Source organism: Trachypithecus francoisi, unplaced genomic scaffold (genome assembly GCF_009764315.1).
Source record: "Trachypithecus francoisi isolate TF-2019V2 unplaced genomic scaffold, Tfra_2.0 Lachesis_group2, whole genome shotgun sequence".
Classification (NCBI taxonomy): domain Eukaryota; kingdom Metazoa; phylum Chordata; class Mammalia; order Primates; family Cercopithecidae; genus Trachypithecus; species Trachypithecus francoisi.
This window is the reverse complement of record NW_022681465.1, coordinates 139,842,515-139,913,981: the sequence shown is the minus strand read 5'-3', so window position 1 is coordinate 139,913,981 and position 71,467 is coordinate 139,842,515. Positions and strand designations below refer to the sequence as shown.

At 45.8% G+C, this 71,467-nt stretch overlaps 1 protein-coding gene across 1 annotated transcript; it reads left to right on the top strand.

Annotated features, from left to right (window-relative positions):
• The first annotated feature begins 23,377 nt into the window (after positions 1 to 23,377).
• Positions 23,378 to 49,168, top strand: SPARC (secreted protein acidic and cysteine rich). Its single transcript, XM_033180667.1, has 10 exons — positions 23,378 to 23,673; positions 34,281 to 34,350; positions 35,820 to 35,882; positions 37,256 to 37,343; positions 38,783 to 38,904; positions 40,725 to 40,845; positions 43,071 to 43,204; positions 44,107 to 44,255; positions 46,391 to 46,539; positions 47,028 to 49,168. The coding sequence occupies exons 2-10, from the start codon at positions 34,294 to 34,296 to the stop codon at positions 47,054 to 47,056; spliced, it is 912 nt and encodes a 303-aa protein (XP_033036558.1). The 5' UTR covers positions 23,378 to 23,673; positions 34,281 to 34,293; the 3' UTR covers positions 47,057 to 49,168.
• The last annotated feature ends 22,299 nt before the right edge of the window (positions 49,169 to 71,467 follow it).

The window sequence follows — 71,467 nt, the reverse complement described above, 5'->3', positions numbered from 1 at the left end:
TGTTTTCTTTGGATATCACTTTATTGTTAAACATTCTGAATTTGAATGTCTGTAGACAGGGCTGCTACTCTTCAGTTTACCACAGGCTCTACCTTACCCTTTTTTTTCCTTTCCCTTTTATTGATATATAATAATTTCCATATTTGTGAGGTACATGTGGGTGTTTGTTACATGCAAAGAATGTGTAATGATCAACTCAGGGTAACTGGGGTCTCATCACCTTGTGTATTTATCATTTTTATGTGTTGGTATTATTTCAAGTCCTTTCTTCTAGTTCCTTTGAAATATACATAATATTGTTGCCAAGTATAGAAGTATAGTCACCCCAGCCTGCTATCAAACATTATAACTTGTCTCTTCCATCTAACTCTGTTTGTACCCAGAACCAACCTCAATTTATCCCCCACTCCCCGCCACCCCCACTCTTCCCAGTCTCTGGTATCTATCTTCTCCATCCTCTTGTGTTAAACTAGGTTGCATTACCAAATCTTAATGAAGTGGCATCATTTGTCTGGGGTAAACACCTGAGGTTCGTTGTCTCAAGCCAAGGAAATTGAGTACATGGACACACACAAGAAGCAGGTTTAGGAGCTGAGATGTAATAGGCAAAAGTAAGAGAAAGGAGAATAGCTCTCTCTCCTGTGAAGGAGAGAGGTGCCCCAGTGGGACTTTAGCTGTGCGGAGTGCACCAGATTTTATAGACTGGCTTAAGGAGGCAGTGCCTGATTTACATATTGCCCACAGATTAGTTGGATTCGCCAGGAAGCTGTCCACCCGACCTTAATCTTGCTTATTATACAAATGGGTTTGCCACTTGGTGAGCACCATGTTGTTTGCTCCTTACTGCACACGTAGTTGGCAAGGAAAAGGAAAGATGGAGCTGTCATTTTGAACATGCCCAGTCCCCAGATAGACCTTTCCTGCTGGCACAACTGCCGGCATTCACTCGTGCAAGCTTCTAGCTTGTCTTTGTATGTCTGCAGCTTGATTTTATAGGCTGCTCTCTGTTAGAAAAGAAAATGATTTGGGGGGCTGCTTTTCATTAAAAGGGTGAGAGGGTGAGGAGGACTTCCATACCCTCGCTATCTGCTAAAATAATTTATTCTTAACTCCTATATCATTAACATTTGCCTGATCCCTGGAGACACCTTAAATTTCTATCAAATTATACAGAGAGAAAAAAACTTGTCTAAAGCCCAACAAGTATTTGTTAACTTGAAAAAAAACCAAGGTGGCTACGTGCTCCTATAGAGAATAATCTCTAAAGTGAGAATCAAGTATAGGCTGATCATGGTGGAAGTTGAGATCAGATGTTGGAGAGTCTTAGAGGTGAGCTGATAATTCTGGCTTTGACCACATGGAGAATGGGAAACCACTGAATGTTGAATTGTAAAGGATTTAGAATTGTTGGGAATTCTAGGAAGTGCCTCCTTAAAACCAAAGGTAAAATAATTTGTTCTAGATGAGATTAGGAGAACTAGGGCAGGTTGAAACAAGCCAGGTAAGTATGCCCTATGGTTAGCATTAATGGAGAGAAGCACTGGGTGTGTCTGCCAAGGGAATTTGGGAAAGTCTTCAAGGAAAGCTATGGGTTAGATCCATTCTAGCATGTTAGCTGTGTTTTTTGTTGTTGTTGTTTGTTTGTTTTTTTAGTGGTCATTAGTATTCCAAAAAACATTCATAAGCAAGAAATTAATTGGTTTCTTGGGAGCCCCAAGCAAGCCCCAAGCATGGGCCATTCAACCCAGAGAATGACTCATAGGCCACAAGCTAAATGACCAGGGCCAAGATTGGGTTTGCTGGGTTCTATGGGGGGGATAAAAGCAGGAGCCACAGAGAATCAACAGGAAGGTCACACTCCAGGATGCCTGGGCAAGTCAGGAAGTTGCTTAATTGGGTTGAGTGGACAAGAGGTAATAAAATCACTGGTATTTATTGAGGCGTTTTTATGTGCCAGGCATTGTGCTAAACCTTTCATAGGAATTTCTCTTCCTGAATCTTTTCACTACTGTGTAAGTATAGGCACCATTGTACCCATTCTAAGAAGGAGAAAACTGGGATAAAGAAGTTAAAACCATTTGTTCTTTGAACTGATTCCTGTTGATGGGATGAATTGAAAAGTATAATTGGATTTTTAATGTTCTCTCTCCTCAGAGGAAATGAGGAAGTTTGGTATCTTTATTCTAGTATGCACTTTCAGTGAGATAATGAGATAAGAAAGGTAATGTGCTGGTGCCTTTTGTCCCTTGGCATCCATTGATCTTTCCTCCAGTAACAGCACCTGGGTTTCCCTCTGCAGGACCACTCCTCCCATGCTCAGGGTCTGTGTGTGTCTTGAATGACTTTACCCCCAGCTTCAGGGATAAGAATGTCCTGCAGCCTGAACAGTTCGTGCACTGCATTCTCTGTCCCAGGGATGCAACAGCTGTTCCTCCCAGCTGTTCTAAAACACAGATGGCCTGTGGAGGAAGATTTAAATAGGCACGAGATCTGGGAGAAAACAGCTCCTCATTTTTTCCAAAATGTGCTACTAGGCCAGTATCTATTTTTCTGAATAGCTAATGTTCTCTTAGAAATGGTACATTTACTGTAATCCCAGCACTTTGGGAAGCTGAGTGGGAGGTGGGTGGATCACTTGAGGTCAGGAGTTCAAGACCATTCTGGCCAACGTGGTGAAACCCCATCTCTACTAAAAATACAAAAATTAGCTGGGTGTGGTGGCACACACCTGTAGTCCTAGCTACTTGGGAGGCTGAGGCAGGAGAATAGCTTGAACCTGGGAGGCGAAGGTTGCAGTGAGCCAAGATCGCGCCACTGCACTCCAGCCCGGCAACAGCGTGAGACTTGGTCTCAAAAATAAATAAATAAATAAATAGAAATGGTACATTTATAGCTAGACCATAAGCTCTGTGCAGGCAGGGAGCATGTCCAGCTGCACCCAGCACCCAGCACAGTAAATGGTAGGTGTTTCATAAATGATTGTTGGATAATTGAATGAGTCAAACACTTATTCATTATTTACTGAATCACAGCTTGAGAGGGAGGGACCTAGAGGTCTTTTAGCCTAACTTCTCCCACTTTACGGAAGAAGGAACCAGGGCGAGGTGACTCCTAGCGAGATCATAACTGAGTGAGAATTAAATTCCATGGCTCCCCTCCCCAATCCCTGGGTTGACTTTATGATACCAGGCTTCCTAAGGTAAAATGCTTAGCATATTTTTGTTGTGAAGATTATTTCAGCATTAAATAACACTGAATCCACATAGCAAGCAAATTGTTTCCTTTTAAAGTCTTTTTCTTTTCACAGTCACAGATTGAACTCCTTGTTCTACTCTTTCCACACTTCTCACTACTGCACTTGACTAGTCGTTTTTTTTTTTTTTTTTTTTTTTGAGACAGAGTCTTGCTCTGTCACCTAGGCTAGAGTGCAGTGGTACCATCTCGGCTCATGGCAACCTCCACCTCCCAGGTTCAAGCAATTCTCTGCCATAGCCTCCCAAGTAGCTGGGATTACAGGCACCCACCACCACGCCCAGCTAATTTTTGTATTTTCAGTAGAGATGGGGTTTCACCATCTTGGTCAGGCTGGTCTTGAACTCCTGACCTTGTGATCCACCTTCCTTGGCCTCCCAAAGTGGTAGGATTACAGGTGAGCCACTGTGCCTGGCCAAGTCTTTTTTTTTGGACAAGGTCTTGCTCTGTCACCTAGGCTGGAGTGCAGTGAATGGCTCATTGCAGCCTCCAACTCCTGAGCTTAAGGGATTCTCCTACCAGAGCCTCCATAGTAGCTGGGACTACAAGCGTGCACCACCAGAGTTGGCTAATTTTATTATTTTTTTACAGAGACAGGGTCTCACTGTGTTGCCCAGGCTGCTCTTGAACTCCTGTTATCAAGCAATCCTCCTGCCTTGGCCTCCCAAAGTGCTAAGATAAGAGGGGTGAGCCACCATGCCTGGCCTGCACTTGCACTTGACTAGTCAAAAAAAAAAAAAAAAAAAGAAGTAGAAAGAATAAAGTCTTTTCCAAGGCTTCTGATCATAACGAGGAGGAAGTCTTAGTTTGGAGCTAATATGTTGCTAACACCTTTCTAGCACTTGCTAATCTTTTCTAGAGTCCTCACAACTAACAGCATTAATTAATTTATTTTATTTTATTTTATTATTATATTTTGAGATGGAGTCTCTTTCTCTTGCCCAGGCTGGAGTGCGGTGAGTGTGATCTCAGCTCATTGCAGCCTCCACGTCTCAGGTTCCAGGGATTCTCCTATCTCAGCCTCCCAAGTAGCTGGGATTACAGTTGCCCACCACCACGCCCAGCTAACTTTTTGTATTTTTAGTAGAGACGGGGTTTTGCCATGTTGGCCAGGCATGTCTTAAACTCCTGACCTCAAGTGATCCGCCTGCCTCAAGCCTCCCAAAGTGCTAGGGTTACAGGCATAAGCCACCATGGCTGGCCCTAATAGCATTAATTTAATTTGATGTTGTTATATTGTTTTATGAATATTTTCAAGCACACCCCAAAGAGAATAATATAATTAAGCTTCCATGTACCATCAGCTAGTTTGAATTACTATCAACCTTCTCTCAGTTTATTTTACATACCCACCCCCATCACATACTTTTTCCCAGGAGTAATTCAAAACAAATCTCATATATTATATCATGATACCCATAAAAATTTCAGTATCTGTAAGCTAACAGATAAGGTCTTTCTTTTCAATGTAGCCACAGCTCCCTCATCTCATCTAACTAAATTAAAGGAATTCCTTAATTAGCCATCTTCGGTGGTGCACACCTGTAGTCCTAGCCATGGAAGACTGAGACAGGAGGATTGCTTGAGCCCAGGAGTTTGAGGTCAGCCTGGGCAATATTACAAGGCAAGGTCTCTAAAAGAAAAAATAGAAGAAAAAAGTAATTCCCTAATATCATTCAATACTCAGTCTGTGTTCAAATTTTCAGTTTTCTGAAAAATGCTTATTTAAATTAGTTGCTTTGAATCAGGCTACAAAGAAGCTCATGCTTTACACTTTATTTTATTTTATTTTATTTTTTAATTTGAGACAGAGTTTCACTCTTGTTGCCCAGGCTGGAGTGCAATGACACGATCTCGGCTCACTGCAACCTCCGCCTCCCGGGTTCAAGGGATTCTCATGCCTCAGCCTCCCGAGTAGCTGGGATTACAGGCACCAGCCACCACACCCAGCTAATTTTTGTATTTTTTAGTAGAGGCAGGATTTCATCATGTTGGTCAGGATGGTCTCGAACTCCTGACCTCAGGTGATCCACCCGCCTCGGCCTCCCAAAGTGCTGGAATTACAGGCTTCAGCCACCGCGCCTGGCCTACACTTTATTCTTGTGGCTCATTTAATCTATTAAAGTTCCTCCCTTCACTCCCCACCTTTTGTCATGACATTCATTTATTGAATAAATCATGTTATTTGTCTTGCAAAATTTATCATACTTTGGTTTGGCTGATTTAATTCTGTTTTTAGACACATTTTTCTATTCCTTTGTATTTCCCATAAACTGGTAGTTATACTCAGTTTAATTTCTTTTGCCATAAGTACTTCCTAGGTCATGGTATACACATTTTATTACATCACAACATGAAGAACAAGATTTCTCTTTGTCCCACTCTTAGTGATGTTAAGATTATTGAATTCGGATGTGTGGACGATCTGGCTATGATATGTGTCACCTCATTGACCGCCAGGGTTGATTTGGCTGCTCTGGCTGGCTAGGCGGGTGTCCCTGTCCTTCCTCACCACTCCATGCACATCCCCACTGAAGCAGAGTGCTAGGTCTGAGAGGATGACCGTCCCAGACAGAGCAGGACCGGTCTTCAGTCAAGGGTGTACAAAACAGCTGCACTCTTCTGCTAGAACCTCCAAACAAGCTATCAAGATTATTGAATTGGTTCAAGTACTGTTGTCCTGGCCCATCCATTACATGGTTCCTCATCAACCTCTCATTCCATAATCATTACTTTGACCCATTACTATTAGGGGCTGCAAAATACTGATCTTCAATTTCTAACAATGCTTCCTCAATGTTTTAAGGAAGAACTTCCCCTTGAGAAAGAAAAGTAGCTCAGAGCTGTCCAAAGAATGTGAGGTATGCAAAATTTATCAGGCTCTAAGAGACATAAGTATGAGACAGTCTTGATACCCACCCCCTTTCACTCCCCTTTTCCAGGGACAATTGTTTAAAGGCATTTTTTTTCTTTCTTTCCTTTACCAAAGCTTCCAGACTAGTTGATAAATTACCTAAACTGTTACCCTAAGTTGTACTATGTGACCTTCACCCATTAGCTTTATGTTCCTGGAATTTGTGGTGCAAAAGAACATTGTATAGCCAATCAATAGCTTATGTTATTTTAATGTAAATTTAATTATATAAAACACTTAATAGTTCCAAAGTTAAAACCATATAACAAAGTAACCAGAGAACTCTGGCTTTTTATCAACAACATTTTCTCTCTCCCTAAGGTAACCGTCTCTATTAATTTTTAGTTTTACCTTTCAATTGCTTCTTTTTGGGTATTTGAGCAAATGCACATGTACATGTTTCTATTTTTCTCTCCCTTGCCGTCTAAACATTGCTCTGCACTTTGCTTTTTATGGTTTGTTCACTTTTTACTTAATATGCTCTGAAGCTCATTCTATAGCATTATGTAAAAATTATTCATCCCTTTTTACATTTGGTCAGAATTTAATAGCATCATTGTATTATCACTATCAATTACTTTCTCTTTATGACAAGTATATCAGCCAGATTCCTGGCAGAAAACAGATGGCACTTTCAAAATGGGTAATCTGAGAATTTCATCAAGGGACTATTTATAAAGATGTAGGCCCTGTGTATGTAAATCACAAGGACAGTGCAGTCCTCTAGGGGCAGCTGCAGCAAGGTGCCTGAGGGGTAAGGGAGAGTGGGTACTAGAACCAGAGAAAGGGCCAAGGAACGGGAGCTCAGCCCTTGGGTTGAAGAACACAGCCAGTCTGCTGTGATCCTCTAGGGAAGGGGGTGGGGAAAGAAAGCATCTAACTTCACTCTTGTTTCTCCCTCTTCCCAATCTCCTACTAATGCTCCCCACTAGCCAATCCCACATGGAAACAGAGGCCATGGGAGCTCATAGGCCATAAGTTCAGCACCTCTGCCCTAGAGCAGATGGGGAGGGGCAGAGAGTGGATCTGAGGGGATAAGGTGGACACACCTGGCAAATTATGCTCTTTTTTCAGTATTGTGATGTAAAGTTTTCTTTAAGTTAAATTTATCTAGATTTTTTAAAAAAGTTGAAATAAAGTAAATAATTCTGTAGGTGTTATGAGGATATGGCAACAAAGGTGAAGATGGTACCGGATGACTGAAGTCTCAGAAGTCCTGCTCTGGACCACTACTCCTTGTGTTTTAGATATTGGCCTCCCCTCCCTCCTGCCTCCTCCCTGGCTGCCTTTCTCGTGGCCCTCTGAGAGCCTCTGAGAAACATTAGGGAAATGATATTTTTAATTGGAAAGCACAGGAGAGGCCCAGAAGAGTCCCTGGGTGAAGAGGCTGGCGAGCCTCTGAAATGGATCTATACACTCCTGGGCATCCCACAGCACTGGGCCCACCCAGACCCACTCCCCTGGCTGCCCTCCCATGAGCACGAGGTGGCTTTCTTATTTTTTGGCCAGCTGAGCAGCTGAGGGAAGCCGGATGCTGCCTGTCTTTGGGGCCAAAACTCTGGGCTGGAAACTGAAAAGGGCCTTAAGGGGTAGAAAGTCCCAGGCCTGGATTCAGTCCAAGCTGCACTTGGCCCTCATAAGCCAGTCATAGCCTGAGGGGCTAAGAATGATCTCAGAGAGCCAAGCGCAGTGGCTCATGCCTGTAATCCCAGCACTTTGGGAGGCTGAGGCGGGTGGATCATGAGGTCAGGAGTTCAAGACCAGCCTGGTCAACATGGTGAAACCCTGTCTCCATTAAAAATACAACAACAACAACAAAGTTAGCTGAGTGTGGTGGCGCTCGCCTGTAGTCCTGGCTACTCGGGAGGCTGAGGCAGGAGAATTGCTTGAACCAGGAGGTGGAGGTTGCGGTGAGCCAAGTTCGTGCCACTGGACTCCAGCCTGGGTGACAGAGCAAGACTCCGTCTGAGAGAAAAAAAAAAAAATTGTCTTGTGTGTTTATTTATGGGCCTATTTTCTTATTGTCTTCTCCCCAGAATGTAAGTGCCATGAAAGCAGGGACCTAGTCTGTCTTTGTTACCACTGGAGCCTTTGTGCCTCACACAATGCCTACATTTGTTTCACAGTGATGATGTTTCCATTATCAAGAACTCACCATATGAATTTTATATTTGTTTTACCATGATTTTAAAAATCAGCCTTAATAGTTACAAAAATTAGAAAGTTGAAGAAAAAACGTCACAGTTAATTTTCAAGAATTTTACTTACTCCCAAAGCGCTTGCATTAACAGGTGCCAGCCAGTGTACCTGTCCTTGCTTTTCTCGATGTTTTCTCTCTCTAGTGGTTTTGCTTCTTTCACAGTCTCTCTTTGCCTTTCCCTCTATGCCTATTTTAAAAATGTAAAATGGGCTGGGCATGGTGGCTCACGCCTGTAATCCCAGCACTTTGGGGGACGAAGATGGGAGGATTGCTTGAGCCCAGGAGTTCAAGAGCAGCCTACGCAACATAGTGAGACCCCCTCCCCCGCATCTCTATAAAAGTAAAAAAATAGCTGGGCCTAGTGGCGCACACCTGTAGTCCCAGCTACACTGGAGGCTGAGGCAGGAGGATCACTTGAGCCTGGGAAGTCAAGGCTGCGGTGAGCCATGATCACACTACTGCTCTCTAGTCTGGGCGACAGAGTGAGACCCTGTCTCAAAAAGATAAAAATTAAAATAAAAGTATAAAATAACACATGATCATATTCTCATAAGAAATTAAAGTGCCTGCACAGTGGCCTATAATCCCAGCACTTTGGGAGGTCGCAGCAAGAGGATCACTTGAGCCCAGGAGTCCAAGACCAGCCTGAGCAACATAGAGAGTATCTGTCTCTAATTAAAAAAAAAAAAAAAGAAAAAGAAAAAGAAAAGAAAGAAACTCAAGATAGAAGTATAAATAAATAAATACAAAAGTCCCTCCCCTTCACCTCCACTTTCACTCCAATGTATCCCTTCCCCAGAGGCTAACATTAATTCTGGTGTTTTGTGCATGCATGGCTGACCTTGATCTCTGCTGCTAGCCTTTTTTTTCTCTCTCTCTCTCTGACTCTGTGCATGAATTCACTGGTTCTCAGTTCGCCTAACTTTTCTTTCTTCTGTTTGTCTGTGTATCTCTTTCTCTGGCCTCTCTCAGTGTCCCTATGTCTCTTTCCCTTTCTGTCTCTTCCTCTGCCTCTCGCTCTCTCTCTTTCTTCATCTCTGTCTCATTCTATATCTGCCTCTCTTATCAGAATATAGTTTTTAATAGTTAAAAACATGACTCTCATAAAAAATGAATAAAAATGAATTAAAAATGAGCACGTTAATGATTTATTTAACCCATTAATGAGGGAATAAGCAGGATGGTAAAGCTGGTTCAAAGAGAATTCAAAAAGAGATTATACAGCTACTGCATTGAAAGAATACTGGAAAAGGACTGCTGGGTAGTATACAAAACTGGTTAATGCCCTACAAGGCAATTGCACTGTCAGCTCTGGGGTTCTTTTTTTTTTAATGGACAGAAAGCTGCAAGTTAGTATGTAACTTCAAAGTCAGAGCCCTCATCAATAGTAAGTAGCAAGCCAAATCAAGATAAATCCCCTGGAGAAGATGATCCCTGGATGGACTTGTCAGACCGTGTTCCAGTCTAACATTGAGAGGACATGCAATCGCCCTTTTGCTTTGTTGCTAAGTTGCAGGTAAGTTTTCTTCACATTTGTTTCTGTGTCTCTCTCATCTCTCTGTTTCTCTGTCTCCCACCTCTGTCTCTCTCTCTCTTTTTTTTTTTTTTGAGACAGTCTCACTCCATCGCCAGACTGGAGTGCAGTGGCGCAATCTTGACTCACTGCGACCTCCACCACCCGGGTTCAAGCGATTCTCCTGCCTCAGCCTCCTGAGTAGCTGGGACTATGGGCATGCTCCACCATGCCCAGCTAATTTTATTTTTTGTATTTTTAGTAAAGATGGGATTCCACCATGTTGGCCAGGATGGTTTCAGTCTCTTGACCTCGTGATCTGCCCACCTCCACCTCCCAAAGTGTGTGAGACACTGCGCCCGACCATTCTTTTTTTTTTTGAGATGGAGTCTCACTCTTTCACTCAGGTTGGAGTACAGTGGTGTGGTCTCGGCTCACTGAAACCTCTGGCCCTCAGGTAAAAGTGATTCGCATGCCTTAGCCTCCCAAGTAGCTGGGATTACAGGCATGTGCCACCATGCCCAGCTAAGTTTTGTATTTTTAATAGAGACGGGGTTTTGACATGTTGGCCTGGCTTGTCTTAAACTCCTGACCTCAGGTGATCCACCCACCTTGGCCTCCCCAAGTGCTAGGATTACAGGCATGAGCCACCATGCGTGGCCTCTGTCTCTCTCTTGATCATGGCAGACTCTCAGTGTCTGTCTCTCCCTTCCACTGTCTGATTCTGTCTGTCTTCATTTGTCTCCTTTCTCTGTCTTGATTTAACAAACTTATTTTAATCACCTTCCCTTAGGGGTTGATCATGAGCCAGGACCTGCACCAGGAGCTACAGGGAGAGGACAGAGCTGAATCCAACATGCCCTTGACACTCTGTTTCTTTGCAGAATTGAAAGGAAATCAAATGGAAGTTCTGAGTGCTGAGAGGAGAGGAGCTGAGGGTGTGGGGACGTGGCAGGGAAAGGGAGAGCCAGCAAGCTGCAGTGGGCTGGAGTGAGCTCCCAGCTTCGGCTGACTGGGCGGAGATGATTTCACACCACAAAAATGTCTGAATCAGGAAAATAACCTAACTTGGGATGGGGCTGGGAAGCGAGCCGTTCACTGGGAGACAGGGGAGCTGGAGAGCTCAGCGTTGGACCAGATGGGGTGGCTGGCTCTGATTTGTCCTGACCCTTGGGTCTCCCTCATTGTTCTGCGATCTTAGGAAAGAAACAATTCTTCTCCCATGGTGCAAGTGAGAGGGCAGAGTCCAGCCTCCAGAGAGACAGCAAGATAGACTTAGGGATGCAACCCTGAAGGATCATGAAGTCTCTGCCAGCAAACTCAGGGATTTGAGTAAGGAATTCAGGGGAGAAAGAGAAGCAGGAGACAGAAAGAAGACAAAAACACTGAATTTAATGATCAAAAGGCCTTTAAGTTACATGGCCTAGTGAGTTTCCAGCATTTTATTAGCTGCAGAATCCTTGTTTACAACTAACATAGCAAAACAACAGCTGCCTCTAAGAGTATCTGAACCCCATCATCTTGGTTCTCATCACCCACTGCCTGGAAACTATGATTTAACCCAATAGCCTCATTTTACAAGTGAACAAAATGGCTGGCCACAGTGGCTCATGTCTGTAATCCAAGCACTTTCAGAGGCTGGGGCAGGTGGATCACTTGAGTTCAGGAGTTTGAGACCAGTCTGGCCAACATGGTGAAACCCCTTCTCTACTACAAATACAAAAATTAACTGGGTGTGATGGCAGGTGCCTGTAATCCCAGCTACCTGGCAAGCTGAGACAGGAGAATCGCTTGAACCCGGGAGGCAGAAGTTCCAGTGAGCCAAGATCACACCGTTGCACTCCAGCCTGGGCAACCAAGTGAGACTCCATCTCAAGAAAAAAAAAAAAAAAAAGCAAAGTAAGGCCCACAACGAGAAAAGGATTTGCCCGTATCATTTAATGATTGGTGAGGAGCCCAGGTCTCTCAAATCCTTGTCCAGTGCTCATTTTGTTTATTTATTTATTTATTTCTGTTGCCCAGGCTAGAGTGCAGTGGCATGATCTCAGCTCACTGCAACCTCCACCTCCAAGGTTCAAGTAATTCTTACGCCTTAGCCTCTTGAGTAGCTGGGGTTACAGGCATGCATCACCACATCTGGCTAATTTTGTAATTTTTGTAGAGACGGAGTTTCACCATGTTGGGCAGGCTGGTCTTGAACTCCTGACCTCAGGTGATCCCTCTCCCTTGGCCTCCCAAAGTGCTGGGATTACAGGTTTGAGCCACTGTGCCTGGCAGTTTTGTTTTCTGTTTTTTTTTTTTTTTTTTTTTTTTCCCTCTTTCAAATAGGGTTTCACTTTGTTGCCCAGGCTAGAGTGCAGTGACAGGATCACAGCTCACTGTAGCCTTGACCTCCTTGGGCTCAAGTGATCCTGCCACCTCATCCTCTTGACTAGCTGGAATCTCAGGCACATGCCATACCAGGCTAATTTTTGTATTTTTTGTAGAGCCAGGCCTCCCTGTAAGCTGGTCTTGAAGTCCTGGACTCAAGTAATCTGCCTGCCTTGGCCTCCCAAAGTGCTGGGATTACAGGCGTGAGCCATAGCACCTGGCCTCTGGTTTTTTCTTTTGGGGAGATGCCAGGCTAATAAATGGAGTCTCTTCCTCCAGCTTCTGGGTGGACATAGGGACTACCAGCTGCCCGCCTGTCCAGAGTGACCCGACTGAAAGCTTTCAGCAAGCAGGCTCGAGTCTTCCGTGGCTTCTGCTTGGATCTTGGAACTCTCCTCCTTCCCACAGAGCCCTGGAGAGCTTACGATGCTCTGGGTCTTTGGATAGATCACCCCTTCTCTCTAGGGTTCATTTTTTCTCACCTGGAGAGCCAGTGGGCTGAAAATAAATCAGTGCATTCCAAACTTTTTTTTAATTACTGAAACCCCTTTTGAAAATTAAATCTGGCCGGGCGCGGTGGCTCAAGCCTGTAATCCCAGCACTTTGGGAGGCCGAGACGGGCGGATCACGAGGTCAGGAGATCGAGACCATCCTGGCTGACACCGTGAAACCTCGTCTCTACTAAAAAAATACAAAAACTAGCCGGGCGAGGTGGCGGGCGCCTGTAGTCCCAGCTACTCGGGAGGCTGAGGCAGGAGAATGGCGTAAATCCGGGAGGCGGAGCTTGCAGTGAGCTGAGATCCGGCCACTGCACTCCAGTCGGGGCGACAGAGCGAGACTCCGCCTCAAAAAAAAAAAAAAAAAAAGAAAATTAAATCTTACAAGACTATACTTTCAGGGATTATTTCTATAGTTCGTTACCACAAAAGTTTCTCTGAAACGTAAATTAAAATTTTATTAAAAATTAAAAAATAAAAACAAAGAACAAATAAAAATTTAAAAAGAAATGAAATTTTAGACAAAAGCCCAATTACTTCAAGCAGACAAAAACAGTTCTGCTCTGGTTGAAGCAAGGACGGACGAGGGGTCTGAAGATCTGCCTCCTTGGCCTTCCTTCTGTCCTCTTAGGGCTGCTGTGTGGAACTCCCAGAGCTCTACAGAATGCAGTCGGAAACGGACATGGGAAATCTCGAAGAATCATGACAAGAAGCTCTTGTCTGAGGAAAGGTACAGGAGCCAGGAGTGGGGAGAGATGACATGAAGCCGCAGTGCTGGATCAGCCTCAGATGACAGTGAAGGCCGCCTTGTCTCAGGCAGTGGAGGAGAAGAGACAGGGGTGGGGGAAGAGGATGGGGCTGAGCTGCTTAGTCCAGATCGCCCTTCCTCGTCAGCCATCTGCCCCAGCCCAGAGACCCCAGAGAACGGAGCCTTCAGGCTGCCTCTCGGGCTGGCTGAGTCATGTAGTATAGGCTGCCACGTCTCTGGGCTGGCAGGGCCGTAGTTATTCCTGGCCTCACAGCAGCTAAACTGAAGAAAGGTTTGGTTTGTGGGCCACGTCAAGGAACGTGTAAGAGCTGCCACGTTGTCAGGGCTGGGTTATTGGGCTTTTCCCCTCCTGCAGAGAAGATTTCCAGGCGTGTGGGGTTTCAGAAGAAAATTGATGCCTGTGTGTTGAGTGTTCCCTGGACCTGGACCAGCAGCGGCAATATTACAGACACGGGGGTTGGGGAAGACTGAGCCAATCTGCTGCCGAGCTCCTCCAACCCTCCCCAGAGCAGCAGGGAGCCCTGCACCCTCAAAGTCATGGATACAGAGCCCTGGAAAAGGCTGAAGGGCTATGAAACCAATAATACAAATCTTTAACCTTTGGAGAGTGATTGGCCACATCAACAGCTGAAGGTGTTTTCTCAGTGTGGTTTAATAAAAAGAGCAATAGGTCAAAGAGTTAGTTAGCTTGAGTCAAGTCCCAGCTCTGCTATTTATTGGCCGGGAGACCCAGGCCAAGTCACTTTATCTTTCTGAACCTTAGTTTCTTCTTCAAACGAGGGTGTTGGAGCAAATAAACATTCCCCAAAGAGTTTGTTAGGAAACAAAGTTCTGTGGAATGCCTTAAACACTCATGAAAAAGAGGACTCTGTGATAGCTTTCACAGAGTTCAACAGGTTTCTTTTCAGCAGGCATTTTCAGAGCTTTTAAGGTTTCAAGGTGCCTCAGGAATATCCGCAAGGAAGGTAGAGAGTGCTGCATTTCACAAACGCACTTCAACCCAGGGTCCCCCTATCTTCCTGGAGTATATTATAGGACTAATATTTTGTAAAACACACTTTGGAAAATGTTAAATTAGATAATCTACTTATAAGATAGCTGACATTTATGAAGTGCTTTGGACATGCAGCAGTGGGCCAAATGCATTACATATATGATCTCATTTAATCCTCACAAGCACCTCACAAGAACTTTACACTTGAGGAAGCTGAGGCTAGAGGTTAATAACATGCCTCAAGTCTTCCAGAGTTGAATAACTTTGACCCAGGACCCAAACCCAGAGATCTGACTCAAAAACTAGGCCTCCTAAGCATCCTGTTATATTTACTGACTCCCTAAAATCAATATTCACTTGAATCTTACACTGACTTTGTACCCAGGAGGGTGAAATGTTTTAATCATGCTCATTTTACAGATAAGAACACTCAGGTTTGGAAAGGAAAAGATAACTGCTTAAAGTCAGAGTATAAGCAGGGCCTCAGGACACAGGTCCTACTAAGGGAAGAACCCAAATCAGAATTCAAATGAGTGCTTCTTTCTCCTTGGGTGATGCGATGGTTTGAACATGTACCCCTAAAAGCATGTGTTGAAAACTTAATCCTCAATGCAACAGTGTTGGGAAGTGGGGCCTATCGGGAGATGCTTAGTTCGTGAGGGCTCTGCCCTTATAAGTTGATTAACATCAATTAGGGTTTGAGGTTGCAAGTTCTATCTCTTGCTCTCTTTCTTGCTCTCTCTTTGCCCTTCCACCATGGCATGATACAGCATGAAGACCTTTGCCAGATGCTAGCCCCTCAATCTTGGACTTCCCAGCTCCAGAATCATGAGCCATTAAATTTCTGTTATTATAAATCAGCCAGTTCCAGGTATTCTGTTATAACAACACGAAAACAGACTAAGACCAGTGGGTTTGTGTCAACGTGAGAAGGTGCAGCCAACACATTGTTAGCATTTGTCACCTCAGTGGAGAGGGAGCCTCTGTGAGAAGGGGGTGCCTTTGCAAACTCTTACCAGGACCCTGGGTAGAGGCAGTGGGTGCAGTGGAAAGAGTCTTGACTGAGTGTTAAGAGTTTGGGAGCTTTCATTTCACCCCCACAATGGCCAACTATGTCACTTTGGGCAAGTCTGTCTGTCTGCCCAAGCCCAAAATGGGCTTAGTGAATCCTGACTTTTCTACTTTGTAGACTAAATACGCCACTCAATAAGATTAGGGTGATAAAAGTCCTTTGTGGGCTGGACTCGGTGGCTCATGCCTATAATCCCAGCACTTTGGGAGGCTAAGACAGGCAGATCACTAGGTCAGGAGTTTGAGACCAGCCTGGCCTACATGGTGAAACCCTGTCTCTACTAAAAAATACAAAAAATTAGCTGGGCGTGGTGACACACGCCTGTAATCCTAGCTACTCAGGAGGCTGAGGCAGGAGAATTGCTTGAACCCAGGAGGCGGAGGATGCAGTGAGCCAAGATTGTGCGACTATACTCCAGCCTGGGCGACAGAGCGAGACTCCGTCTCAAAAAAAAAAAAAAAAAAAGTCCTTTGTGAGCTACAAAGCACTAAAGGAGAAACCTTCAACTGCTCAGTGGGTGTGTTGTAAGTGGGGAGGGTGCTGAGATTAAATTTCATCTTCCTCTGTTTGGCCTTGGCCTGGTTGGTGGGTGCTCTGCTTGGGGGACCCAGGGCCAGATGACAATGGGTTCTTTGTGCCCTTCAGACAATGGGAAGGCCTGCCTGGGGAAAGATACAATAACAAGGCAACAGGCTGAGTCAGCCTCCAATGTGCTTGAACCTTCTTAGCTTGGTAGCCTTGACATTCAGCCAGCCACACAAAGAGTACATTTGAGAGTTCTGATACATAATCCTCATCCCAAAGAGGTCAGCCTGCCCAGTCCCTGCCTCTGGAGATTTGGATCAGGCCAGAGTTGGCTTCAGCCTGGGAGACAGAGGCCCCAGGCCTAGCTGTCCACGCTGTAACCTTGGGCTCTTTAAACCTCGATGTTCCCAGCCACACACGGAAAATCTGGGATTGAATAGGGCTAAAGGGCCCTATCAGTTCTAAGCTTTGAAAAAATAGGAGAGATCCAATCTGAGCTCAAAGGATGAATGGGTTTGTGTTTGGGGCCAGTGGGGGAAGGAAGGCAGCCATGGCCAGAAGGGCAGAATGGGCAGTGGAGTGCATGGGGAAGCCATGGAGAGAGAGCTCTGGAATGGAGCTACCTGTGTGCATTCCTGGCTTTTCCACCATGGGACCTTGACCAAGTGATTTAGTTCTCAGAACTTTTCTTTATTCATCCTTAAAATGGGAATGGTAATTGTACCCACCTATGGTAGACAAAATAATGTCCCTTCCAAAGATGGACATGCCCTAATCCTCAGAACCCATAAATAGGCTATCTTACATGGCAAAGAGGGCTTTGCAGATTGATTTAAGGATTTAAAGGTGGGAAGATTATCTTAGATTATTTAGGTGGGCCCAATGTAATGACAAGGGTTCTTCAAAGATGAAGGCTAGAGGGTCAAAGTCAGGATAAGATGTCAAGGCAGAAGCAGAGTTGGAGTGATGTGCTTAGAAGACAGAGTGAGGGTTCACAAGCCAAGGAATGAAGGTGGCCTCGAGCAGCTGAAAAAGGTAAGAAAACAGGCAGGGCACGGTGGCTCACGCCTGTAATCCCAGCACTTTGGGAGGCCGAGGCGGGCAGATCACCTGAGGTCAGGAGCTTGAGACTAGCCTGACCAACATGGAGAAACCCCGTCTCTACTGAAAATACAAAATTAGCCAGATGTGGTGGCACATGCCTATAATCTCAGCTACTCGTGAGGCTGAGGTAGGAGAATCGCTTGAACCTGGGAGGTGGAGATGGCAGTGAGGCAAGATCGCACCATTGCACTCCAGCCTGGGCAACAAGAGTGAAACTCTGCCTCAAAAAACAAAACAAAACAACAACAAAAAGGTAAGAAAACAGATTCTTTCATTAACAGATTAATCCTTCTTCTGGAAGGAACACAACCCAATGACACCTTGATTTTAGGACTTCTGACCTCCAGAACTATAAGATAATAAGTGTGTGTTGTTTTTAAGTCACCAAGTTTGTGGTAATTTACTATAGTAATGATAGAAAACAAATATTCTGCATAAGTTGTTGTGTTAAATGAGATAATGGACATAAAGAGTTTGGCCCACCGTCTGCTCTGTAATATTGAATATGATTGTCTCTCTTCTCAGTTTAGTAACAATTGCTCCAATGAAACCTGGTCCCTCATGGGCTCTCAAGTTCTCCTATGTAAGTTTTGTTGAGTTTTTTTAACCTGAAAGGCCCACTCAGGAGTTATGACCTGGAGATCGGAACTGCTGAGATCCCGATGCTGTTTTTAATGCATGGCCTTAGGAGATGTTTCTTGGCCCTGCTTTTATTTGTTTAACTTTATGCTTGGTTGCTTTCCTTCTTGCCAGAAGCCAAATCCACAGAGCCTTCCTGATCTATTTCCAGAGTTCAGACCTCTTGCTCCCTGTCCAAGTATTCCTGTTCCTGTATCAGAATAGTTTACCTGGCCTCAGTCCAGCTCCCAGAAATGGTTCATCAGGTGGTCCATAGGCTGGTCTCAGAGCTAGTGACAGAGTCTCTGGAGTCAGTGAGCAGAAAGACAAGAAGATTCATGGTGTGGTTAAGAATCTGGTTTTTAGCCAGGGGTCAGGAGACCTGCTTTCGAGCCCCAGCCTCCCTGAGTGATAGAGGCTTCAGTTTCTCCGTATCTACACTATAGGTTCTAATCCCTACCCTAACTCTTTCACAGGACTGAGATAGTGGACAAGAAAGTACGTTGAAACGGCTAAAAGGGTGTAAAAAGGGTAGGAATGAATAAGAGGAAAATGGAGGAGAAAAGGACAAGGAAGAAGAGGAGGAGAAGGGAAATCTCCCCCAATAGGTAATTCTAGGCACACTTGCAGTTACTTGAAAAAGCCAAGCTCTCCTCACATCAGGGTTTTGGTGCTTTTTCTCCCCTCTCCTGGAGTACTCTTCTCCCAGCCCTTCTCATTGACTCATCCTTCAACATCTTTCTCATCTTGCCTCCTCCAAGAGGCCTATGCTAATGACCCTACCTAAGTCATCCTCCACTGCTTTTCCATTTCATCTTCCTTATTTCTTCCATGAAACTGGTCACAACCTGAAATGAGCTCACGGCCTGCCTCCACCTATCGGAATGTAAAGTGCACGAGGGCAGAGGCTTGTCTGTCCTGTTTATTGCTATATCCCCAGCGCCTGATGCAAAGCGCAACAAAGATTGAATGAATGAATGAGGTAGCTGATGTACTGGGGGTGTAGGGAGCCTGGATGGCAGGCACATGTGGACATTTCCCAGGCAGTCCCTTGAGTTCTAAGGCTGTGGTTGGGGTGCTAGGTCAGGAGGGCAGGATCAGGGTAAAGTGAGAAGTGCCTAGAAAAGCACAGCTGGAGAGTGGTTGGAGGGGGCAGTGGGCAGGCAGCAGGGACCCCAATATACTGACTGTTTGCTTTACAAGATGAAAAGATGATTCAGCCTAATGTTGGATCAGCAACATACTTGACTCAGGAGAGGGTTGTGTGGTCTGAAGTCCACATATGTCAGAGCTGGAGAGGAATTGAGGGGGAAGTAGTGTGCAGTAGTCAAGCACTTGGGCTCTGGTGTCCCTTAAACCTGGATTTGAATCTCTGATTTACCATATACTTGGTGCATAAGCTTGGGCAAATTATTGATATGAACTTCATTTTCCACATTTATAAAATGGTAATAATAACAGTTCCAGATTTATAAGGGTTAAATCAGACAATATATACAAAGAGTTTAGCTGGTGCTTGGCACATAGTAGGTGTTTAATAAATGCTGGCTCTTATTACTACTATTCTGCTGTCCAACCTAATTTATAAATGAAAAGGTGTAGGGTCAGTTACAGTGGCTCATGCTTGTAACACTAACACATTGGGAGGACAAGGCAGGAGGATTGCTTGAGGCCAGGAGTTCAAGACCAGCCTGGGCAACCTGGCAAGATCTTACCTCTATTAACACAATTAAAAAGAAAGAAAGAAAAAGTGTAGTTCAGAGAGCAGTAGGGATGAGCCCAAAGTCACTCAGTGACTCAATAGCAGAGTGGGGACTCACACCCAGGTCTATCACACCTGGCTGGGTTGTGCTTCTCTCCCTTCCTATAAAGCCCTTGGCAGATGGCAGGAAGACCAGCCTTAGTCCTAGTGGTCTTCCTTTCTAGGTCAGAGTCATCCTTGCTTCAGAGGCTCCTGCTATCCCAGGATGCTTTTTTTTTTTTTTTTTTAATTTTATTTCTTTACTTTTCGAGATGGAGTTTCACTCTTGTTGCCCAGGCTGGACTGCAATGGTGTGATCTCAGCTCACTGCAACCTCTGCCTCCTGAGTTTAAGCAGTTCTCCTGCCTCAGCTTCCCAAGTAGCTGGGATTACAGGCATGAGCCACCACTCCTGGCTAATTTTTTATTTTTAGTAGAGACAGGGTTTCAGTATGTTGGTCAGGCTGGTTGCCGAACTCCTGACCTCAGGTGATCCACCCACCTCCGCCTCCCAAAGTCTTGGGATTACAGGCGTGAGCCACCACACCCAGCCGTATGCTCTTATCCCTAGATATAACACCTACCAAGTTTTCCTTTTGGGAGTGATTCTGGCTCAGGGTGTCCCCATAAAGACCTGGAAGTGGCCCTCAGGAGGGATCTCTGTCCCAGAGCTTCAGCCCAGCCCCAACCAGACTTCCAATTCCTGAACCGAAAGCCACATGGGAACACAAGCCAAAAATTGGGAAGACTTCCACTGGCTCGTCCTCATCAGAATCATCATTTTAGTTTATGAATAAAAACACAAAGCTTACGCTAATTGTAGTCCCTATAATGCCTGGGAGCTATAGCAACCAATCCTATAAAAATATACATCTGTCCAGATGGCAAAACAGATCTGGAGAGTCCACCAGCACCCTGTATTCAGCAGTCAAATGCTCTTGGCTTTTGAACCAGGGTGAGAGACCTTGGGGATATTTATTTATTTATTTATTTATTTATTTATAGACAGAGTCTTGCTCTGTCTCCCAGGCTGGAGTGCAGTGGCGCCATCTCGGCTCACTGCAACCTCTGCCTTTTGGGTTCAAGCTATTCTCCTGCCTCAGCCTCCCGTGTAGCTGGGATTACAGGCACGTGCCATGATGTCCAACTAATTTCTTTTGTATTTCTAGTAGAGATGGGGTTTTGCCATGTTGGCCAGGCTGGTCTCGAACTCCTGACCTCGGGTGATCTACCTGCCTCAGCCTCCCAAGGTGCTGGAATTACAGGAGTGAGCCACCATGCCTGGCCTTATTATTATTATTATTATTATTACAGACTGCATCTTACTCTGTCACCAAGGCTAGTCTCAGGCTTCTGGCCTTAAGCAATCCTCCTGCTTCAGCCTCAGAGTAGCTGGGACTCCAGGAACATACTACTGCACCTGGCCCTTGGGGGTCATCTGGAGCAGATTCCTTCTTGGGTGTTTGTGGATTTTTCTGCAGAGAAAGTTCATGGCTTCCTTCAGGTTCTCAAAAGGACCAAACACCCTAACTTTTATATTCCACTTTAGTGGTTTGAGGGTCTCTTGGGTGTGGGGCACTGTTCCAGGCTGGAACCCTAGTAAAAGACAACCCCCTCTTTTTTCAGATGGGCAAGTGGAAGTTCATTTATTTATTGAATAAAATATTGCAAACCAGCTTTGTGTGGGGCACTGGTCAACATGCTTGGCACAAAGCAGTGAATAGACATGTGAAGTCCCTGCTTTCACCAAGCTTCTGTCTAGTGGGGGAAACAAATGGTTTCTGAGAATGACAGGTGATGGGGAGGAAATAAAACAGTGTAAGGTGACGAACTGTGCCTGTGAGAGAGGCAAGTAGATTGAGTGGCCAGGGAGGGCCTCTCTAAGGAGGTGACATTAGAATAGGCACAGGAAAATCAGGTGGAAGAGTGTTTCTGGCAGAGGTATGAGCAAGTGCAAAGATTCTGGGCACGGTGGCTCACACTTGTAATCCCAACACTTTGAGAGGCCAAGGTGGGTGGATCACTTGTGATCAGGAATTCGAGACCAGTCTGGCTAACATGGTGAAACCCTGTCTCTACTAAAAATACAAAAATTAGCCTGGTGTGATGGTGCATTTCTGTAATCCCAGTTTCTTGAGAGGCTGAGGCAGCAGAATCACTTGAACCCAGGAGGTGGAGATTGCAGTGAGTTGAGATTGCACCACTGCACTCCAGACTGGGCAAGAGAGTGAGAGTCTGTCTTAAAAAAAAAAAAAAAAAAAAAATCCTGGGGTGGGAGAAGCTTTGGGGTAGTTGAGGGACTGGAAGGAAGTTGGTGTGACCAGAGCAGCATGGGCACAGAGGACAGTGGTAGGAGAGAATAGTAAGAGAGACAGGGTCCACAGCACATGGAAGTGTATCATGAGAGTGTTCTCTGCCTTCTCCCTTTCCATGGTATTCAAACCTAACCCATGCTTCAAGGTCCACCTCTTTCAGGAATCCACCAATCTGAAGCCCTGGAATAAGCCTTAGAGTCTGTATCACGCGTGTAAGTGGGTGTGTACGTAAGGCACAACCTTTCAGCAAGATCCAAAGCTCCTTGAGTAGTGAGTTATCTCAATTGGTTGATTGTTTACAGTCAGTTACAGATTGAATTCCTTGTTGTACTCATTTTCCCTTCTCAGTTCTGCACTTAACTAGTCTAAAAAAATTAAAAAACAACTTAAGAAACCACAAAGCTAAGCTGGGTGCGGTGGCTCACAGCTGTAACCCTAGCACTTTGGGAGGCCAAGGCAATTTGGATTGCCTGAGCTCAGGAGTTCGAGACCAGCCTGGGCAACATGATGAAACTCCATTGCTACTAAAAATACAATAAATTAGCTGGGTGTGGTGGCATGTGCACCTGTAATCTCAGCTACTCTGGAGGCTGAGGCACGAGGATTGCTTGAACCCGGGAGGCAGAAGTTACAGTGAGCTGAGATCATGCCACTGCACTTCAGCCTGGGCGACAGAGTAAGACTCTGTCTCAAAAAAACAAAACAAAACCAGAAACCACCAAACTTTTTGAGGACAAGGCCAGGTATGAATTCGCATACTTCCCAGAATGTTAGGCACAAAGTCAACAGGCTGTGCCTGTTAGGCACAAACAGGCACAGCCAAGACCTGTTTCACTGAGCAGTTCATATACAACAGGAGTGACCCAAGTTGAAACGTAGAATCAGCCCACTCATACCACTTTTTGCCAGGTGATCACAGGCAGGTTACTTAGTCTCTATGTTTCCTTAATATTAAAATGGTCATAATTACAATGTCTAAGATAAGGGGTTGCTGGGAAGATTATGAAGTCCTCAGTAAACCTTGGCTATTGTTACTCCTATGATTATCACCAATATCATCAGTTACCTTATCTGTTCAATATTGGTGGCACAGGCCCACCAGTTAGATGTCTAATCCCTTACATGCCTATCAGTGGTACAAGTGGAGTTTGAGTGGGATTTTTTTTTTAAGACCAGTTCCAAATCATCAAGGATGATACCACTAGTAGCAGCTTGTCTTGTCTGTACAGTGGCAAGTCCTGGCCTTGCCTTTGTGGCAAATACAAACCCCTTGAATTGCTTCGCCCTTCTCAGCATTGCCTAATATTAGGGAGTACTCCTGTAAAGCTCACTGTTTAGAAGATCAAGACACTTGCGCCTGGTTCTGCCCCTGGGGGCCATTGGGTAATTCCTTGCACTCTCCAGGCCTCACTTGCCCTCTGAACAAGAAAGAGGCTGTTCTGGGTGATCCCTCCAGGCCTGTTCAGCCCTGGCACTCTGTGAGTCCGTTTAGGCAGCAGCCCCAGAACAGATGAGGCAGGCAGGGTTGGGGCGTTTGGTCAGGACAGCCCACCGCAAAAAGAGGAGGAAAGAAATGAAAGACAGAAACAGCTTTGGCTGTGGGAGAAGGAGGAGGTCGGGGGAAGGAGGAGACAGGAGGAGGAGGGACCGCGGGGTGGAGGGGAGATAGACCCAGCCCAGAGCTCTGAGTGGTTTCCTGTTGCCTGTCTCTAAACCCCTCCACATTCCTGCAGACCTTCAGACTGCCCAGAGAGCGCGCTCTGCCTGCCGCCCGCCTGCCTGCCACTGAGGTATGTGTGACCCCCGCCCAGCCTTTCCCTTCTATAGTTGCACCAACCCCGACACCCTAGTTCACGCCGTCAGCTCGTGTGCAAGGGAGGGAAGCTCTGCTGAGGATGCACCTCTCCTCCATCACCGCTCCATCACGGCTCCCCTTAAGAGCATGGTCCTCGGTCCTGTCTGCCTGTTGCTTTTCAGGAGGTGGACTCACTGTGTAACTTTGTCTTCCCTTATAGGTTTACAGAAAATAATCTCACTATGTCTTCGGGGGAGTATTTCTCACTCTCTGTTTCTCCCTGTGTCTGTCTCTCTGGTTTCGGAGGCTGCCTGCCTGTCCTCTTTGCTCCCTTTGCAAATGTGGCAGCTTCCTCCTTTCCTGGGAATCTGATCCCATCACAGCTGCCACAGGGACCTGGCCAGCAACCAGCGTCTGTCCTCCTGTTCCTTATTCCAGGAGAAGAAACCTCCTAGACTTGGATGTTGGTCAGGGGCTCTGTTTTCCAAAAGGGACTTTGCACGAACAATCATTTGATCTCCGAAAGGCAAAGGGGGAGGCTTCACTATTAATCCCCACCTCTGGGAAGCCTTCTGTTTTCCTCTGATTCTCCTCACTCCCAAACACCACCTTCCGTCCCCCCACATACACAAACTCCAGTGCCATTCTGCCAATTCTGCTAGGTGTTGCTCCTGTCCTGAGTTCCCTGGGATGGTAAACACAGGCAGTAGCCCTTAGTTTATCTAGATCTGAAGAACCCAGATATCAGATATCCTCAAGCAAGACGTGGGTGTAATGGGAGGTGGAGTGTGCTGGGGGAGATGTTCTCAGAAGGGGGAAAGGGGGAAGGGAAGAGGGAGAGATTTCCAGGGTCCCCTTCCGTACTCCACCCAAGACTGGTGTCCAGCCTGTCAGGGTGTCAGGGCTTCGTCAGACAAACCCACTACCTTTCTTCACTGCCACTGGCTCCATGAACTGGCTGTCATGTGGACTTCCTTAGGGAAAGGGACTCCAAGGACTCCAAGGGCAAGGGGGCACTGGGTTGAGTTATGTGTTCCAGGAATCCCAGTCTGCCCAAAAGGGAACAGAGAGGCATGCATTTTCCTCAGGAAAGGACAGCATTTTTTTCATTAGAGAAAATATTTTCACTAGTAATGCTTTAGAGTTAAATTTCTGTATGCCCCACGTGCTGGTGGTTTAGTGAGAAGCAAAGCAGAAGTAGGACACAAGCTTCAGGCATGCATTTTATGTGTGACCTTAGGTAAGTGTGTCCCCTGGATTTAGCTTCGAAACTGAAGGCTCTTTGAGGTGCTTTGTGTCCTCTAAAATATTCAAAGGAAGATTTCTTAACCAGGGTCTATGGAGTGGTCTTTGAATGGGCCTCAAGCCATCTGTAAGTCCCTAAAAATTGTATGCACTGTGTGTGTGTGTGTGTGTGAGAGAGAGAGAGAGAGAGAATGAATATGGGTGCTCACAACTTTCAGCTTTAAGATATTCTCAAATGGATTAGAGGGCATGACATGGGGATGGAGTGAGGACTGGTAACAAACATGTGTATTTGCTGGAGGGTGAAGCCTTTTGAAAAGGGAGTGGTTGAGGAAAGAGAGAGTTAACTGGCAGCTATCAGCTGCCACATCGACAAAGCCTAGAGCAAAGAGGGGGAGGGAGGGGAAGAAGGGGGTTGCCTGGAGAAGGAATCAACTTTTGAAACTTTCTCCAAGTCCCACCCACCAGAAGGCTCTTCTCGCCTGACTCACTCTCCGAGGAATGCGAGTTGCCACGGTAACCGTTTTTTCAGGGTCTCTGCCTGCTGGCTGGGAGGGGACACTCAGAACCCTCCAAGAACATCAGTCTGAACGTACCCCACCCCCAAATTCAAGGACTGCAGCAAATTTTAGGCCCTGCCCTTGTGATCTCTCAGGATTCCGGGGAAGCCTTGGGCCGTGATAATCTCCTTGCAAGGGTGTTTGAAGACTTGGGTTTTAGCTCTGGCTGTGCCCTGAAGGTACCATTTGGCCTTGAACTAATCCTTCTTTCTGGGCCCCATTCCCTCTACAGTTAAAGAACAGTAACAGCAGCCACCTCTAGAGGGTAGATAGTGTGTGGAAGAAACGGGATAATGCTCAGGGAAGCACAAATTGTGGCGTTCCCTCATAATGCAAAGGGTTTCAGAACTGATGGATTAATGGCATCCAAAGACCTGGTGAAATCATTCTCAGCTTTTTTTATTTTCTTTTTTTTTTTCCTGGCAGCTCCATTATCTTGGGATTCATGTAGAACTTCCCTTTACTAGAAGTGCTGACAGGAAAAAGTTTAAAATCATAATATTGTTTACCTTCATTTTGATTTGGGGACCTTCTTGTGTATTTCCCAAGACTGTTGTGCTCTCTATGTAGGAAAAGCATTGGCCAAGGGTGCAAAAAAAAAAAGTGTGTTCTGACTCACAGTGCCTGACATCGGGCAAGACACTTCCTCTCTTGAGGCTGCAGTGTCCCAATCTGTTAAATAGAGGTTCTAAGCTAGATGATCTCCCAGGCACCCTTCTAACTCTGAAGTCCTGTAAACCTAAATCCCAGATACAGCATTTATTTGAAGGAATAGTTGGCCTGCATTTCTAACACCCCCTTACTGCACCCCTAATTGAAAAGAAAACAAGAAAGGATGGGCTAGGGGATCTTGGGTTACATAACCATCATGCTGTATTCCCTATCCATCTGTAGAGGTTTGTCAACCAATAGTGTGACTGGGGTTTGCTATTCATGAGAACAGCTTTCCTTGCTAAAAACAAGCTATAAATAAGAAAGAATGGTGAAGGAAAGGAAAGGGCTGAGGATGTGAGGTAAACAGTAGAATATTTGGCTTTCAAAGTCATTTAGGTAGGTAGATAAATATGCAGAGATAAACAGGGACAGGTACAAACCCATAGGGCTAAAGAGCATAAACATTGATTTCATCAACAGGCACCCACTGGCTCAGCTAAAAATAAGTGCCTCATTACAGGAGCAGACACAGAAAGTCATTCACTCACACACTTCTTCCTGGATGACTGATTTATAAACAAGTTCCTATCTTGAATATCTTAATGAATGTGAAAATTCTGATCCTCGCCTATTACAGGCTGAAACAGACAGATGCTCAGTCAGGCTCTATGTAACTTACACAGACATGCCATCAGGTGTACAAACACACACCGCAACTTGTAGTCACACATGGATGGATGGATGTGCACAGTCAAACATAATATGGATCATGACAATGAGACAGAAGTGTAACCTACATGTATCACCTACATATATCACTGTGTCTCAGGAGAGAGAAAAACTGAGGCCCAGGAAGAGAAAATAATTCACTGGAGGTCACATAGCAAGCTGGAGTCTGAGCCAGACTTCCAGGTGTTTGGACCATTTAGATGTTCACCTTGCCTTCCCCCAATCCCCATTTGTTCAGTTTGGAAACATAGTCATGCACACAAGTTCCATAGATACTAAGTGGTGAGCAGCACTTTGTCTCTCCCCTTGGCTGGCCTGCAGTGCCTATTCCAGCCCACATGGCTTTGTCATTAGGCCCAAAGGCCCTGTGCAATGTGCCTGTAGGCGGCTGACCCCTTGCTTCTAGCTGGCTCCCTCCCAAATGTCAGTCTCAAAGGAAAGAAGAGAAAACCGGCCTTGAGCTTTCAGCAACCCTGAGGACCTTGTTTCTACAGCACAGAACCTGATGCTTCCCTCTCTCCTTCCCTCCCTCCCTTCCAACCCCAATCCTGAACCCAGGGACAGCTGGACTCTGCAAGGCCAGGGCCAGCAAGTAGTGACTTGACAGAATTATTTAGAAAAACAGCCTCTCCTCAGCTGGCAGCTTAGACAGGAAATCATCTCTGCTCTCACCCATCAAGCTAAGAGGTTGTTGTCTGCAAGGAAAACATGAACATAGACAACAATTGTTTTCAGAGCTGATTTCTTTCAGAAACTTGGTATTAACTTCTCTCATTTGGGGATCCCCCTGGGTCATCTTGTGTTAGTCATGGCATTAGGATTTCAGACCTATCAGATTAAAAAAGCAAAGCAAAGTAAACATCTGGATGTTTTTGACAATCTGGAAGTTTGGCTCAGACACCAGCTTGCCATGTGACCTCCAGTGAGGTATTTTCCTTCTCTAAGCCTCAATTTCTCTATCTCTACAATAAGAGACGTCACATAGAGGTTTCATGTGGCCTGACAACATCACTAATCCATCGGTAGTGGCTGTCAGAAGAACTGTGTTCAGGATTCTGATGCCTCTCTAGGCTTTAGGGGAAGAGGTCAGGCGATTGATTAGTAATGTCTGCCACATGTGCAGGAGAGGTAGGTGGAGGCCACGTGTTTGCCACATGTGCCACATATTTGCTATCTTTGGGATCTCGGAGGCCTTTCCAGATGCAACAGCCTGGACACTTTGACGTTATTTCTCCCCCTTTCATTTGTGGTCACCATGATGCAACAGCGGTCCCCTAGAGGGAGCCAAGGAGGAAGCCCGAAGATCCACCCCAGCCTCTGCTAGCCACAGTGAAACGTGGCATCTCAGATGTCTTTATGGAATATCAGGCTGATTCTGGCCCCAAACTCTGGAGCATCTCTGAGCTGCCCCAGAAGCTCTCCAGTCCTAAATTTTAGCTACCACACGTTAAAAGTTTCCTTTAGCTTCTTCTCTTCCAACAGGAAATAGAAGTGGAAGCAGGGAGTCAAGGGGCAAGTGGAGAGAGGTAATGCTCTAAAAAGCTTTTGCCTAAGTTGTTCCAGAAAATCAGAGCTGAAAAGAACCTAAGGGACCACCTTGCCCAAGTGTTCCACACTGTGTTCCTAGGAGAAACTACAGATGTTCCAAGGTGTCTTAGGGAATGTCCCTGTATGTAGGACTCCCAGTCCTCAGTTCCACTCCATTTTTAGCTGCTTTTCTTTTTTGTAGATTTTTTTGAGAGGGAGTTTCACTCTTGTTGCCGAGGCCGGAGTACAGTGGCCAATGGCACAATCTTGGCTCACTGGAACTTCCGCCTCCCGGGTTCAAGTGATTCTCCTGCTTCAGCCTCCCGAATAGCTGGGATTACAGGTGCCCGCCACCACGCCCAGCTAAGTTTTTTTGTATTTTTAGTGGAGATGGGGTTTCATCATGTTGGCCAGGCTAGTCTCGAACTCCTGACCTCAGGTGATCCACCCGCCTCGGCCTCCCAAAGTGCTGGGATTACAGGCGTGAGCCACCGCACCCAGCCTGCTCTTGTTTTTTAATTTCACACTTATTGATTAAATAGATAATAGTCATTCATATGTTTCAACACATGCTAAAAGATTTCAACTGTTTGAAATATCGGACTCTGAAGAAGATTTCATTGAAATAAAGGATTTTCTGGCTTAACTTACATAATTTTGAGCACTGACCTTAAACAGACAAACTGGGGGTGTTAGTTCTGGAGGGCAGAGGAGACTCCCCTAAGTTCGCACAGTGAGCTGGGAGACATGCTGACTTGCTCTCAGCTCTCCTGACTTCCACATCATGAGGCCACCTCTGAGCTGCTATGTCTGTTCCCGGGGCTGTGAGCTGGAGCGCCATTGTAGCTGCATGTGGCCACCTCTCTGGCCTGCCTGGCTCCGTCCCCACGTCAGCAGAGCCCAAGCTCCTTCTGAGTCCCAACTCCCTGGAGGGCCTGGCTCCTGGCTTCCTTTATTAGCCTCTAGACTTGTTTTCCTCACTTTGGGCTTGTTTACCAGCAACATGTGTTTTTGAAGCCCTTGTTTCCAAGCCAAATAGTGAGAGTGAGATGCTTGGCTGGTATCAGCTGCCCGAGTAAGAGGCCAGCCCTGAGCCTGGTCTTCGTCACTGTATCCTCTGGAGGCTGGACTTACGTAGACCAACAGGGGCAATATGTCCTTTGTTCCACCCAAATAATCCTTTCTCCCTGGGCTTATAAAGCACTGGAATTTTGCACTGAATTCTTTCGGGGGATGGAGATTCTGGGATCCTCGGACTTTAAGATGTTCTTCCCAACGACTACATTGCTTACCTCTTTATTTGGATTCTCTTGTGCAAATCACCCATGAGCCTTTCAAGATTGGTATGTTGTTGTTTCCATTTTACACATTGGGGAACAAATTGAGGCCCCAAGAGGTAGAGTTGATTTCTAAAGGTCATACAATTGCTAAGTAGCAGAGCCAGGATTTGAACCTATATATTCTGATTCTAGAACCCATGAGCTTACCTTTATGCTGTGCTGCCTCATAGTTTATTACCACTCTGTCTACCATGGTAGCCACTAGCCACTTTATATTTAAGTTGATTAAAATAGATGGGCATGGTGGCTCATGCCTGTAATCCCACCTCTTTGGGAGGCTGAGGCGGGCAGTTCGCTTGAGGTCAGGAGTTTGAGATCAGCCTGGGCAGCATAGTGAAACCCCATCTCTATCAAAAAAATAGAAAAATTAGCTGGGTATAGTCACATGTGCCTCTGGTCTCAGCTACTCGGGAGGTTGAAGTGGGAGAATCGCTTGAGCCTGGGAGGCAGAGCTTGCAATGAGCTGAAACTGCACCACCTGCACTCCAGTCTGGGTGACAGAGGGACACCCTGTCTCAAAAAAAAAACAAAAAACAAAAAAGATGTTTTCCACTATTCTCTATTGCAGTATTTCAACAAGGTCTGGGTTAAGTAAGATTTTTAGGACTGGCCTCAGTCCTTTTGTATAAAATTTTAAAATAAAAAAATTGGTTAAAATGAAATACAATTTAAAACTCAGTTCTTCATTTGCACTGGCAACATTTCAAGCATTCAATAACCACTTGTAACCAGTAGCTATAATAGTGGACCATGTAGATATAGAATGTGTTCATCATCTTGGGAAGTCCTGTTGGGTTGCATTACTCCATAAGTTCTTTCCACTCAAATGAAATTTAAAGATGGCAACTCAGTTTCTTTGCTTCACATTCTAAGAGTCTATCATTCTGAGACCCACAGTGCATGATTCTCTGATTCTGAGGTATCCCCCCATTCTAACGTTCGGTGGCTTTTTAGCATCCAAGGAGGCCCTTTATGTTTTGAGGGACAAACCTGGGGGCTGGCTGTACTTTTCCATCCTCAGAGTCTTTCCAGAGAGAGAAGTGACCTCAGCTTCAGGTCCTGCTGGCAGCCAAGGATGGATTTTCAGCAGTCTCCAGAGCAAATAAAGGCAAAAGGAAGGGACTCAATGTACGGAACAGGAGGCAGTGAGTGGCGGCTGGGAGGGGGCTAAGACTGTCTGCATTTGATGGCCACCAAGCCAAGGGAAATATGCCTCCTCTTCCTCCCCTGGCCCTGGGCATTTTCCTTCCCAGGAACTCAGGCCAGTTCAAGACCCAACTGAGCCCCATTCAGGTGACCACCTGGGAGTGGGTAACTGCCAAGGGAAATAGTGTGCAGAGGTAGAGACATGCCAGCAGTGGGGTAGGGTTGCATGGGTCCTCCCCCTAGTCCTGCCACTCACTCACTGCTACCGGCTGTTGGCAGGTTTCTCCTTTCCTCTAGGCCTTGGTCTTCTCATCTGTACTGTTGGGCAGAAAGATGTGGCTTCAGTCCCTAGTCGGATGCTGGATTGTGAAAACACCCTGAAAATGATAAACGTATGCATCATCACAGACTAAAGAAATACAAAGGAGGGTGTTTTCATTTAATATTGGTCATTTATATGAAGGAAATTTAAATTTTCACCAGGCACACTACACCTAGGTTTGATTGGCAAAGGATCACAGCTGGTAAGTTCTGAATACTGCGGTTTGACACTGTGTTCTGACCTTGCTGGGGTGACTGTTATACTCCATTAGCTTTGCAGGATGGACGCAGGCCTCTTTGGTCAGTGGTGGTTTAGAGAGCCTCAGAGAGGTATCCCGTGGGAAGCAGGGAGTATGGCTGTGCATCTGGAATAGTTCAGCCGCTTCCCTTCCCTCCCATCTCATCATCTGGGGGAAAAGCGCTCTGGGACTGGTGGTGTAGCACTGTGTACTGGGCAGGACCCAAATTTTGTGTTTGTTTTTACAGTTTTCTTTCAAAACTTTGAGGGAGTATTCCAAGATTTTGCATTCTGTTCTTAACAGTCTCTCTGTATTGCTCCCCCACTCCCACCTGTCTGAGCATAATTCCTGTTAGGCTCACCCCAACTCCATGAGCGAGAACGCTTGCCTATTTGGAGAGGGCCTGAATGTTGCATGACTTTGGACAAGTGCTTCCTCCCTCTCAACCTCAGACTCCCCATTAGGACAGTGGGACTAAGAACCCTTCCATGACTGACTGCCTCCTTCCCAGCATTGTCAGAAGGCTCTAGGAGATAGTGTTATGTGACAGTGCTTTAGAAACTATGAAGCAGCACTGTAAGACTTAGAGTTATTTTTCTTTTCTGGCTGCAACAGCAGGGATGAGGGTGGCAAGGGAGGGTGAATGTGCAGCTGGAAAAGGAATTCAGGAAGATGGGGAGGCAGGATAGACGGAAGAACTGCCCAGTGAAACCTTCCCCTGGTCACAGGGAAGCATGGTTACACTGCTCATATGCAGGACACAGACTCAGGGAAATGTCTGTCTTCCTGTCTTTCTAATCTGAAGCTTACTACATTTCCAGTCCTAGCTGGGCTATTTCTTCAATAACATGACTTCCCTGTCATTGTAGCTCAGACAGGGTGCCTTTTTTTTGTTTTGTTTTAGCTGCCATTTCACTTTGATCCATTGACTTCAAACTATCTCAGAAAGTCCTTCCTTGATGTTTTCTTTTCTGTTCCATTTGTCCCAAGCCACATGCAGGAGTTATTTATCTCCTGTCTTCCAAAAGGGGAAGCAAGAAGGGATATTTTTCCACTTAAGCCTGGGGAACAAGTGAACAACTGTGTGAGGGGAGGAACATTCCACAAACTGCCTCCAAAGGGAAGACTAGACTCCTCTGAAAGTTGGGGTCATTGTGAAGCAATACCAAACCCCCAGATCCTTTAAATTTCTGTTAGTTTTATTTCATTCACTCCATGCAATAGGGGGTGAGGTTTTGTGTCTCTTTAAGTCCAAGAAAGGACCATTATGAAGTCGGCTCTTCCTCTGCCTGTTTCTGCTTCCCAAATGCTATAGTACAAGTGCAGCCAAATGATCCCAGAGGAGATGATATGTGTCAAGATCAGAATGTTCTTGGGGTGTTTTAAGAGCCTTTTAAGGACCGAGGCTGCCACTTCAAAGTTCACGTATTCTACCCCTTTCAGTTGATAGATGTGGGAACCAAGGTCTAGAGAGACCAAAAGACTTAACCAGTACATCAAGATACTATTGTGGTAGAACAAGAACCCCTGGCATTTAATTTCAAGTTGAGTGTTCTTCTCCACGATGCCAGGTTACCTCCCACCACCATTTGGTCAGTTGAAAAGTCTTGGAAGAATTAAGGGATGATGAGCCTGACAGGGAGGTTTTGGGAGAAAAAAGAGGGACGACATGGCCATTGCTGCTCCTGACTGGAAGACTATTTGTGGGTAGAGAGAGCAGGTTTGTTCTTTGTGGCTGCAGGGGAGGCAGGGTAGACAGATCAGAAGGTTTGAGGGAGGCAGATTTAGATCAGTAAAAGAAAGAACTTTCTAAACTCACTTGAAAATGAAAAGCCATTTAGTTAGCTCAAGAAATGAAGTGTCTCCACCACAGAGCCTCTGTTAGGAATGGTATTTTGGTTTTGAATCCTCAGAGGAGATGCTGCTCCAACATCTCTTATAGCCATGAGAGTATTAGAGTCTAGAGCTTGCCATTTAGAGGTGAGACCTTAACAGTTACCAGAACGGGGGTATTTTCAAGATCTGAACACATCCCCTCTGCAACACATGGAAGCATCTGGATGGTTTCCTTACAGGACTAAAGAACTGCTGTCCCTTCTGGGTAGAATGGAGAAAAATGTGGCCACCCTCAAGTTTCCATGGGTTACATTCCAAAGCTATTGTTCTTTGTTTTAGAATGTGGATCTCATTATCTCAAACTGGCAAGAACTTGCTGCCTATTAACTTCTCCCATTGCAGAGGGAGTAGGAAGGAGGGGGAGGAGGCGACAGAGGAGGAGGAGGAGAGATTGGGTTTAGGGAAAAAAATAATTTTAGAATATCAGGGATTGAAGGGACCTTGAAGATAGTCTGGTTTGGCATTGCCCAAACTTAGCTAACTAGCCCATCACCTTAGTTGAATCACTTTTTAAAAACTTTAATAAATGTATTATGAAAGCAGATTTTATATCATTACCATAAATGGAAAACTCTGTGTATCTTTGTCATAAATAGAAGGAAACTGTAAAAACAAACACATAAAAAAAAACAAAAACAACAACTTTATTCAGTTCCAGCTGGATATAATTTCCTGTGGAAGCTCTGAGCTGGAGGCCTGTTCTCTCTGTTAAAAAAGGAGATAGATGAGTATAAAGGAGGTGTTCAAGATATCTTAGCACCAAACTGAGAGTTTCTTCTCATATAAGCAGAATTGAAAGAATATTAAATGGAACCAACTTCCTCTCATGTTTTTCACTATCATTTAACTTGTACCATCTAACATTATCTTGCACATATCAGGAATTCAGAAATCTCCATAAGGAAGTCTCACCCTCACTGAACTCTCAATCTCTCCTCCCCACAGGGTTCCCAGCACCATGAGGGCCTGGATCTTCTTTCTCCTTTGCCTGGCTGGGAGGGCCTTGGCAGCCCCTGTAAGTACCTAAATATCATATCTCCTTATTTTCATTCCTACCACTAGCTCCAGGGGTTCTGAGCCTGCCAGCCCTGGATGCTGAAAGGGAACAGGGACTTCCCCATTTCAAGTTAGTTGTCTTTTTTTTTTAAGATTTGTTTTTCTTAAGTTAGTAAGTTCAGGAGAAAAACTGGGATGAGGACCATTGGGTGATGTTTCAGAGAAGAGAGAGTTCCATGTAATGTTAGATAAACTTCTTAGTAGTCAGAGCCTCCCAGCAGTGAACTAGGATTGCTTTAGAAGGAAATGACCTCTTTGTCATATGAGGAATTCAAGCAGGCAGGAGACGGGATGTGGGGGATTGCTGGTAGGGGTGGTGTTAGAAGAGATTCAAGCTATAGAGAGAGGAACGTGTTGGCTTCTGAAACAGTGAGGGTTGTTTGATTGTAAGCAACAGTTCAATCTAACTAAATTGGTGGAGGAGGGGAAGATACAGAGGTAGATTATAATATTAAAGGCCTTGGGGAGGACTGAAAAAGGGCAAATCTAGGCTTTGGGAGTTAAGAACTCATGGACAGTCTCTGAGATGTTGCTATCTGAATGAATCAACTCCAGCAATTTTCACATCTTGAGAGAATGTGCCAAGAAGATTTTTAAAAATTCAAAAAATGAGAGCCAATCAGGCTGAGCTTGGGTCCTGAGGCAACTTCTTGGCCAGGGGAGGGTGGGGCCCCTTGACTGACTGACAACTTCTCCAAGCATTGCATGCAGAGGACAGGAGTAGTTATCCACAGCCCATCTGGAAGCCTTCACCAGGAGAGGAGGAAGAAACAGGACAGGCAAAAAGTGCAATTTCTTTCAACCTGTGATCCCCTCATCCTCTCTTCACTAAGAAGTGGGAGTGATGGCAGACCCTGGCAATCTTGATCAGGCTGGTAGATGGAGGCAAAAGTTTCTCAAAGTTGGCTTTAAGTTTTGAAGCAGCCCCAGCCACCTAGGGGCCTCAAAGTTGTGTGTTTTCTTGCTTTCTCCTACTCCAAGTTGAAATGGCAAGAAACATTGCCTAATAATAATAATAATAATATCAGACTGTGAGGAAGATGATGACATCTGTTAAAATTCACAGTGTCATCCCCTCTGGATGTCAATTTTCCTATCTGTAAAGTGAGGGAATTGGTCTGGATCAGTGATTTTCAGACTTTATAAGAATCAAAGCAGCAGAAATACTTTTCCAAGCTAAATCTTAGGTAGACACCTTGGATGTAAAATACATAAAATGAGAGCTGCTTGAGTGTTCCACGGTGCTCACATGACTGGCTCCTTCTTTATCCTGTCCCTCACCCATGGCAGTCTGTGAGACACAACTTTGGGGATCTCCAGTGAGCTGCTCTCCAAGCTCCCCTAGCCTGTATCTCAGGCCACAGGCACTTTGGAGGTGCAGCTGGCCTTATTCCTGACCCCCTGAACCCTACTTTCTCTTTCCAACAGCAGCAAGAAGCCCTGCCTGATGAGACAGAGGTGGTGGAAGAAACTGTGGCAGAGGTGACCCAGGTATGTGGGCAGTGACTACAGCCCCTTAGCCCCTCTCTACCTGTATCTGTGCCCTGAGAAATTAGGGCGGGTGCTGTGGGTCTCAATGCTAGAGTGGGGCATTCATCTCTGTGTACACACATAGCATAGATGCAAACCCTAAGTATCCCCCACATCCTGAAACACTCCTGAATGCTTCCCAAACCTTCAACGGAACCCTACGTTTGGGGGCCAGGACCTTAAACTTTTTGTTTTTTAAGCTGTAGAACAACTGTTCTTCCATGTTTACCCACAGTTTCCCCAAACATAAAACAGGAGGCCGGGTGCGGTGGCTCACGCCTATAATCTCAGCACTTTGGGAGGCCGAGGCAGGCGAATCACAAGGTCAGGAGTTCGAGACCAGCCTGGCCAACATGGTGAAACCCCATCTCTACTAAAAATACAAAAAAGTAGCTGGGTGTGGTGGCGTGCGCCTGTAATCCCAGCTACTCAGAAGGCTGAGGTAGGAGAATCTCTTGAACCCACGAGGCGGAGGTTGCAGTAAGCCAAGATCTCGCCACTGTACTGTAGCCTGGGCGACAGTGCAAGACTCAGTCTCAAAAAATATATAAAAAAATAAAAACTACACATACACACACACACAGAGGAAAGGGGAGATGCTTGGGTGTGACTGGCAGGGGTGGAGGCTTGATACCCTCTTGTGAACAGAAGTCTCAGTCAATTTAGAAAGTTTATTTTGCCAAGGTTAAGGATGAGCCCATGACACAGCCCCAGGAAGTTCTGAGACATGTGCCCAAGGTGGTCGGGAGTACGGTTTGCTTCTATACATTTTAGGGAGACATGAGACATCAATCAATATGTCTAAGTTGTACATTAGTTCAGTTCGCTAAGGCAAGACAACTTGAGAAGTAAGGGCTTCCAGGTTAGAAGAAGAAAAGAGACAAATGGTTGCATTCTTTTGAGTCTTTGATCAGCCTTCCCCTGAATACACAATTTAATCTGGCTCAGTGAATTTGCATTTTTACATAAACAATAGGGGAGAGGAAGCAATCAGATAAGCATTTGTCTCAGGTGAGCCTCAGAGGGATGACTGCATAGAATAGGAGGCGGGTTTGTCCTATGCAGTTCCCAACTTGACTTTTCCCCTTAGCTTAGTGATTTTGGGGTCCAAGATATATTTTCCTTTCACGCTTTCTTTCCCCAACACCCCTGGTGGCCTCTAAGGCAGCTCAACAGAATCCCAGGCATACTGCGAAACACAACAGGCCTATAGATTAAATCTGGATTCCCAACCCTGCATTTGTGCTTTCTGTGACCTGGAACCCTTCAGCTACCCTTATGGGTCTGGGATGGGAGTGGGGACCATTTTACCCATTCTTCTCTCTCAATTCCAGGTATCTGTGGGAGCTAATCCTGTCCAGGTGGAAGTAGGAGAATTTGATGACGGTGCAGAGGAAACCGAAGAGGAGGTGGTGGCTGAAAGTACGTCCCTTCCCTGTGACTTGGCACATCCAAGCTGCCCTTGGCTGCCTGGGTCTGGGGCATGAGGACAGCCTACATGAGGCTCCTTCCAGCAGAAATGCAGGGTGGGGTCCTCAGTGGGCTATGGAGGAAACACGGCTTTGACTTAATGACTGGGAAACTGTGACACTCAGTCCCCTGGGATCCCGGCAAGATCGGTTTCCAGGCCATGCATGTGTGTGGTAGGAAGGAGAGTTCTCCAGCTGAATATGGCCTTCTCCCCTCATAGCTCTTTGCCCTGAGTCCAAAGCTGAGTTTCCCAGTCCCGCGGAGGTTGCTGATCACATCTGGTTGCCAAAATCCCCCATTGCTTCTGTCTCAGCCCGTGCCCCACAGAGGAATAGATCTGAGAGAAGAGATCAGGAACTTGCACACTCATAAGCTCATTCTATTTCCCACAACCCAAGGAAATGAGGTCCTGAGGAAATGCAACCTGACATAAACCATACCATGCTATCCATGTGTTAGTGCCCTGGGAGAGAAATGACCTAGGGGCTCTGGCTGCAGCCCTAGGTGCAAGGCATTTGTACCCAAGGGGTTAAGAGCATGGACTTTGGAAGCAGTCCAACCAAGCTTTGAACCTAGGTTTCTCCACAGCAGCTTGCTTAGCATCTCGGGGCCTCAGTTTCTCATCTCTTATATAGGGCTGATGAAGACAGCAGAACCTCCTCCCAGGGCTGTCAGAAGGTTTACAGACAAGCTGAGTAGGCATCCACTAAAGGATTATTAAAACACCCAAAATAAAGCATCGCTAGGTAAAGGCCACATTATTAAGCTCTCATCCTGAGGGGATAGTTAATGATATTCGATCTAGCTGGGCACACGGTTTCTGTTGGAACAGAGGGACGTCTACTGAGTCATGTTCCTTCCCGCCTCCACGCCCACCTCATCCGGTGTTTACCAGGCTCTATTGTCTAGCATGGACCTTGGGGCTTTTCTCGCTTTTCGTTTATAGCTGCTTAAGTCTGTTTTGTTGGGCCTCACCGCTCCCTGGCTCAGTGTCAACAGCTGACTTTCTAAGCCATTCTAGAAAGCCTATTCTGGAATCCAGAAATGCCTCACTGCGATTGTTCAGTGGAGACCCAGGAACACAATGGTTGCTTCAATCTTCGGGAAGGCCATATGGCATCTAGTGTTTTTGGGTCCCAGACTGAGCCTCCAGCCCCTCAAAAGTGCCTGACCTCTATCTCGAGCTAAACCTCTAATCCCCAGCTGAACCAACTGCTCCCCTAAATGCTGACTGCAAGGCTCAGTGTAAGAGCAGGCAGGACTCAGGGCTGCCCAACGTCCAGAGTGGGGGCCACTGCCAAGGACTGTCAGCCCTGAGATCTGTCCAGGTAGGATGGGGGTAGATGTGCTAGTCCAGGTGATGCTGATTCCCTTGTTTTTCTGCCCTACAGACCCCTGCCAGAACCACCACTGCAAACACGGCAAGGTGTGCGAGCTGGATGAAAACAATACCCCCATGTGTGTGTGCCAGGACCCCACCAGCTGCCCGGCCCCCATTGGCGAGTTTGAGAAGGTGAGGGCTGAGAGACAGGGGCGGGGGTAGGGATTGGGCACTTCGGAATACAGGATGTCTGCTCAGGAAAGTGTTGGCTTGGTGGTTCTATGGGGGCAGCGCCAGTCTCAGAAGTCCCCTTACTACACCTAGTCCCAGCAGGAAAGAGGGGATGAGTCAGAGTGCTCTGCCTGGCACTGGATCTTTCCAGCAACCAGCAAGACTTTAATAGCACCAACAGATTCCAAGTCCTACGCCAGACTCTTAGAGCTAAGAGTATAAGAGCATCAGCAAAGAATCAGGTCCAAATATATGGGTTCTGGGGCCAAACCGAAGGTTGACTTCAAACCTCATCTCCATCACTTGTTAGCTGTGAGATTTCAGCAAAGTTGCCGGACCTTTTCAGGTCTCAGTTTTCTCACGTCCAAAGAGAGAATAAAAATAGTCCTTAATTCATAGAACTGTTGTGATGTGTCAGAAAATGCTTGGTACATAACGAGTATCCAATAAATGCTACTTATTTTTAAATTATTTCTCAAATATGTCCCTTCTCTCCAGTAGGACCCATCCCTCCATCCATCCATCCATCCATCCATCCATCCATCCATCCATCCCTCCGTCCAAGTAAATATTTTTTGAGTGCCTACTCCTGCCCACCATCATGCTGGTGGCAGTCTATCTCATGGCAGCAAATCTGGGGCCAGCATTGTTCCTACAGCTTCCATCTGGCTTCTCCATCTTCAGTTTCTCCAGAGACTACATAGCCTCTGGGTTCCACATTTTAATATCATTGTTAACATTTTCCTCCTCACCCTCCCCACTCCCAATGCCCAGTCACCAGTGCCCATCAGTTCTCCCTCTGCAGTGAAATATAAGCTATACTAAGTAAGTACAGTCAGGATGTTCAACACAGGCTCCCCTCCTCCTAACACAGCTACTTACGGCCACTGCCCTCGTCCAGCCCTCAACATCTCTGCTTGGCCACTCCTATGTTCAGAGATTGACTCGGACTCCAATGGCTCAGCATACAGTTGTACTCACAGCTAAGGTTTAGTACAACGACATATTCAGGATATACAGCTGGGTCATAAGGGAAAAAGACACAGGCAGAGTCAGGAGGAATCTGAGTGAAGACTGACTTACTCCCATGAGGGGTCATCAGAGTGCATTCTTACCCCAGCTACAAAGATGCAGCCACATGTGAGTGATGTTTCTGTCCAGGGAAGCTCATTAGAGAGCACCCAAAGTTTTAACTGGAGGCTGGTCACATAGGTACCCTTTGCCTAGCATGCACCAGAATTTCACTCTTCCAGAAGGAAAGCAGATGTTCAGCATGAACCAGATTGTTTGTACAAACAGTCCAGGCATAGTGAGCCACTCTTATCAGTTAGGGAAATATTTACAGCAGTGCAGGGAACTGTTTCCCAGCTCAGTTCCCAGACACCAGCCACAGGCTGACCTTACAAGCAGGCCTTTCTAAGGATAACAGTTCCAGACCTGCTATGTTAACTCTTCTTTGAACACTCTTGTTTCTCTCCCATTCCCGTCTTTAACTTTCTTCAAATATCTTCCAGGATTTTTTTTCCCCTGTGTCTTAGACCTGACTCAGTCATGCCTCTGTTCAAAGACCATCGATGGCTCTCAGCCTGGGCTGAACATTGACCTGGGAACCCAAAGAGTGGATTTGTGTCCCAGCCCTACCACAACTCACTGTATGACCTCGGGCTAATGACATTCCTTACTTAACCCTCGCTGTCCCCATCTCTGAAATGGGCAAGGATAGTGGTATCAGCTAAGGGCTTTGGGAATGAAGGAGGGGGTGCTCTGTGCTTTGCCAACAGGTGTGCAGCAATGACAACAAGACCTTCGACTCTTCCTGCCACTTCTTTGCCACAAAGTGCACCCTGGAGGGCACCAAGAAGGGCCACAAGCTCCACCTGGACTACATCGGGCCTTGCAAATGTGAGTGTCCTTGGGCCATTCCAGACTCCCGTCTTGGGGAGAGAGCTCTGAGCTGGCACTGATGCTGGCTCTGCCACCCCCATGCTGGGCGATCTTGGGCAAATCTCTTTCCCTTTCTGAGTCTCAGCATCCCCATTTATAAAATGAGGTAATCATCTATGAGTCGGCTCCTCCCAACTCTGAGGTCAGGGTACTTTCTGGGGAAGGACTGAGCGACTATGGAAGGTCAGCATCAGGGAGGGTTTCTGGAGTCTCTCACTAGCATCTGAGACAACCACATTTCATTTCTCTAACGAGGAAGAAGTTCTTCTCTAAGGCTAACTTGCATCTTTCTTGCTTCAACACTGTAAAGCAAAAATGATGTTTGACCTGGGCCTACAAAATATTTTGAAAATATCTAAATTTGAATGCTGTAAAATAAGGGTTATGCCTGTCAGTTTGCTTTGGGCTCTGTTACTCGGTACTGTCATATCATCACCTTTTACTCCATTACATTCCTATCTGCCCTCTGAAGAGAGAGGATAAGCACCCTCTTCCAGAAACCTGGGAGCCCGTTGCCTGGGGAAGGATGCCAGGGTACGGTCTAATCTTTGGTTAGTGACCCCAGCTACAGACTCAGTGGGGCCAAGTTCCTTGTTCAGCATCCTCCCTGTCATGGGAGACCTCCAAGACCACACCTGCTCCCACTCCAAGGCAACATCCACACTGTGGGTCTTGTATATTCTGGCCCGATGGCAATGAGGACAGCCACTCACCTCCCTCAGGTGCACAGGGTGCAGAAAAGTACGTAGGGGAAGCAAAGTTCTCCCCGTGGGGCCCGGGCTATGAAATTGAGAAGGTACAGAGTAGAGAAGCAGGGTTGGGGGAAGAAGCGTGGGTAGGAAGTCCCTGGGCAGTGAGACTAGAGTGCCTGTCTTAAGGAGCCTTTACGAAGTGACTTTGCTTTCCCTGAGGCATGTTGCCCACTCACTCCAACTCCTAAGGTTTTTATCACCAAATGTTCTCTCCCAGACCCCAGCTAATAATGAAGGTGGCCTCACAGAGGGGACTTTCCATGGTCCAGTGATGAGGGAAGAGCAGACCCTAAGCCCCCAGGTGACCACACTACCCTGGCTGCTGGATGGGGCTCTGACAATGTGGCCTTGAGCAAGTCCCTTCTCTCCATGCTGACCTCTAACAAGTCCAGTACAAAGTGTGAACTTGGGTCAGGCGCAGTGGCTCACACCTGTAATCCCAGCACTTTGGGAGGCCGAGGCGGGCAGATCACGAGGTCAGGAGATCGAGACCATCCTGGCTAACATGGTGAAACCCCGTCTCTACTAAAAATACAAAAAAATTAGCTGGGCATGATGGCGGACACCAGTAGTCCCAGCTACTCGGGAGGCTGAGACAGGAGAATGGCGTGAACCCGGGAGGCGGAGCTTACAGTGAGCTGAGATCACGCCGCTGCACTCCAACCTGGGCAACAGAGTCAGACTCTGTCTCAAAAAAAAAAAATTAGCTGAGTATGGTGGCACATGCGTGTAGTCCCAGCTACTCAGGAGACTGAGGAGGGAGGATTGGTTGAGCCCAGGAGGCCGAGGCTGCAGTGAGCTGTGATTGTGCCACTTCACTCCAGCCTGGGCAACAGAGTGAGACGCTGTCTCAAAAAAAAAGAAAAGAAAAGAAAAGAAAAAGAAAAGTGTGGACTTGGATGAAATCTTCGGGTCTGCATTTGTGATTCTAAGTTCCAAAGACCAGGTTGGAATCATTTCTAAGAAGATTCTGGTGGTTACACATTCCTGATTCCTCTACTCCCTACTCCCTGCCAAGCTGGGCCTGTGGATATGTGATCCCTCAGCCTCCCAGCTTCAAACACCTGCCAATGGTTGACATGAACAACATAAGCCGTCTCAGCTAGAATCACACCCAAAGCCCAGCACCCAGTAAGGTGCAGGAGCCATCAGGAGCCATCCGTTTCCCTGATCTGAGGAGATCAGGCTGAGAAAGCAGCAGCCATGCCTTTGCACAATGCATTTTTAGAGCATTCTTCCCATACATAATCTCCTCTGCTCTTTGTCCTGTGAAGAAACTGTGGCCCAGAAAGGTTGAGCCACGGTGCCAAGGCCACCAATGCAGGTGGTGTGTGTGGGGCCCCTGGGGTGGGGAGCAGGCCCAGGCAGCTGGTTGGCTCTCGGCTGGGAGAATCAGGGTCTGCGCTGACCACCCCTATGTTTGGAACCTAGACATCCCCCCTTGCCTGGACTCTGAGCTGACCGAATTCCCCCTGCGCATGCGAGACTGGCTCAAGAACGTCCTGGTCACCCTGTATGAGAGGGATGAAGACAACAACCTTCTGACTGAGAAGCAGAAGCTGCGGGTAAGTGGTCTCTCTGGCCCTGCTGGCCCTGTGCTGGCGAAGATCCAGTCCCATTCCTAGAACTGGGCCCCCAACTGCTGGGTGGCATCCTGCTCTGAAGCGTGCATTCACCCCTGAACACCAGGACACATACTTCTCCTCCCAGAGACCTGCTCCCTTTGCTTAACTTAGCATTAAACAAAAGAGACACAAACAGCCCTGTTCCTTTTTCCTTTGGAGGCTGTGGATCTTAAACTTTAAAGAGCATATTATGTACCACAGGATGCTGATAAAATGCAGATTCCTTGGTCCCACCTCAGGCCACTGAAAGAGTGTCTCTAAAAAGCAAGGCCTAAGAAGCTGCATTCTAAGTACTCCCTAGGTGATTTATGTTTATTTTATTTTTTTGAGGCGAAGTCTCACTCTGTTACGAGGCTGGAGTGCAGTGGTGCGATCTCGGCTCACTGTAACCTCCACCTCCCGGGTTCAAGCGATTCTCCTGCCTCAGCCTCTCAAGTGGCTGAGACTACAGGCATGCTACCATGCCCGGCTAATTTTTGTATTTTTAGTAGAGACAGAGTTTCACTATGTTGGCCAGGCTGCTCTCAAAACTCCTGACCTCAGGTGATCTGCCTGCCTCAGCCTCCCAAAGTGCTGGGATTACAGGCGTGAGCCAGTGTGCCCGGACTTCTCCAGGTGATTTTGATGTGGGTAGCTATACAGCGAATTCTTTGAGATCATCCCAGGCTTCTGGTTTTGTGAATGAGATGCTGGTACTCATCTATGACCCCTCCTTCCCCTCATTGTGAGCTTTGGTCTAGCTAGTCTCTGCCTGCTCTGGCCTTCTGGCAGGGGTGGGAGGGCCCGACTGGTCCAGACAATCTCCGTAGACCTCTTGTCACACACGGTCTCTACTCCCTCAGGTGAAGAAGATCCATGAGAATGAGAAGCGCCTGGAGGCAGGAGACCATCCCGTGGAGCTGCTGGCCCGGGACTTTGAGAAGAACTACAACATGTACATCTTTCCTGTGCACTGGCAGTTCGGCCAGCTGGACCAGCACCCCATTGATGGGTAAGACCCCAGACCCTAGAGTGGACAGAGCCATGGCTGAAGGCTGGCAGGTGCACTAGCTAGGGCTAGAAAGCCTCTCAGCAGCCTATGCTGCTCCCAGCCCCAGCATCCACAGTTTGCCTGGGGATTGGAGCAGAAGGATGAGGCATCTGGAGAAAAGATGTGGACTTGGGAGAAAGAAGCCAATAAGACACTCTCATGCCGAGGTGCAAGTCAGTAGGAGCTTAAAATAGCTCCATAATCCTGCAAGTACTAGGCGTGGATATCTGGATGATGAAGGAGTGTGAGTTAGGAAGGAGTACCAGGGTCCAAGGGGTGGCAGGGGACAAGGTGGGGTCAGCCATATGCTCCCTGTCCTTCAGCAGAACATCCAGGGGCAGTGCAGCCACCTGGTACTGTCTAAGCCCTGTCCTAAGGCCCAGCCCCAACAGGGCGCAACTGACCCTGGAAGTTATCCAAAAAATCCCTTCTATTTTGCAAGCCCCCAGTTTGAGGACTCTTGTCCCTTGTCCAAATGAGTTATGAGGCACTGTGCAACTGCACTGCAGAAAAAGCAGGCAGCTGGTCAGTTAGCAAATGCTTACTGAGTGTGCATTTTGTGCCCTGCACTATTCTAGGCAGGGGACTGAACAGCAATCAGAGCTGGCATGGTCCTTGCCCTTATGGACTCATACTCTGTTCATAACCCTGTCACTACCTTCTGAACTTTTCTTGTGGTGATGAAGTGAGAGCCCCTGCTCAGCCTCAGATAGAGCAAGCCACACCTGCACCTTCCCAGAGTTGTTTTCACTTTGTCCTTGGGTTGTGGAAGCAGAGCATCACACGCAGGAGAAAGGAAGGGTGCCCTACTCACATACCCAGGAACCTCCTCTCTAGGATTTTCACCCCTTGCTCTTTATCCAGCCCATGCGCCTGGAGTCCGCCAACCCTGCCAGTGATCCTGAGGGCTGGGGTCTCCTGAGCTCTGGGAATCTCCCGGCCACTTCTCTCCCAGGCTCTTGCCATGGCTGGGATCCAACTGAGTCACTCATTGTGGCAGGGAGGGGAAAAGTCAAGGGGGAACATCTGGAGCTCAGGCAAAGCAACTGGATCCCACTGCAACAGAGGGCCTGGAGGGAGGCTTCCAGATGGGGTGCAAGGACTGCACATCTGGGGAACGGCTCCAGCCTGGGCAAGGGGACCCACTTCTTCCTCCTCCCATCCCAGGGCTGTAGGTGACCTTGCCTGCATCCCTGCCCCTCCCTGGGCCTCGGTTTTCCACCAGTACAATGAAGGGGAGGAGAAGGTTCCTATCAGTTCAAACATTGTGTGATTTCTTTGGTGAGCTGGGTGGGGCTGGGAGGTCTAGAGGTTAAGAAGACAATTGGAGTCACATTGTTCCCTGGAGATCATTGGCAGGGAGAGTGTTTTAGGGAGAAGTAGTTGGGAGCTCTGGGGAACTAAGAAAAAAATTATAAACATGCTCTGGAGCCTAAGGCCAGCAGGGAGAATAGGGAGGGAGGACAGTGGGAGAGACATCCAAAGGACCTCCCTCTCAGACATTACGGGATACACAAGTAAAGCTCTATGAAGATGGTTAGAGCTCCCATTAACCCTCACTGCCAATCCCAGTCCCTTTCCACATTCCTTCCCAGACGGCAGCACTGTCACCAGATCAGTGTGTCTTTTTAGACCTTTTACTAGGCATTTATAGTTACATAAATGTGTGTCCATAGACAATATACAGGGTTGTGTCATGCCAGATTTTGATCTACCCATAGCAGAAGTGCTGAATTCTGATTTTAAGTTTCTGTGCCCCCAGTTCTCAGCCAATTGGGAAACAATCAAACACACCAAAAAGACCTTTGTTTTTGAGCCCATGAAACCGTAGTGCTGGAAGGGCTGTTAGTAATTACGGCTAACTCCTCCTCTTTGCTGGAAGGAGAAACTGAGGTTCCGAATGGGGCACTGCTGTTCTCTGAGTCTCAGAGCAGTCAGTGGCAGAGCTAAGGGTAGACCTGGGATTCTGGCTTTTTGTCCTGCTTTAAATATCCTTTCCTCCACGCTCTGGGGCAGGCTAACTCCCCGGTTGCCTCCCTAGGCTGGGTGTGGAGCTTTTCCATGCCTCAGGCCCTCTCCTGCCTTCTTCCCTGCAGGTACCTCTCCCACACTGAGCTGGCCCCACTGCGCGCTCCCCTCATCCCCATGGAGCACTGCACCACCCGCTTTTTCGAGACCTGTGACCTGGACAATGACAAGTATATCGCCCTGGATGAGTGGGCCGGCTGCTTCGGCATCAAGCAGAGTGAGTGTCTGAACAAAGGAGCAAGGGGCATGGGCAGAAGCACTGCTCCCAGGGTTCTGGGTTGTCATCCTCACACTCTCTGCTCTCTTGGTCTGTCTGTTGTCTGTCCTCTCTGCCTGTCTCTGCTCTGTCTGCCTATTTGACTCCGGTTTGTTGGGCATCTTCCTGATCCTTCTCTGTCCATCCGACTGTCTCTCTCTCTTTTCCTTCCTCCAGCGTTAGCACTCACCCTGTGCTAAACACTATTTTGGGAACTGGCAGGCACACAGAGAGGAAACAGGAAGTGTAACTTGGCAGCGTGTGTAAGAGACAGGGAAAGGCCAGAGACAGGGAGAGCAATGTTCCTCCGTCACTGACTTCCTGGGTGACCTTGGACGGCCACCTAGACCCCCGTCCCTGGGGATGGGTGGGAGTCCACCAACTCCTTGGGAAGTGCGTCATCATCGACACAGCCTTATTTTTAACCCTGCTCTTTTCTTGCTTTGCAGAGGATATCGACAAGGATCTTGTGATCTAAATCCACTGCTTCCGCAGTACCGGATTCTCTCTCTTCAACCCTCCCCTTCCTGTTTCCCCCAATGTTTAAAATGTTTGGATGGTTTGTTGTTCTGCCTGGGGACAAGGTGCTAACATAGATTTAAGTGAATACTTTAACGGTGCTAAAAATGAAAATTCTAACCCAAGACATGACATTCTTAGCTGTAACTTAACTATTAAGGCCTTTTCCACACTCATTAATAGTCCCATTTTTCTCTTGCCATTTGTAGCTTTGCCCATTGTCTTACTGGCATGTGGGTGGACATGGATCTGCTGGGCTCTGCCTTAAACACACATTGCAGCTTCAACTTTTCTCTCTAGTATTCTGTTTGAAACTAATACTCACCGAGTCAGACTTTGTGTTCATTTCATTTCAGGGTACTGGCTGCCTGTGGGCTTCCCCAGGTGGCCTGGAGGTGGGCAAAGGGAAGTAACAGACACACGATGTTGTCAAGGATGGTTTTGGGACTAGAGGCTCAGTGGTGGGAGAGGTCCCTGCAGAACCCACCAACCAGAACGTGGTTTGCCTGAGGCTGTCACTGAGAGAAAGATTCTGGGGCTGTGTTATGAAAATACAGACATTCTCACATAAGCCCAGTTCGTCACCATTTCCTCCTTTACCTTTCAGTGCAGTTTCTTTTCACACTAGGCTGTTGGTTCAAACTTTTGGGAGCATGGACTGTCAGTTCTCTGGGAAGTGGTCAGCGCATCCTGCAGGGCTTATCCTCCTCTGTCTTTTGGAGAATCGGGGCTCTTCTCAGGGGCTCCGGCGACTGCCAGGCTGTTTCAGCCAGGAAGGCCAAAATCAAGAGTGAGATGTAGAAAGCTGTAAAATAGAAAAAGTGGAGTTGGTGAATTGGTTGTTCTTTTCCCGCATTTGGATGACTGTCATAAGGTTTTTAGCATGTTCCTCCTTTTCTTCATTCTCCCTTTTTTTCTTCTATTAATCAAGAGAAACTTCAAAGTTAATGGGATGGTCGGATCTCACAGGCTGAGAACTCGTTCACCTCCAAGCATTTCATGAAAAAGCTGCTTCTTATTAATCATACAAACTCTCACCATGGTGTGAAGAGTTTCACGAATCTTTCAAAATAAAAAGTAATGACTTAGAAACTGCCTTCCTGGGTGATTTGCATGTGTCTTAGTCTTAGTCACCTTATTATCCTGACACACAAACACATGAGCATACATGTCTACACACAACTACAAAAATACAAATCTTTGCAAACACATTATTATGCTTTTGCACACACACACCTGTACACACACACCGGCATGTTTACACACAGGGAGTGTATGGTTCCTGTAAGCACTAACTTAGCTGTTTTCATTTAATGACCTGTGGTTTAACCCTTTTTATCACTACCACCATTATCAGCACCAGACTGAGCAGCTATGTCCTTTTATTAATCATGGTCATTCATTCATTCATTCATTCACAAAATATTTATGATGTACCTACTCTGTACCAGGTCCCATGCCAAGCACTGGAGACACAGTTATGGCAAAGTAGACAAAACATTTGTTCTTTTGGAGCTTAGAGTCCAGAGGAATACATTAAATAATGACACAACCAAATATAAATTGCAAGATGTCACAGGTGCAATAAAGGGAGAGTAGGAGAGACCATGAGTGTGTGTAGCAGGAGGACACAGCATTATTCTAGTGCTGTACTGTTCCGTACGGCAGCCACTACCCACGTATAACTTTTTAAGATTACATTTAAATTAATTAACATTCAAAATGCAGCTCCCCAATCACACCAGCAACATTTCAAGTGCTTGAGAGCCGTGCATGATCAGTGGTTACCCTATTGAGCAGATCAGATGTAGAATATTTTCATCATCACAGAAAGTTCTATTGGACAGAGCTCTTCTAGATCATCATTAAGACTACAGAGCACTTTTCAAAGCTCATGCATGTTCATATTTTGTGTCATATGTGTCATATTTTGAGCTGGTGTTTTGAGACTCCCCTTAGAGAAACAGACTCAAAAAAATGTGCTCAATTGCAATGGGCCACATACCTAGATCTCCAGATGTCATTTCCCCTCTCTTAAGTTATGTTAAGATTACTAAAATAATAAAAGCTCCTAAAAAATCAAACTGTATTCTGGTATTCTCTTCTACACAATGGGAGGGAGAGCAGTAGGAGAGATTTGTCCATTTGGTCCTGGCCATTTGAGGAATGCAAGCCCAGCACTAGTCTCATAATCTCTAGGAATCTGTGGAGAGATGGATTAAAGTAAATTTCAGCACTGGCTCATTCAGTCATTTGGCAACATTCATCAGGTACCTGCAATGTGTTAGGGGGTCTTATGAGTAGGCAGCGTGCATGATCCTTGCTCCCCTGGAGCTTTCTAACATTCTAGCAGGCAGACCATACATTGCAATACTGTTTCTGATAAAAACATGTGCTGTAAAGGAAATAAATGGAAAATGACTTGGACCGACTGCTCCTTCAGGTAGGTGGGAGATGTAACATTTGCCCTATGAACTGAATGATGCAGTCTGTCCTCTTGATCAGCCCGGGACAGATCATACATGGAATACACGTTACTATCACAGTAGCTCTGCCAACAACTTACTGACGTTCAGGGAGCTTGGGTGACTTGGTCACGTGATGAGGCACTGAAAAAGGGAGAGGACTGGAACCCAGAGCTTCCTCCCTCATATCTGGATGTTTCCCTATAGGGAGCGCCACAGTTTTCAAAAAAATGTCAGCATCAAAGAGCCATGCTGTATGAATCAGCTCAGGGCCCTGGGAGGACAGGGTAGGGCTGCATGCCCTGCTGGCTTCAGCAAAATTAATCAGCTGAGTTAACAGGGACCCTCAGAATCCAGAACCCTTAAGGGCAGAGCTTCTATAACTTCCTTCTATCAGTCCTTCTCTCCGCTTCAAATCAATTTATTTTAAAAAACAAAAATTTTAATATCTAAAATAAATTGTATTATTACCTTAGATGAAAAATTAGTATCATTTACCAAAGAGATAAACCTTAAAGACAAATATGGTAAAAAATATACATATAATGAAAAAACAATGTTATGCATTTATAAATGTGCCTCATGCTTCTTAAATAATGCTGTTTCTTGTTAAAAGAAGAAATCTTAGAGATGTTCTCCTTGATAGAAAGACCAAAGGAGAATTGAACTGTAAGCAAATCAATGTTAATGCCAAATTCCTAACTCTCCTAAAATCGTCTCCTAAACTGAAGTGGTGAGCATCCCTTCCTTCAGGCACTGACTCTTCATGGGAAGGTGTGGATCCTTTGGAGATAATCCTGGTCCCCTGTACCATTCATTGAGGAGGAGTTAGCCAGGCTCTTGATGAAATTGGAGGCACCCAAGTCAAAGGGGTCAGAGAATGCAAGCAGCCCTCCCTCCCACTCCTGCTGCAGAACTGGATGGAGTCTCATTTAGTCCAGTGATCCAACACTCTGAACTTACTTCCGCGTCGGTAAAAATCCTGACGATAATGATCCTTGCCGCACAGGTTGTTGTGTCCTAGCATAGAAAAAGCCAATAAATAATCATTATAGTCACCATAATAATTATCATCATCATCGTTAACTACCACTCCCAACTTAAATGTGAGGGATCTGCTCTTTCCTCACTGCCTAGACTGATCCTTTATCCATGAGTCGTAACATTTCTTCCAGACCACACTCTCTCTGTGAAGGGACTCAGGGACTGTCTCAGTCCTGTTAGGCTGTACTGGGCTGGCTGGGGTCTGCACTGGTTTTGGCTACAGGACTGCAAGGGTTAAACACTTCCAACTGGAAACAGAAAAACAAAGGTACTCTAGGGATGCAAAGGAGTCCTGGACAGGGTGATAGGAATCTAATTTTCAGGACAGATGTGTGAACCTGGACAAGTGCCCACCCCTCTTGGGGTTCAGTCTTCTCTTCTAAATATTGGCAGATGGGGCGCTGGGTGAGATGGTCCTATCTTCAGAGACTCTGATCTTCCCTTCTCTCTTTCTGAATAGGCTGTCCTAGGGATGGGCAAACCTGGACTCTCCCAGCTCTTACAACCTGGTTTCCAGGTGGTCCCCCAGAGCCAGCAGGACCTGGTTGCCTTCTGGCTGAGCCATTAGCTGGTGAGGGGGCTGAGGAGGGTTAGGGCGCCCCCTGCTGGGGCTGAGAAGAAATGCTCCTAGGCCTGTGCAATGCATCTTAACATTCAAACTATTAGAACCCACAGAGGACATCTAGTCCAACCCTCTCATTTCCCAGATGGGGAAACAGTTTCAGAGGTTCAGAGATGCGGAGGATACTCCCTCAAGTAGGATTGCCAGATAAAACAAAAGACTCCTAGTTAAATTTGAATTTCAAATAAACAACAAATCATTTTTTAGTACACATATGTCCCATGCAACACTTAGGACATACTTCTACTAAAAAATTGTTTGTTGGAAATCTGAAATTTGAATTTAAGCAGGCATTCTATTTCTTTGCTAGATGAACCGTACCTCCAAGTCCACCCACTGAGTTAATGTCTGAGCTCGGACTGCATCCTGGACATAGGTCAGGGCTTCTCCATCATGCCTGACCAATGTCTTTTGGTTGCAGCTCTGCCCAGTACTCAGCAGGGGCATAGGAAAGGCTTGTTGAATCCTTCTGGGAGACAGCAAATGGAAGGACATCTGAATCCTCACTTTGATGATCACCAGGAGTGTTTCAGACAGGAGGCGGGTCCTCCTCTGCCCCAACCTTTACTACCCTTAAAAACCCACCAGCAAGGTTTTAATGATGGAGATTCCTAACATCCCTGCCCAGTCTGGTTTACTAGGTTAGGGAGGGGCCTGGACGTCTGTATTTTTAGAAAATTCCCCAGGGGATTCTCATGCATAGCAAAGACCCCTTGGATGAGCTATAAGGAAGAACTACTTGGATGGGATACATTGAAAATGGCACATATCAGTAATTGTCAATATTCACTGTGTCTAAAAACCACTAGCCAGGCACAGTGGCTCATGCCTGTAATCCCTGAATTTTGGGAGGCCGAGGCAGATGGATCACCTGAGGTCAGGAGTTTGAGACCAGCCTGGCCAACATGGTGAAACTCCATCTCTACTAAAAATACAAAAAATTAGCTGGGGTGTGGTGGCACGTGTCTGTAATCCCAGCTACTTGAGAGGCTGAGGCAGGAGAATCTTTTGAATCCAGGAGGTGAAGGTTGTAGTGAGCCAAGATCACGCCACTGCACTCCAGCCTGGGCAACAAGAACAAAATTCCGTCTCAAAAAAAAAAAAAAAAAATCCCTGTGGGTAAGGGAAGGGGAGTGAGGAAGGAATGTAAAATCTGCAAAACTGCATATTCCCAGCTCTACTTCCAAGAATTCCGATTCAGTAGGTCCAGACTGGGACTTTTTGGTAAGGACACATATGTATTTGTAATGTGTTCTGTTTCTTAATAAATGAAAATAAAACAGAAGCAAAAATGGACAAATGGTAAGGCTTTTAGAAGCAGATATTAAGTACATGAATAATCAGTATTCTATTCACTATAATTCAAATATTTCACTAAAAATACTTTTAAAACTTAGGTAGATTTTAGGGGATTGTAATTCAGATGGTCAGAAAGCCATACTTTAAGAAATACTGGCTTGGAGGTAAGAGAGTGAAGAGAGTCACCCACTTCTAAACACATATTAGGTGCCCCCCATTCCCAAGAGCTGGGAGAGTTGAGGAAGGTTCTGGGAGGAGATGGGCATGACCTGGTCTTGAAGAGTGGGTGAGATTCAGAGAAGTAGAGGAAATTATGACCAACAGGAAGCAAGCAATCTGTGCAACCAGGAACGTAAGTGCCAGGAGACTCAGGTTGCGTCTTGGTCACAGCTGGTGCCCTGTGAATGACCTCTGGAGTCTGCTATCACTATGCCCTCAGTCAGTACACTGCAGGCAGAGTGGCCTCCTTTCTGTTCCTGAAACAGGCCAAAGTCTGTCCTGCCTCCAGGCCTTTGCACTTGCTGTCCCCTCTGGAACTGCACTCTTTCCCCAGCTTTGGTCCTGCCTTTTCTGCACCCTCAGCTTCTCAGTTCAGATGCCTCCTTCTCAGAAAGGCTTTGCTGTCTCTCCCTCTCACTCCCATCTCTCCTTCATATCAATGACCACAAGCTGTAATTATTTTCTTGTTTATTTGCTTTTGTTGTCTGACCACCTTTCACCCCCTCCCACTCTGCCTCACCAAAGTACAAAACGTAAGTTCCATGATTACAGAGACCTGGTCTCTTCTGCTCATTGCTGTGTCTCCAGGTCTGAGCACTTGAAACATACTAAATGCTCAGCAAGATGTGTTAAGAAAATGAATTAACTAATGAGAGGTTGGGAAGGCCACAGTAGAAAAAGCCCTGGAACCTAGGAACAGGACAGATGGACACTGAAGTCTGAGAAACCGAAAAGCTTTCAGAAGAACCCTGATGGGGCACAAGAATGGGCATCAGTTTTCTGAATCCGAGAGCACATGGATTTCTTAGAAGTCTGTTCTCATTAGATCAGAGATCCCAGAGTTACTAGACTCCATACCTCCTTTTAATAATAAATGGAGATATAGATAATGCAATAGACCTCAAGTCATAGAGCCATTCATTGTGATCCTTAATTCAAGACTCACTGTCTTTGGTCAGTCTTTGCATGACTCTCTTTTGCTTTTATCTATCAGTCGATCAATCAATCTATCTACTATTTGTCTATCAATCATCTCTTTACCTATCATCTATATCTATCATCTATCGTCTATTTATCATCTATATATCAATCTATCATCTAGCCATTATCCATCTATCTGTCTATCTATCTATCTATCATCTATCAAATAATATATTGAACACCCATGAGGCTGCCTCCCCACCTGAGAACTGGAACAGTGGTGACACCTGTGTTCATCCTCTATCCTGTCTCTCTCTGTGCCTACCAGGTGAACTGACCACTCTCCTGAATTTTGTGTTTATCCTTCCCTTATGGTTTTTTTTTTTTTTGATGGAGTTTTGTTCTTACTGCCCAAGCTGGAGTGCGATGGCACAATCGCGGCTCACCGCAACCTCTGCCTCCTGGGTTCAAGAGATTGTCTTGCCTCAGCCTCCCAAGTAGCTGGGATTACAGGCAAGTGCCACCACACCCAGCTAATTTTATATTTTTAGTCGAGATGGGGTTTCTTCATGTTGGTCAGGCTGGGTCTTGAACTCCTGACCTCAGGTGATCCAGCTGCCTCGGCCTCCCAAAGTGCTGGGATTACAGGTATGAGCCACTGAGCCCGGCCTATCCTTCCCTTATGTTTAAAAATAAATATCATTCCCACATTGTCTAGTGATTAGGAAAAAATAATAAATAAATAAATATCACAGAAACATAAGCAAAAACACACCCACACATACACCCATATATATCTAAGCAATAAGTTGTATCATTTTAGATAATTTGAAATTTTATAACAAGTGCTTTGTCTTTACATTGATAAAATAATTATAAATAATGTCCTGAGCCCTGCCCTTTTCATTCAACGTTGCATTATGAGTTCAGGCTTATCCATATTGCTGTATATAGCATATTGCATTCATCTGCACTGCTGTATAAGGTTTTGTTCTGTTTGTACCACAATTTATTTATTCTCCTATTTATGAGTGGTTGGGTTTCCTTCTATCATGAATAACTGCTACACATGCATTATGAGTTTCTCTGGGGCCTATCTTGTAAATATATAGCTAGGAGTGGAAGGAATCGTGGGGTTATAGGAATGCAGTCAGGGTCTAATCAGAAAAAACAGAAACCACTCTATGGATTTTCAGATACTTTTAATTTTGAAGTACTAACAGAGTCACAAGAAGTTGCAAAAATAGTACAGAAAAGTACATGTAGCTTTCCCGCATTTTTTCCCAATAATAACATCTTAGATAGCTATAATACAGTATCGAAACCAGGTCACAATCTACAGACCTTATTCAGATTTCACCAGGGTTACATGCATTTGTTTGAGTATGTACATAGTTCTATGCACACATAAACTTTATTAAATGTAGATTACATAAATAAAACTTTATTACATGTAGATTTGTATAACCACTACCACAATCAAGATACAGAATTGTCCCATCACCACAAAGATCCCTCTGGCTGCCCCTTTTTAGGTACACTGATTTCCTTCTTCAACCCCACCCCGTCTTTAACCCTTGGCAACCACTAATCTGTTCTTCACCTCAATAATTTTGTCATTTCTAGAAGGTTATATAAGTGGAATTATACAGTATGTAACCATGTGAGACTGGCTTTTTTAGTTGGTAAAATTCTCTTGTGGTTCCACAAAGTTGTGGTCCTTCTCCAACTCCACCCCTGTCTTTAACCCTTGGCAACCACTAATCTGTTCTTCACCTCAATAATTTTGTCATTTCTAGAAGGTTATATAAGTGGAATCATACAGTATGTAACCATGTGAGACTGGCTTTTTTAGTTGGTAAAACTCTCTTGTGGTCCCACAAAGTTGTGGTCCTTCTCCAACCCCACCCCTGTCTTTAACCCTTGGCAACCACTAATCTGCTCTTCACCTCAATAATTTTGTCATTTCTAGAAGGTTATATAAGTGGAATCATACAGTATGTAACCATGTGGGACTGGCTTTTTCTGTTGGTAAAATTCTCTTATGGTCCAACAAAGTTGTTGCATGTATCAATAGTTTTTTCCTATTTATTGCTGAGTAGTATGGTAATCAATAGCTGAGAAGCCTCACAGGAGGCAGTGAGGCAACCCATAAATTAATAATAGCAGGAAGCTGTTACTACCCCTCCCTAGAACTAGAGAAATAAAGGGTTAGTGTCACCCGAGCCCAGGGCCAGGGTCACCTGGTACCAGTTAGAATCATGACTGGCTTTCCTGTGGGAACTGGACCCATGGGAGAGCTGTGGCCACCACAGGGGATGCTACCTGAGAGGAGTGGGGGAGGGTGCTGGTTGAGAAACACCTTGGCTTCTCCCTTCCTTCCACCTTCCATTCTCTCTCTTTTATTGACTGAGCCCAACTGGAAGCAAGATGACACGGCTGCCAAGATCCTGCTGGAAAACTGAGCACATAAGGGCATAGCAAAGAGTGGATCTGAGGGCAAACAGACCAAGGACCTGCACAGCAGCCTATGTGAGTGTTTGATTTTACAAGATAATGCCACACTGTTTTTCTAAGTGAGTGTCCTAATGTATACCCTTGTAAGCAATTTGTAAGAGATCCCATGGATCCGTATGTTTTGCAATACTTGGATTGTCTAGCTATTAAAATTTTGCCATTTTAGTGGACATAAAAGCTTATCTTATTGGGTCTTTTTTTTTTTTTTTTTTGAGGCGGAGTCTCGCTCTGTCGCCCGGACTGGAGTGCAGTGGCCTGATCTCAGCTCACTGCAAGCTCCGCCTCTCGGGTTTACGCCATTCTCCTGCCTCAGCCTCCCGAGTAGCTGGGACTACAGGCGCCCGCCACCTCGCCCGGCTAGTTTTTGTATTTTTTAGTAGAGACGGGGTTTCACCGTGTTAGCCAGGATGGTCTCGATCTCCTGACCTCGTGATCCGCCCGTCTCGGCCTCCCAAAGTGCTGGGATTACAGGCTTGAGCCACCGCGCCCGGCCCTTATTGGGTCTTGATTTACGTTTCACATGAGGCTGAACATCTCCGTATGTTTGCTGGCCATGCACATTTCTTCTTTTATAAAATGCCTTTTCATTTGTCTATTTCTTTCTGCTTTATTCTTCTTTCTTGTTGATTTGCAAGGCTTCTTTATATATTCTTGGTAATAAACCTTTGCCGGTTATAAATGTTGCAAATATCTCCTCCAGGCATGCAGATTGTCTTTCCACTTTAAATGAATACAAATATTTCCTACTACTCTGCAATGAAATTCATAGACAGGATAAGTTAAATTTAACAAATCAATATGACACCTTAACTGTAAAATAAAAGGAGAAATGCAAGTAGTTATCATAAAACATAACTTTGGCTGGGTGTGGTGGCTCACACCTGTGATTCCAGAACTTTGGGAGGCTGAGGCAGGCAGATCACCCGAGGTCAGGGGTTCAAGACAAACCTGGCCAACATGGGGAAACCTCATCTCTACTAAAAATAAAAAAAATTAGCCAGGCGTGACGGCAGGGGCCTGTAGTCCCAGCTACTCAGGATGCTGAGGGAGGAGAATTGCTTGAAACCAGGAAGCAGAGGTTGCAGTGAGCCACAGTTGTGCCACTGCACTCCAGCCTGGGTGACAGAGCAAGACTCTGTCCAAAAATAAAAATAAATAAATAAATAAATAAAAATAAAACAAAACTTTTCAGTACGTAAATGTTGAGGCATGCTTTCTTTAGAAGATATAATGAAACTGTCAGATGTGTATGCCTAATTAGAAGAATAAAGTTTAGATTTAAGAGAATAGATAGAGCAGAAGTCATTCCCATCTAGGAAGTACAGAGAAAAAAAGAACAGAGGTATGGATTAAAGAACAGAATGACTTATTCATGTATACTAACAGAGGAAGGATAATAAGGTTAACTGAGAAGGGAATGGCACAACAAAAGAAATTGCAAAGTGTGGAATAAGAGATGAGGAGAGGTGTGAGTCTTGCAAATGAGTTGGGCCTTGTGTATAAGTGTAGGGTCAAAATCTTGAGCTTTAGTGACATTTGAGGACATGCAGCCACGCATACTGTTGTGGAGGCCCATAGCAACTCCCCACATGTCCAAGATACACTTGGCCTCTGATTCTTAAAAAGACTTGGACACCATATTTTTTAGGAGGTGATGAGGACCACAAGATGATTGAGGAAAAAGAAAAAGAAAAATTACACTATAAGGGGCATAGCAAATTTATGTGGTAGATATCTGGGGACAGTATCAGTCAGGCAGAAAAAAAACAGGCAACCAAAAGATACATAAATAAGTTAAGAACATAATTTTTCACAATATAGCTTTCTTATTATTGTGCTACCCAAAATTTAAAAACATAAAACATGGCAGTAATATATATTTTAAACAGCCTTTATAAATGAAATAAAATGTCTGTATTTCATATATCTTTGTGCTAATTTAGTAATATTTAGTTCTCCATCTCTTAAAGGTAGTCTCAGAGCTCCTTGGTTACATATTTGCAAAGAGTCATGGCTACAAATGCAGATGGACACAAGGGGGTTGAAAAGGTGATTCCCACACAAGTGGAACTGGTGACATGATTTTGTGAGATGGTGAACAACTCTTGGCTCTGGACCAAGCTAAGTTCAAGCATCCCTTGATTTACAGGGTCTTTGCAATTCGATATATCTTAAATGCAAAACAACAACAACAAAAACAAGCCAGGTGTGGTGGCGCCGGCCTGTAGTCCCAGGTGCATGGGAGGCTGAGGTGGATGGATCTCTTGGGCCCAGGAGTTGGAGGCTGCTGTGAGCTATTATCATGCCACTGCACTCCAGCCTGGGCAAGAGAGACCATCTCTGTTGCACAGCAAAGCAACACAAAACGGCACAAACCCAAACCACTTTGTTAATGTTTGTAAAGGGGAGTTAGTTCCAAGCTCAGGTCATCTGTTTATTGGAAAGCCATGCAGGAGGTGAGACAATTCATCACTGTGCACAACTGTCTCACCCACTGCAGGATGTCGAGCTCTCCAGCCCCTGCCCCACCAACGGCCGGTTAGAACACTTTATTGGAAGCCTACCGAGCGCTACCGGCAGAGACCAGCAGGGGGAAGCCTGGCTCAGGGAATGAAAACTCCTGCGCCCCATACTTCCCAGCCTGGAGGAGCAGCAGCCTGAGCTAAAAGGTTCTCAGGACATTGAAGGAATGAGCTTCATTTCACCACCCACGCCCACGCCACCACTATGCAGGTGGGGAAACTGAGTCTCAGAAAAGAGAAGCAATTTGTCATTTGCTCAATATCTACTTTTAGTGGCACAGCCAGAAAAGAAGTCCAATAGGCAGAAGCCCAAAAACCTAGAATGTCATCATCCCTGTGCACTGACAGTTTCATACCCCCAGTTCTCAGCCACTGGACAGACGAACAGGAGGCAGAGCCCTCTCTGCCCTGAGTCTGGCTGTTGAGCTTAGAAGAGAAGGCAGTGTGCAAAAGTCAAAAGAGACAAGTCAGGAGACCTGGTCTGGTTCCAGTCCCAAAGTAATTGGATGACTACACGATCCCAGCCAAGCAACTTCCATCTCAATTTTCTTTTTGCAATGAAAGTAATACACATGTGATAAAAATCTACCAAACAAAAACTTCAAACTGCATACGGGTGTAAAATGAAGTAAATTAACTATGAATATTTCTTGCATATCTTTCTGGAAATATATATATTAAACTATAAAAATAAAATAATACATAAGCATATACATATACTTTTTGTTGCATCAGTGGGATAACACAATACATTTTATGTGCTTTTATTTATTTGTTTATTTTGTTTTTTTGAGACATGGTCTCACTCTTTCACCCAGGCTGGAGTGCAGTGGTACAAACACGGGCTTACTGAATCCTCGACTTTCTGGGCTCAGGTGATCCTCATAGCTCAGCCTCCTAAGTAGCTAAGACTACAGGTGTGTGCCATGCCCAACTAGTTTTTTTTTTTTTTTTTTTTTTTTTTTTGTAGAGATGGGCTCTCACTGTGTTGCCCACTCTGGTCTTGAACTCCTAGGCTCAAACAATCCACCCACCTTGGTCCCACAAAATCCTGGGATTACAGGAGTGAGCTATCTTGCCCAGCCATGCTTTGTTTTTAATTTTAAATATCACTCATAGGCCGGGCATGGTGGCTCACGCATGTAATCCCAGCACGTTGGGAGGCCTAGGTGGGCAGATCACTTGAGGTCAGGAGTTGAAGACTAGCCTGGCCAGTATGGTGAAACCCCTATCTCCACTAAAAATACAAAAAATAGGCTGGGCATGGTGGCTCACGCCTGTAATCCTAGCACTTTGGGAAGCCAAGTGGGGATGGATCACCTGAGTCCGGGAGTTGGAGACCAGCCTGGCCAACATGGTGAAACCCCGTCTCTACTAAAAATACAAAAAATTAGCTGAGCATGGTGGCAGGTGCCTGTAATCCCAGCTACTCGGGAGGCTGAGGCAGAAGAATTGCTTGAACCAGGGAGGGGGAGATTGCAGTGAGCTGAGATGGTGCCATTGCACTCCAGCCTGGGCAACAAGAGCAAAACTCCATCTCACACACACACACAAATACAAAAATTAGCTGGGCCTGGTGGCAGGCACCTGTAATCCCAACCACTTTGGGAGGCTGAGGCAGGAGAATCACTTGAACCTGGGAGGCAGAGGTTGCAGTGAGCCAAGATCACGCCACTGCACTCCAGCCTGGGTGATAGAGTGAGACTCCATCTCAATCAATCAATCAATCAATCAATCAATGTCACTCATAATTTTTCCGTAGTAATGAGATACATTTTCTCCTTCCTTCCAGTGGCTGTGTGGTATTTTGTAATACCAATGTAGCAGTTTAATGCCGCACTCACTGATAAGCACACCCTGTACTGTCTCTTGAGGTGTCTTGCACTGACAAAGCACACTACAGAGGACAACCTGGTACATACATCTCTGTACACATGTACAAGGATTTCTGTGGGATAAAGTTCCAGAAGTGGAATTGCTGGGCCAAATAATGTATGTGTGTCTAAAACATTGACAAATATTGCCAAAATTTCCTTCAAAATGCGTCACTTTTAACTTCCTCTGGCATAGGAGAAGGCCATCTCGTCTCCTGGTCAGCACTGGAAAGTACTCATCCTCGGCGTCTTGGTCTTTTCATCCATGAAATAAGAGGCTTTGCTGGGCGCAGTGGCTCAGGTCTGTTATTCCAGAACTTTGGGAGGCTGAGGTGGGAGGATTGCTTGAACCCAGGAGTTTGAGACCAACCTGAGCAACATAGTGAGACACTGTCCCTACAAAAAATTTTAAAAAATTAACTGAGCATGGTGGCGTGCACCTGAAGTCCCAGCTATGTGGGAGGCTGAGCTGAGAGGATTTCTTGAGCCTCACAGGAGGAGGCTGCAGTGAGCCAAGATTGTGTCACTGCAGTCCAGCTTGGGCAACAGAGTGAAACCCTGTGTCTTAATAAATAAATAAATAAATAAGAAATAAGAGTGTTAGATTGGATGATACTGAAACTTCCTTGCATCTGTAACTTTACATCTGCAACTCTTTCCTCTAAGTTGTCCAGCTTGAGGAGTAGAATTGGGGCCATGAACTGGAGTAGCTCGTTTCTTCTCTTCTCCACTTCCTTCCCTTCCACATTCTTCTTTCTCCCTGTTTAGTCCTAGGAGAGTGGAAAAGGCATAAGGCCACCCTCCTCAGGCCAGGAAACCTGGTTCTAGAGGCAACCCTGGATCCGAACCGATGTGGGAACCCACCTAAGTCTTTCCTTCCCATCCCATCCGTTTTCCCACCTGGTTTAGCAACTGCCTTCTCTCCTAAGGCTCCAACTTCAGAAGATGTTGAGATAACGTCTTATGAAGTCTTTTGCCAAAAGCATGCCTTTTTCTGCTCCTGGAAGGGATTAGTTTCACTTGTTCTGAAGAAGAGTCTCTGCAGGTACTTGTTACCCCTGCCAAGAAACCTGAGAGGCCCCAAATTCCTCAGCGCCTGGATCCCAGATTTGCTTAATCTGATGCTGCTTGCTTCCAAGGGGCGCTGAGATGGTGGAGTTACAAGCTGCTTAAAGGCTTACAGAGTGTCAGCTTGAAGGGAGGAGAGAGTGAGCGAGTGTCTGCCTCTACTTGGCTTGGCCTCTCAAATGAAAGAGCTTGGGAGAAGGGAGTGTTTACAGAGATCAATAAAAACACCCTGGAGGGGCCAGCGCTCCCCTTGGGCTTTTCCAAGATGATTTAGGATTAACATCATCAAAGCCCCTAGGGAAGACTCTTTCTACCCCAAAGTCTCTTAACACTGGATTCTCAGATCCTGAAAGCACACAGGGCTTGGGAAGAACTATAGGGACTGCTCCACCTTGCACAGCTCTGGAGGTCTTCATTTATATTGATTACAAAGTGAATGGTGCACCAAAGAGGCACAAAGTGGGCCAGGTCCAGGTGGCTCACACCTGTAATCCCAGCACTTTGGGAGGCTGAGGCAGGCGGATCACCTGAGGTCAGGAGTTTGAGACCAGCCAACATGGAGAAACCCTGTCTCTACTGAAAATACAAAAATTAGCTGGGCGTGGTAGCACACGCTTGTAATCCTAGCTACTTGGGAGCCTGAGGCAGGAGAATTGCTTGAACCTGGGGGCGGAGGTTGCAGTGAGCTGAGATCACACCACTTCCCACGAGCCTGGGTGAAAGAGAAAAACTCCACCTCAAAAAAAAAAAAAAAAAAAAAGAGGTACAAAGTGGTGCTGGTGATAATGCTACAGCAGCTAGCACGATCATTTTAAAATGTAAAATTAACAAAACCAAAACAAAAACCACCAATGACTTTTTGTTACACTCAAAACAAAATCCCTAAAGATTCAACCCCATTTTTCTCTCCAATCTCATATCCTGCAGTAACTAAGTTCCAGACACATTGACCTTATTTCTGGTCTTCAAATGTACCCAGTGGCCTAGCTGGTTCCTGCCTCAGGGCCTTTGAGCAAGCTATCTTTAGCTCTTCCCAAGGCTGGCTGCTTCTTGTTAGGAAGTGTTCTCCTAAAACACCACTTTCTCAGGGAGGGAGCTTCTAACCATTCAGTCTAGAATGGTCAGTCGATGTCTCCAAGGTTTCTCTGTAAAATGGCAGTGGTAATCCTCATCTTACCTTCCTCCCTGGGCTCTTTCTATTCATTCCCACCTTACAGTTTAAGTTCCATCTGCAAGGAACTTGTGCACTTCCATTTTCTCTTTTTTGTTTTTTTGAGATGGAGTCTCATTCATGTGGTGGTCCAGGCTGGAGTGCAGTGATGCCATCTCGACTCACTGCAACCACTGCCTTCCAGGTTTAAGTCATTCTCCTACCTCAGCTTCTCGAGTAGCTGGGATTACAGGCGCCCCCCACCACACCCAGCTAATTTTTGTATTTTTAGTAGAGACAGTATTTCAACGTGTTGGCCAAGCTGGTCTCAAACTCCTGACCTCAAGTGATCCGCCCGCTTTGGCCTCCCAAAGTGCTGGGATTACAGGCCTGAGCCACCGCCCCAGGCCATTGTGCACCTTTTGAATACATTGTTCGTTTCCCTAGCACATTATTTCCAAACCACTTACTTCACTCATGCTTGTATCCACAGAACCAGCACCATGCCTGGCACTTCAGAGATGCTCAAAAATATTTGTTGGACACTGAATCAAGTCAGGGCAGTCTGGATATCCTGCAAATTGTAAAGTGCCCTACCTCAATGAAAGCCACCCCAAATAGCAGAGAAACTGAGGGTGAGTCAGGAGGAAACTCGTGTCTCCTAGCTTCATGGGTAGTTCTTTAAAAACAGAGAACTGCCTCATAAATTGTGAGCCCAGCAGCAACAACTCAATGAAACCCCTTCACACAAGAAAACTGAGGTTCTCCCAAAAGGGAAGATGACACGGCACATGAGTCGTTGAGTTGATTAAGAAGTCAGTTCTCACTCCTGCTAGGCCAGTGCATCCCAGTGTCTGCCGAACAGAAAATGAATAGAGGACCAGGCACTTAACGCCTATAATCCCAGCACTTTAGGAGTCCAGGGCGGGCAGATCGCTTGAGCCTAGGAGTTTGAGACCAGCCTGGGCAACCTAGTGAGATTCCATCTCTAAAAAAAAAAAAAAAATTAGCCAAGCTTGGTGGCACATGTCTATTGTCCCAGCTACTCTGGAGGCAGAGGTGGGAGGATTGTTTGAGCCAGGGAGACAGAGGTTGCAGTGAGCTGTGATGGTGCCACTGCATTCCAGCCTAAGCGAAGAGGGAAATCCTGACCAAAAAAGAGAAAAAGAAAATAAAATCTTACGTACCTTGGGTGACAATGTATAGAAAAACGTAAGATTTACGTAAGAGCAGAGGAGATAATCTACTTCCATCTGTCCCTCAGAAGTTGCCACATGCCTGGAATTTCCAGCCATTATCCTTTCATGAATCCTGGGTGTGCTGTCCACGGAGGACTCCTATGAAAAAGAACTTTAGCAACATCTCATCCCTTAGAAGAGGTTGTTTCTCCAATAAGCCGTCTGAAAAAGTAAAGAATGGGGTCCTGAAGGGGAAGGGCGTTTCGGGCAATGGTGGTGTTTGTTAGAAAGAGGGAAGTTTAGGGGTCTGGGCTCATGGGTGGGACAGTGGGAGGGAGGTGCAGCAGCCATGGCAACCTCTGCCAATCTCATTTTGCCCCAGGCCAGCCTCAAACTTGAACCACAGAGAACTGTTCAAATGCCAACTAACAAACACAAGCAGCAACAGAGAGCCGTGTGTGCTGGGGATAACCAGTCCCACGGGTTTGGGTGTAGCGGTGGTTTGGGTGTAGCGGAAAGCAATGCTTGGGTTTGGGAACAGATGGCTTTTAGGAAGCTGAGGAGGAGAGAGAGGGCCACCCCCTACCTCCCTGTGCCACCCGGCCCACAACCCCTGCAGCCGGGGTTCATTAGCCACAGGAATACTTGGCATCAGAGGCACCTCCTGGGGGGCTAGACCACACAATGTGAGCCCCCGTCCTTTCATCTTGCCTGCCTGAAGGGTGGGGTCGGGTGGACCCAGGGGGCTGCCTCTAGTGCTTGGACAGCTGGGATGGGCAGAAAATGAGCAAGTTCAGCAAGACTCTGATATTCTAGCTAACACACAGAGAGCTGTCCACACCCTGTTCCTGCAGTCAGCAACTGAAAATACCTACAAGAAACCCAATGCAACAAATAATGTCACCAGTAGAATAGGACCAGATATTCCCTGGTTCTGTTGGCAAGGTTGGTTCCATTCATCCTCTGCTGCTTCAGGGATGGAAATGAAGCCCAGGAACTGTTGCCTGAGCTTAGTTTGAAGGGTGCTGAATAGGCCTCCAAAGTGCATGTAATTTTGCCTTCCTCTCTCCTTATTCAAAGCCTATCTGCTTCTAAAGACTCAGCTAAAGTCCTTTCCGGTCCACAGCAACTTTCTCCCGTCTGAGCCCCAGTGGCTCTTTTCCTCACCTGCATGTTACATAGGCTACTCTGTGTCACCACTGATTACGACATGTCTCCCCAACTCATCCTCAAGCTCCTTGAAGTCGGGGGGATCATGGTGCCTTCTTTTATACCTGAGCACAGTGCTGAGCACACAGTAGGAGGCCCTGATCCAAGTCTGGAGCTGGATGGAAACTAAGTCCCTTCTTGTTACAGATGAAGAATCCAAGACCCAGAGGGCATCAGGTGCTTGCACAAGGGAGAGCTCAGCAGGGCTGGAGGTATTTGTTGAACAAAGATTGAAGGATAATGGCATTCCCGCTTGGTATGTCCACACTGGCAGGCATGGACGCAGGAATCTCAACTGATGAGTCTGTTACGTCCTTAAACTTTCAGATAATTTGCTTTTTAAGAAATCAGCTGGCAGGGTGCCGTGGCTCATGCCAGTCATCCCAGCACTTTGGGAGGTTGAGGCGGGTGGATCACCTGAGTTTGGGAGGTTGAGACCAGCCTGACCAACATGGAGAAACCTGTCTTTACTAAAAATACAAAATTAGCTGGGCGTGGTGGTGCATGCCTGTAATCCCAGCTACTCGGGAGGCTGAGGCAGGAGAATCGCTTGAACCCAGGAAGCAGAGGTTGTGGTGAGCCGAGATGGCACCATTGCACTCCAGCCTGGGCAACAACAGTGAAACTCCGTCTCAAAAATAAAAAAAAAAGCAATCAAATCAAATCCTGTTTTAGCTATTGGGGGTATTATGGTTAAAGTAATTATATAGCACATCTTTTCTTAAAAGTGAATGATCAGTCAGGATTCTCTGGTTGTGAGCATCAGAAATTGACTTCAAGTCATTTAGCAGAAAAAATAATTACTAAAAGGATGTGGGGTTGCTTGCAACATGGAAGAAAGAATTGGATCTTCCTTCCAAGAACTGGAAGAAAGGCAGGATCTGAAAGAGATATTTGTACACTCATGTTCATAGGATCACTGTTTACAATAGCCAAAGTGTGGAAGTAAACCTGTCTCCATTGGCAGGTGAATGGATAAATGACATGTGTTACACATATACAGTGGAATATTATTACACAGGCTTGGAAACGGCTAGGAGCTGGGCAACTCTGGAGATCCAGGTAGAGGAACCCTTCAATAGAGTCACCAAAGACACAGGTGGGATCAACTTCAGTCATCTTGTCCCTTTGTACCTTTGTAAGGTTCAAAGTCCTTAGATAGAAAAGCCCAGCCTGGGTCATGGACCCACCTCTTGACCAGAACTGGCAAAGTACGTTGACTGACAATTCTACCACAATCACAGTCACTAGGAAGACAAGCAGTTCATCAAAAGGAAATCAAGGTGCTATTACCAGAGTGGGGGGAAGGTGGGGAACAATACACACCTGCTGGTCCCACACTCTAGTTTATTGGTTTAGAACAGGGATTAGAAAATTATAGCCTATTGCCTAGTTTTGCAAATTTTTGCAAAAGTTTTTTTTTTTTTTTTTTTTGAGACGGAGTCTCGCTCTGTCGCCCAGGCTGGAGTGCAGTGGCCGGATCTCAGCTCACTGCAAGCTCCGCCTCCCGGGTTTATGCCATTCTCCTGCCTCAGCCTCCCAAGTAGCTGGGACTACAGGCGCCCGCCACCTCGCCCGGCTAGTTTTTTGTATTTTTTAGTAGAGACGGGGTTTCACTGTGTTAGCCAGGATGGTCTCCATCTCCTGACCTCGTGATCCGCCCATCTCGGCCTCCCAAAGTGCTGGGATTACAGGCTTGAGCCAGCAAAAGTTTTATTGGAATACTGCTACACCCATTTGGTTATACAGAGTGTCTGTGGTTGCTTTCACACTACAATGGCAGAGTTGAGAAGCTACGACAGAGACTATGGTGGGCAAAGGCTTTAGGAACAGAGAGTAAATATCTAATATTTTAGGGAGAAGTTTGCTGGCCACTGGTTTAGAAACCTGTGCCACCTCCATTAGTCCCTCGTGGCCTGATATTGAACAAGTCTCTTTATTCGTTTTTTAATTTTAGTTGTATTCACATCCACGCATGCCTAGATGGGGTCTTTATTCAGAAGATTTTATTTAGTCACTTGTAAAATGGTGAGTTTGAGCTGTGCGTTCTTCCCAGCTTTCCAGCTAACTTAATTTAGCCCAGTTGTTCTATAATTAAGCTAGTACAAGTAGTTTTAAAAAAAAATAGTCTTTATACCCATTAGGATAGCTATTATTGGGTGGCAATTAACAAGTATTAACAAGGATGTGAAAAAATTAGACCCCATTTGCATTGTTAATAGGAAGGTAAAATGATGCAGCCACTATGAAAAACAACATGGCAGTTCCTTAAACAATTTAACATGGAATTGCCATATGATCCAGCAATTCCACTTCTGGGTACATACACGAAAGAATTAAAAGCAGGATCTGAGGCCGGGCGCGGTGGCTCAAGCCTGTAATCCCAGCACTTTGGGAGGCTGAGACGGGCAGATCACGAGGTCAGGAGATCGAGACCATCCTGGCTAATACGGTGAAACCCTGTCTCTACTTAAAAATACAAAAAACTAGCCGGGCGACGAGGCGGGCGCCTGTAGTCCCAGCTACTCGGGAGGCTGAGGCAGGAGAATGGCATAAACCCGGGAGGCGGAGCTTGCAGTGAGCTGAGATCCGGCCACTGCACTCCAGCCTGGGTGGCAGAGCAAGACTCCGTCTCAAAAAAAAAAAAAAAAAAAAAAAAAGCAGGATCTGAAAGAGATATTTGTACACTCATGTTCATAGGATCACGGTTTACAATAGCCAAAATGTGGAAGTAAACCTGTCTCCATTGGCAGGTGAATGGATAAATGAAATGTGTTACACATATACAGTGGAATATTATTCTGCCTTAAAAAGGAAGAAAATTCTGACACATGCTGCCTCATGGATGGACCTTGAAGGCATTAGGCTAAACGAAAGAAGTCAGTCACAAAAAGACAAATACTATATGACTCCACTTCTATGAGGTGCCTAGAGAAGTTGAATTCATGGATATAGAAAGTAGAATGGTGGTTACTAGGGGCTAGGAAGAGGGAGCAAAAGAAAGTTGCCTAATGGATATAGAGTTTCAGTTCTGCAAAGCGACAAAGTTCTAGACATCTGTTTCACAACAACTATTGAACTGAAAAAATTTTTAAGTTTGGTAAAATATACAAAAACTGCTATGTATATTTTACTACAATTTACAAAAATTTTAAGTCTTTTTTTTAAGAGATGAAGTCTTGCTATGTTGCCCAGGCTAGAGTCCAGTGGTTATTCACAGGCATGATCATAACATACTACAATCTTGAACCCCTGGACTCAAGCAATCCTCCTGCCTCAGCCTCCCAAGTAGCTGGAACTGCAAGCATGCACCACTTTGTCTGGCTTGGAAAAGCCTTTAAAGCTATTATGTGAATTATCAAATTATGGAAGCTCCATGAGGTCAGGGAGTTTTGTCTGTTTGTGCACTGCTGTATTTCCATCCCCTAGACTGGTGCCTGGCAATGGAGTAGGTGCTCATTACATTTAAATAGTAAGTGAATCCTGGCCACTTTGCAATGATGTTTCACAACTCTTGTAAGTGTGAGGGTGACATCGTACCCACTGTTTGAAGGTCAAGCCAAACCCCAGAGGGACCTTATGGGATTTGCCTGTTCCCCTACTTCCTGCTACCAGCTGAAGCGCCCCAGCTCATGCCAGGGCAGAGGAGCCAACAGTGCGTAGGCTGTGACAACTGAGAACCAATCAACACCAGACCTCACCGACATTCTTATAGATAACAAATAAATAGCCATATCGTAAAACACTCTTTTTTTTTTTTTTTTTTCCATAATGCCATACTTCTTGCAGGCTTTGTTCATTTCTTTAAAACACTCTTAGTTAATGATATAATTTGGCTCTGTGTCCCTACCCAGATCTCATGTCAAATTGTAATCCCCAGTGTTGAGAGAGGGGGCTGGTGGGAAGTGATTGGATCACGGGGGCAGCCTTCCCCCTTGCTGTTCTTGTGATAAAGATCTGGTTGTTTCAAAGTGTGCAGCACCTACCCCTTTGCCCTCTCTCTCTCCTGCTGGCCATCTGAATACGTGCCTGCTTCTCCTTTGCCTTCTGTCATGATTGTAAGTTTCCGGAGGCCTCCCCAGAAACAGAAGCACAGAACTGTGAGCCAATTAAATCTTTTTTCTTTATAAATTACCCTGTCTCAGGTATGTCTTTATAGCAGTGTGAGAATGAACTAATACAGTTAATTTGTTCTGTCAGACACAAATACATCGAATGAGATCTGAAATTAGGACAAAAACAAACAAACGAACAAAAAAACCATGTTCAAGAGGCACAATCCTTTTTTTTTTTTCTGAGACAGATTCTCACTCTGTTGACCAGGCTATATAGTGCAGTGGCCTGATCTCTGCTCACTGCAAACTCCGCCTCCCAGGTTCAAGCAATTCTCCTGTCTCAGCCTCCTGAGTAGCTGGGATTACAGGCATGTGCCACCACACCCGACTAATTTTTTGTATTTTTAGTAGAGACGGGGTTTCACCATGTTGGCCAGACTGGTCTCGAACTCCTGACCTCAAGTGATTTGCCTGCCTTGGCCTCCCAAAGTGCTGGGATTACAGGCACGAGCCACCACATCCAGTCACAATACTTCTTATTTCTGTTATAATAACTCTTTTTTGACTACATTGGGTCCATTTCCTTCTCTTTTACAAGACACTCAAATCTGGGGTGAGGGGAGCTGTGATTTTCCTTTGTCCTTTCTTCTGCATTCTTGCATAATAGTGGGAGCTCCTCAAATGACAGTATTTTAGAGCTAGAAGAGCTCTTATTTCAAACTTCCACTCTGGGAGGTTTCAAACATATGCAAAGGTAGAGAAGATGGCATCAGGAGTCCACATGCCCAGCTCCTAGCTCCAGCAATGATCAATTCACATCAAATTTTGTTTCATCTCTGCTCATCCCCCTCCAATCTTTTTTATTCTTCTAATTCAGAAACACAAGTAGGCCTCCTATCTTTTTAAAAAAATAATGTAAACTTTTTAATTGAAGAAAAATATACATATAGAAAAATGCACAAAACATAAGTGTGTAATTCAATGAATTTTCAAAAATTGAGCACATCAGTGTAACCTACACCCAGTTTAAGAAACAGAACATAACTAGCTCTCCAGAACCTCTCTCATGTCTCCTGGAAGGGCTCTTATTAATTAATTTGTGGTCCCATATTTTCATTTCGCAGTGGAGAAAACTAAGACCCAATGGGGGAAAATAACTGTTCCAAGAGGACAAAGTTCAAGGCCCTGCTGCTACTTTAGAAGCAGACCTGGAAGTGCAATGACTCCCCCACAGAACACATCCTTCTGAAAGGCACTTGAAGTCAAGGTACGAGCTAGCCCTGCCACTCCTGGCCATTCCCAAGGTTCTGTACTGACCTTGCCCTTGAGCACACAATCATGAGAAGCCTCATGTGATTGTGCTAGAAGGGCCCTTAGAGATCTGATCATCTTATGGTTAAAAAAAAAAAAAAAAAAACAGAAAAAGAAAAAACCCCATAAAACATTATTGTTAAAATTCCCTAAAGTAGTAGTTTGTTATTGCAAAACAACATGCTAAAAATAGGAAAACATACTAAGTAAATGTAGAGCATTCCCTTGCCTGGATTGTGACTTAGACAAGGGTACAAGTGGCTACATGGTAGATGGGCTTTACCTGTGTGTATGTGTGTAGGAGTGTGTGTATATATTTTTTAAAACAGCTGGAAGAGAGAGCTGCTTCATTTCCTTTTCTCATCCTTGGCTTTCTCTCAAAGTCACTGTTCTGCTGCCAAAGCCTGCAGGAAAAGGAAACAGGAAAGGGGTAGGGTGATTGCCCCTGGTTATGTACCACAAGAGCCCAGCCTTCTTGTTAACTTTCGGTGTGGTGTCTTGGTGTATGATAGAAACACAGAGCAACAAGTGTATTCTCAGAAGGTTAGAGTGGGATGCAACCTTAGTGTTCAACCAAGCAATCCTTTGTGTGGATGAAGATGGGGAAAACCAAGGCATCTATGGAATTTCCTGGGATCTCTCCCACGAGGGCTCAGATTAAACCCAAGTGTCCTTTCCCCCAGTGCTCTGCTCTTTGTACCATCCTTACCTAGACCACTTGAGTTCCAGGTTAATCCCAATTTTTCTACTCATGTCTGTTGTTCCTCAAACATAGCCATGTGTTTGTTGTGCTATAGGTGTCCATTTGGAGTTTTTGAAACGGACTCATCGTGGCAATAACTTAGAGAACCTGCGCTTGAAGAGCCAAGTCTGGCTAAGACAATCATGACCAGTAAGCGTGTGCAGTAGTCAGAAT

Excerpts from the sequence above, each read along its gene's own strand:
- SPARC (XM_033180667.1), top strand. The coding sequence starts at position 34,294 with ATGAGGGCCTGGATCTTCTTTCTCCTTTGCCTGGCTGGGAGGGCCTTG. Across the intron at positions 38,905-40,724 it reads CCATTGGCGAGTTTGAGAAG|GTGTGCAGCAATGACAACAA; the intron begins GTGAGGGCTGAG and ends CTTTGCCAACAG. Across the intron at positions 40,846-43,070 it reads CTACATCGGGCCTTGCAAAT|ACATCCCCCCTTGCCTGGAC; the intron begins GTGAGTGTCCTT and ends TTTGGAACCTAG.